We start from the raw sequence: 72,089 nt of genomic DNA, 5'->3' as shown, positions 1-72,089 counted from the left end.
CTATCTATCAGAATTATGAACATTTTGTTATTTATTATGATATGGTTGAAACATTATTGTATTAGGCTCAAGATGGCATATGGTTATATATTGTACCGCAAGTACACTTATATTCTGGATAATTTGAGCATGTGTCGTGCATTTAAGCTTCATGCTGAGGCATAGAAAATGTTTAACGCTTATGTTATATGTTATTTATATCAATTTTGAGGCGAGCCCTTTTACTACTTTTGTTATGTTAAGTGAATCCGCCAATCAGTATTTAAGGCTTACTTGGATTAAATGGGCTCTGCTTACAAGGTCCTTGTGATGGTCATGACTTAGGATTGGGTCCTAATAGCTACCTTTTAAGAGTAAATGTCACTCAACATACGAATTAAGCAAGGGTTGACTCTATTAGTAGTATTGTAGGCAATCTCCTCGTAAAATACCTCGACTTTTATTTACAAGCGAGTTCTAACTCCATTTCCACATGGAAATCAATTGCAAGGATGTTCAATTCTAGATTGGTTAGATGGCAAAACCAATACTGATCCATGGGAGGCATACTCATACTTACTCGCTATATGCTAAATAGTTCTCCCATTTTCTGATTGTTTCTATTCAAGATTCCTCTCTTGATAAAAAAGGAACTTGAAAGGGTCGTGAGGAACTTTTCTTATTGAGTAATTGGGAGAAGCATTGAATTCACTTTGTTGGTTAGGGTAATATTTGTGTAGGCAAGGAATACGATGGTCTCGATATTATTGACTTAGGCTCAAAAACAAGGTTTTATTGAACAAATGGCTCTGATAGTATGCAAACAAGCCAAATTGATTACAGCGACATTTAATCATAAAAAAACATCAAACAAACTAATCACTTTTTCAACCACCTAGAAACATATATCAAGCCTTCCTCTTACCTCTTATTTTCTTCCACGAAATAACTACTGTAGGTATCAGCTTATCTTTTAGATGTGTTTCTAGTATTAAATTTTGGATTGATGAATTGCTAAACAATTGTGTTTTTTACTTACTGTTTCCACGTATTTTTGCTCTAGCTAAAAATAGGATAAGGTTTGTGATTGAATTTGACTCATGGATGGGTGATGTTTCTTAGAGTTGGCATGTCACTCTCAAATGGAGACTTTTTGATCAAGAACTTCGACAGTGGAAGGAATTTACAAACTTCTATGCCAAACATGCCTTCATAAGTTTAAACCTTATAAGATAGTGTGGAAAAATAGACCAACGATAATACACAACAAGCTCTTTGTGTCAAAGTTATTATGCAACAACTCAATAATCCAATAATATTTGGACATCATTATGGTATCGGCTAGCTCTACCAAAGGTTGAGATCTTCAATTAACAAGTTATACAAGGTTAGGTGGCTATCAAGTTTGACATAGTTAAAAAAGCCATTTTAAGTAAAGATTCTGCCAAAGATGCATTATGCAATAATCATCTAGAATCTATCGCTCATCTGTTCTTTTAATGCCTCCATTCTTGGAAAATATGGATGAATCATTATACCCTGTAGGGAATTAAATGGGATGTATTAGGGGACTCTTTCACCTTTTTTGTTCCATGGCAAAAACCCACCTTTAATTGTCTTGGAAGAGCCTAAAATGACTTTACCATTAACAAAATGCTTTTTACTCATTTATAACTCATTTGCATCATAACATTTTGGTTCATTTTTTGGCCATGTAAAAGTAAGTGGCCCATCAATCTTGCTTCATTTAATGGTATTCTCCTTAAACCAGATCAAAGCTTTTGTGAGCATAATAGGAACAAAATCTCACCTCTTGGTCCTACAGTCAAATCCACTTAGTGGTTTCATGAAATTCAATGTTAATGGATTAGTAGATGGAAAATTAGGACCATGTATCAAGAAAGGGATTTTCCATGATGATGTAGGGTTTATTAAAGGGGTCTTTTGTAAGCCCATAAGAATGAAGGACTTTAACTTAGCCAAATTCTTGGCAATTAAGGAAGGGATATCCTTTTTCCTTTTTCGCCTTAGTTAACCTCACATTTGCTTATCATGGAAACTGATTATGAGAACATGGGTTAAAAACAGTGACCAAGTCCTTTGAAGAATGAGGAACATCTCCAACCACATTGATTGTTACAAGAGTAAAATTTCAAACTTGACCTTCATCCACATTCTTAAAGAAGCAAACATGCTAGCGGATAGACTTGCAAAATTTAAAGTTACACGAACAAATGACATTGTTGCCTACTTATAATCTACTAAGCAAAAGAATACTTGTTGCATGTTTTGCCATAGAGAGAATTAATCGGATCATGTTAAGTTTTCAAACAACTAATAGGCCTTGCTGTTTAGAAAAAATTGACTACTAAGTTTCTTTATTGAGAAACCCAACAAGCTATAAGTGATAGGTTGTTACAAGCCTTTTCGTTTTGTCCTTTATTTGTTTTTTCACACCTTGAGTTGATAACACATTTGATGTATGGTAAAAGGTTGTATTAGTTTTTACTTTAGGCTTCATATAAAGTGAAGGTGGAAATCTCATTACTAATTTCCTGTATGTTCCCAAGTTCTATAAAAATTATCATTGCTCTTTATAAAAAGAAACACACGGGAAACAATATTTAACGTCATTCAACACTCATTGTTTGCATCCACAGATGAGACATAAAAATTCACTATAAAAATATAGATTATAAAAAGTACAAAAACATTAAAAAGCAAACACTAAACTCGAGCTCTAAAACAAACCTAATTTCTATGCTTACTAGTTTTTAAACTTGTGAAATACCCTTTATTTTATGTAACTTGGTGTTTTGTCCACTCTTTCTTACATCCTTACAACTCTATGAAACCCTAAAAAAAAAAAAAGTCATCTTTCACATACAGATTACATCTTTCTCTCTCATAATTCTAAAAACTAAGATTTACTTTATATTTATAAAATTTTATAATTATTTAGTTATCAATCTTTAAACATTAGGATCTCTTACCAGTTAAGTATATTTATCCTTTAAATCAACCTAATCACTAAGTAATTCTAAACTAATATATTTTCATCCCAAATCCAAACTGATTCCCAATTTAAATTTTAGTCAAATATCTAACACATCCCACTAAATCCTTTCCAAAGAGCTTGATGCTATACTAGCAATGAAATTACCCCTATATGGCCTCTTTCCTAAGATATGTAGCTAGGAATCACCATTCACCCTCAATTACATGTGTCTCACATCCAACCCCGACCCACATGCACACTCCAAAAGCGATGGAAAACAAAATTGGAATGTTTTCATCCTTTTTCTGAGAATGACAAATGTTGTTGTATTCAACAACATTAGAATGATATTTAATCCCTAACTCTCTCCCCTTCAAATAGGGAAAAATAGTAAAAAAAAGTAAAAAGGAATATTGGAATTGATAAAGTAGAGTTTTAGTTATTCTCCTCTCAAATGTCTCCCCACATTAGTGAAGAGATTGAGTGGTTTAGGTACTCCTCAATCTTGATGGCACTTTTGGATGACTTTCAAAACATCAATGCACTTAACATCTCCAATTACTCTTAGACTTCCCCTAAATACCCTCAGCTACAATTAGTTTTAGATACTTTGATAATGATGGTATTTGGATTATTAGAATAAAATATTGATAAGTAATTAATTTTTTATTATTTTAATTTATAAATTAAATAATAAATGTTATTTCTAAAGAATGTTTATTAAAGAAAGGTTGTGATTAAAGAGTTATACATGATTACCTTATTAAATATAACTCTTTGAATAGTTATATTATGATAGGAAACAACTGTTTAAATATTTATATTATGAGAAGAAACAACTCTTTACATTGAAAGATGTATATGTTCGTTTATTATATAAACAACGCCATTATACTACTATTTTCACTATTTTGATAAGTGTGTTAAGGACTTTGTTGTATTCTAAAGGTTTAAAATACCTTAAGGAAAGTGTTTCATTCACGCCTTCAAAGTTATATTCTTCTTTTTCTTGAAACAAATAGAAATTTTTAACAATCTTAAGATAATTTTTAAACCTTTTTACAATTGTTTCTTGATGGAGACTAGGCTGGATTCAAGTGTGAAGGCACTTTCAAAATCAAGAAGTGATCAAACTCGACAGATTTGATGGAACAAATTTCACTACATAGAGGGACAAGATGGTATTCCTATGAACCACACTAAAGATTTATTATGTTCTTAAGACAGATCAACCATCAATTATAGAAAAGATCACATCAGTAGAAGCAACACAGATAACACCTTTTGGACACATTGCTACAATAATAATTGTTGCCGCAACTACTGCTAATGTTATCATAGAGAAACGGAAAGATGACGAATTTATATATCATGGATACATTCTCAATTCTCTCACTAATCAATTATATGATCTCTTCAGACATAATTTGGCAAATGAGATTTAGATTGCACTTGAGAAAATGTACAAAAAAGAGAAAAAAGATACGAATAAATTTCTTGCATTGAGATACCATGAGTTTACCATGACAAATACCAAATCAATTATGGATCAAGTACATGAGTTACAAATTCTAGCCTTTAAATTAAGTGAACTGGAAATCAAAATTCCTAACTGACTTCAAGTGGGGGTAATTCTATCCAAACTTCTACCTTTTTGGAATGGATATAGGATAAACATTTTGCATTCTCTAGCAAGCTTTACTATTGGAGAGTTTCAAACTCGTGTGCATATTGAGGCAAAAAATCGTGCTAGATATGCACTTGTTCTTGGATCAAACGTAAGCCTCGTCAGTGACAAAGAAAAAGGTTATATAAAAATGAAAAGAAATAGTCTAGAAAAATGATTTGATAGTGATGAAATGTATTATCATTGTGGAAAGAAAAGGGTATTTTATCAGGGAGTGCAAATTCAAAATTTGTGAAAATCTTGAGAAACAAGATTGTTGCTTTTGGTTTTGGAAACAAGGTAAACCTTGTTGAACGTGATATCAAAGAACTTATTGCGATGGTGATTGAAATGCATATTGGAATGATTATCGAAGTACACATGGCTACTATGACAAAACATTCAAAATGGTGGCTATATTCCAACGCTACTATTCATATTTGCAATGACAAAAGGTAGTTCAAAAGTTATTGAGAACTCAAGAGACCAAAAGGAAATTTTAATGGGGAACCATAATTTTGCTAAAGTGCTTGGCAAAGGAATTGTTGAGTTAAAATTTACCTGAAGGCAGAAATTAACTTTACTTAATGTATTCTATGTTTCTAAAATTAAAAAAAATCTCGTATCTGCACATCTATTTTGTAAGAATGGTTTCAAAATTATATTAGAATTAGATAAAGTTGTAGTATCGAAAAAAACTGAATTTGTTGGAAAAAGATATTTTTGTGATAGAATGTTCAAACTCAACGTCAATGAAATAAATAATTTTTTTGCTTATATTGTTGAATATTCTTTTGATTTATGACATAATAGACTAGGTTATTTAAATTTTCAATCTTTAAATTATATGTTAAGGCATGGTTATATATCATGTCAAAAAATTAGTTTTGAAAAATATGAAATTTGTGCTGAGGAAAGAATGACTAAGAAACCTTTTCCAAAAATTGAAAGAAAATCAAAATTATTAAAACTTATGCATTTTGATATTTGTGAACTAAATGGTTTTTTAATAAGAGGAAGGAAAAGGTATTTTATAACATAAATTGATGATTATTCTCTCTTCACTCATGTTTATTTAAAGAAAAAAAAGATGAAGCATTTCACAAATTCAAAGAATTTAAAACTGTTGCTGAAAATAAAAAAAGAAAAGAAGACTAAAAATTCTTCAAAGTGATAGAGGAGGAGAACATTTTCTAGACAAGTTTTTTGTATTTTGTGAAGAGAATGGAATAATTCATCAAAGAACAACTCCTTATGCACCTCAATATAATGGATTAGCCGAAAGAAAAAATAGAACTTTGGTTAATATGGTAAATAGTATGTTGTATAATGCAAAAGTTCCCTTTAATCTTTTGGGAGAAACACTCTTAATAGCATGTCATATAAGTAATATAGTTCTTTTGAAGAAATACTAATTATGACATTATATGAATTATAGAAGAATGGGAAAAAAAACAAATTTGAATTATTTTAAAGTGTGAGGTTGTATAGCTTATTATACAGTTACAGGTCCTCATAAGACAAAATTAGGACCTAGAGGCGTTAAAAGTATTTTTATTGGTTATGCATAAAATTCAAAAGTATATAAATTACTTGATTTAAATTCTAATGTTATAGTTGAATCTATACATGTTGATTTATTTGAGAATAAATTTCTTTATAATTCTATCAAATTTAAAAAGGAAAGGCAAGTTGAAATGGCTCCAACAGTTGGTGAAAAAAAAGAAAAGAAATTAATGAATCAATTAAAGCTAAGAAGAAGTCAAAGATTGAGAAAAGAGAAACATTTAGATTTTAATTATATTTCTCCATATTCAATTGTTTTTCTAATTGAAGGAGATAGAACCAATATACTGAAGAAAACACCAATTCTACTAAAAGTAGATGAAGATCCCAAGCTTTTAATAAAATAATGTCTTCAAGAGATGTAACTTTTTGGAAATGAGTTGTAAATGATGAAATGGACTCAATAATGTCTAATACATGGGTCTTAGTTAATTTACCTTCAAGTTTTAAACCAATTGGATGTAAATGGGTGTTTAGAAGAAAATATAATATTGATCGTTATATACAAACCTTTAAAGCAAGATGAGTTGCTAAAGGTTTCAAATAAAAGAAAGGCATAAACTGTTTTAATACATATGCTCCAGTGGCTAGAATAACATCTATAAGAACACTTATAGCACTAGCTTCAATTTATAAGTTGCATATATATTATATGGATGTTAAAATGGCTTTTTTAAATTGTGGCTTAAAGGAAGAAGTATACATGGAACAACCAAAAGGTTTTATACTTCTTGAAAATGAAAGAAAAGTTTGTAAATTGGTTAAATCACTCTATGGGCTAAAGCAAGCTCCTAAACAATGGCATGAGAAATTTGACACATCCATATTATCTTATGGTTTTAAACATAATGGGACTGACAAGTGCGTTTACTCCAAAATTTACCAAAAATTATGGAGTAATAATATGTCTATAAATTGATGATATGTTAATATTTAGCAATAACATGATCAACATAAATTAAACAAAGAAATATTTAACCTCTGTTTTTAAATGAAGGATTTAAATTGAATTGATACTATTTTGGGTATTAAAGTTAAGAAATATAATAATAGTTATGTTATTAATCAAATTGAGAAATTGATCACTAAATTTAAACATCTTAATATAAAAGAATTTAGTACTCCATATGACTCAAGTATGAAAATGAACAAGAATGATGACTAAGTAATTGCACAACTTGAATATGCTAGTACTATTAAAAGCATTATGTATGCTATACATTGCACTAGCCAGATATTACATTTGTTGTTTGCAAATTATCAAGATATACAAGTAGACCTAGTAAAATTCATTGGAAAGCGATTGGGAGAGTTCTTGGATATCTTAAAAGAATTAAAAATTTTAGCTTACATTATTTAGATTATCTAGGAGTGTTAGAATGACACTTTGATGCAAGTTGGATTATTAGTGCAAATGATAATATGTCCACTTGAGGATGGATATTTACAGTAGGAGGTGATGCCATTAGTTAGGCATCAAAGAAACAAACTTGCATCTCACATTCAACAAGGAAGTCAAAGTTTATAGTTATAGTTGCAGTAGAAAAGGAAGCACAATGGTTGAGAAATTTATTATTAGATATAGAGTTGTAACCACAATCGATGCTAGCCATCTCTTTATATTATGATAGTGTTACTATAATGTCTAAAGCATATAATGATGTCTATAATGGAAAATCTAAACATATTAGTTTAAGACGTGATTATATTAGAGAATTAATTTCTAGTTAGATAATTACCATAACATATGTTAAATCTGCAAGTAATTTGGCAGATCCTCTAACAAAAGGTTTACCAAAAAAATTGATAAGTTGTACTATAAAAAGAATAGGTTTAAGACCATTATTAGACACCAAGAGCGAGAACCCAACTTTTAATTAGTAATCTTTAATTACAAAGTTCAATGGGTAAAAACAAGTTATTGTTATGTGTTTATGATGCACTAATGGAACCCATTTCTCAAAATCTTGTTTAAAGGTAGTGCGGTCCATTGCGTATAGAGGTTAAGTTTATACTCTTAATAAACTTTGAATATTATATTATGAAAAGAAAATATCTAGAGCAATGAGGACATTAATGAAACCTTCACTTACATAAACACAAGGGTGTAGACACCATATTTTTTATGTTTAATAAATAAATAAATATATGATAAAAAATAATAATAAACAAAAGATAAACAACAAACAAAAAAATAAAAAAAAATAAAAAAAAAAAGAGAAAAAGAAAAGGGGAGAAGGGTACTACTGGCAGGGTGCGGACGCACCCTGCCAGGTACTTCCCTTACCCTGCTAGACTCGAAAAAATCGTTTTTGGCAGGGTAATGGAGGCACTACACTCGGCCAAAAAGTCGAGTGTATAAAGCCCCACTGTAGCAAAGAAGATCCGGGGGGAGGAAAATGAGAGCGGCAGCCACAACTTGCAAGCTAAAAAAAAATCTACAAAAACCCAGCATTCAAACCCGAGAAAAATCCCGAAACAACCTGCAAATCAAGGAATTCCTAGCTTTCTAGCAGCCACAACAATCCACAAAAAATCAAAAAATACCAAACAATATCCAAAATACCAAAAAAGAAAAAAACTTGTGCAGTGAGAGCGAAGAGGGAGGACCGATTGGATTTGAGAGAGGGGTCGACGGCCAAGAAAGAGAGAGAGCAAAGAGGGAGGACCAATCGATTTGAGAGAGGGGTCGACGGCCAGAGAGAGAGAGAGAGAGCGAAAGAGGGAGGACCGATCAAGCCAAGGGAGAGTCGACCGGTGCCGAAGAGAGAGAATGAGAGTTAGATTTGACCATCGGGGTCCCTGCGCCGACGACGGCAGGAAGCTCCCCTAACCACCAGCAGTTCGTGAAAGGGAAAGGAGTTGAGAGATTTGGAAAAAAAAAAGGAAGAAAAGGTTAATTTTTTAGAGAGAAGGGGAGAGAACCAGGCGGGTAGAGAGAGAAACAAAAGGGGAAAATGGGGAGAGAATAAAAAAGGAAGGTTTTTATACTTGGATCTAGGCTAAAACGGTGTCGTTTTGGGGGATAAGATTGGACAGCTCAAGGGCATTCAAAGCGATGCCGTTTTGGCTTACGGAGGCTGAATACTTGGGGCATGCTCATGAGCTTTCTACCAGACTGATGCGTATTGGGCTAAGTTGGGCTTGAATCTTAGGCTATTGTTTGTGATAGTTATGGTGATTTTCTTAATGTAGCTTTATGTTAGTAAAATAATGGGAACATAGTATATTAACATGGTAATATAAATTAAAAATATAAAAAAAATCTTTAAAATAGAAAGCATAAAAAATAGGTAAATACTGAAAATAAAAATAAAAAATATATAAATGAATGGAATGAATGGTAGGTTAAATATTTATATAATAAAATTAAATTTAAAAAAATATAAAAAATGGAAATTATTAGATTATTAGTGGAGTGTTTTTGAATAATAAATATAGAATAGAACATGGGAAATATTCATGTACAATAAAACATATCCTTAGTGAAAATGAAAAAATAAAAAATAGAAAAGACATAGGAATAAGTAAGCAATCAATAGAAATCAACTAAGAGAACAAGTAAAATAAAAGTGATACAATAAAGTAAAAGAGGGATAGATAAAAGATAATATTTGTTAGCAAAAGTTAAAAATAGTATGATAAAGAAAACATTAATTGCAATAATAAAATCTATGTTTTTTTTGGGTCCATATTAATGGCTATGATAGTACATAGATTGAATGTCAAGGCACCATAATATTAATCATAGGGATAATAAATAATGTACCGATGATGGGATGATCTATCGGGACGCGAGAAGTCGCAATCTCGGATTAATTTTTTCTAAGTACGGAATCCAAATTAAGGCTCCACCAGTACGATGGGAGAGCCTCGAATTTGGGTTTTCGAGATTTTTATTTTAAATAAATAAAATTTTACTATATAAAAAAAATTAGTCAAAAATAAAGAAATATAAAATGATAAAATAGTAAAAAATGAAATTTTTGTTCACTAAGATAACACGGAATCATAAACAATTTATAAAGTATCTAATTATAAAAGGAAAATATAAAGAAGGAAAATTCATAAGAAATAGCAAGGAAAATATAAGTGAAACTTAGAATAAAAATATAAAATGTAAAAAATAATAATAAGAAATAAAAATAGAAAATATAATAATAAAAAATATATAAAGTAAAAATAAAATAATAATTAAATAATAATACTAAAAATAGTTAACTGNAAAATGTTAACTGCATTAGCATAGCATATATATATTGCATATCATTGCATATAAATATTTTTGTTTACGAGTTAAGCCCCGATGATGGGATCTTCCGAGGATCTTACGAAGGTGGGTATTTCTCGAAAAGTTTTCTAGGTGAAAAGATATCCTCGGGTCCTACCAGTATGATGGGAAGGCTCGAGAAATATTTTTAATAAAAGGCTTTCGCTCGTATTAGGTTCATTATGCACGAAAATATTATTTTAAAAGAAAACGTACGATGACCCCGATGATGGAAATTATTCGTTGAATTTGTGAAGGCAAGTTTCTCGGATAATTTCCTAGGTGAAAGAACACCCCGGATCCCACAGGTATGATGGGCGGATTCGAGAGAATGTCCTCAATAAAAGGTTATTCGTCTGACATTTTTATCTCACGCCATGCATTTCATCTTGCCCCACATTTGCATTCCATTTTGGGTTAAATAGGAGATAAAATAAGAGAATAATAACTAAAGAAGTATAGTGAAATTAAAAATTAAAGCCTAATAGGATAATCAAACAATGGTACCGTTTATGGAACGAGCGTCCCGGGGGTGCTAATCCTTCCCCGAGCGTAACCGTACTCTCGAACTTAGATCTAGAAAAATGTAGACCAGTTTAAGGTTCTTTTCGGTGGGCTTAAAATTAATTTAAGGCTTCATCGATTGGAATCAAGACAATAGGTGGCCAATCGCACCTAGTAAAAAAAGATTGGTGGCGACTCCTAGTTTTTTTAGAGCTTTCACTAGCGTCTGGCGGTCGGGTTCCCAGACCCTCATGTTACGACAACTGGCGACTCCACTGGGACTTCCAATAGTCAAACCATTAAATAATAAAAGGTTATCCAAGGCATTAAATAATTCGATGTTTCCTTCGTGTTGATGATTTGTTCTGCATATTTTGTTTAGTGCATTTGTTTATTTCGCATTTGTTACTTTATTGCTTTTAATAATTGTGGGGATTTAGGATAGAGGGATGCGAGAATGTTACTCCGAACTCGACGTTTTCCTTCACACACACAGTGCATTTTGCATTCATGCATAAACCCTCCACCCGGGTTATGTCCTTTTTAAGAAGGAATTTAGTAACTACGCTCTCGTGAGGTGATAACCTCCGCACGGGCTAGTGAAGACTCCCACTCAAATCGAACCTAGTCCGTTTGAAGCCTGTAATGGGTGAGGACCGGGGTACCTTACTGGTCCGCGTGGATGACAGTGAGAAACGATTTGGTAACCTTAGCTCTGTTTATAAACCCTGCTCAGCATATAGAATACCAAGAGCAACTTAACCCTAGGTAGGGCCATACCCGTGAGAGTATACCCTATAAATAGGTACACATAAAGGAATTTCTTCCACTCCCTCTATATTAAATTTTGCCACGAGATAATAAAATATCGTGGAGTAAATAATGTCTAATGACGTTAGTAATACCCATGATATTGCTTATTATTCTCTCATTATTTTTAACACTCCATTCTTTCTTTTTACCATACTAACTTAAGTTTATTTTGCTTGTCATGTGCATGTTATATATTCATTTGCATGCATCGTGATTGCATATAGGAGAAATATTGGCTACACAACATCTAACCTAAGAGATCCCGATTACATCCATGGTATCGTCATCAGCAGGTCCACTCAACATATACAGAAATGACTATGAGATAGAGTTACAGATGGGGTAGATTCAACAAGAAAAAGGAGACTGTTTGACCCAAGGACATATCCCGACTTTACCCGAGAGAGTTCACTTGGACCTTCAGCAGAATGACTTCACAGAAATGATAAGAATTTGGGAACAATGAAGACGTGTTCATCGAGATAATTTTCAGAGCAAGTATGGACACATTGCATGGCTCCTATATGTACTTGTTGATGACCAGATGCTCCGAGCCATCGTCCAGTTTTGGGATCCTTCATACCATTGCTTTGTCTTTAACAAGGTGGACATGACCCCTACCATAGAAGAGTACTCCTCTCTATTTCGGATAGATCACATGCAACCTGACAAGATCTATTGGAGGGCCTAGAAGATGGGACACCGGTGAAAGTTGGCCAAGTTGCTAGGAATGACTACGATAGAAGTGGATCAGCACCTGAAGAAGAAAGGAGACACAAAATGCCTTTCGTGGAGTTTTTTGAATGGATATATTAAAAAACACATGGAGGATGAACAAGGTCTCCTAGCTTTCGCGATGGCAATCTATGACTTAGTGGTCTTCCCGAAGGTTCTAGGTCATGTAGAGGTATCAGTCATAGACTTCTTTGATCAGGTGACAAGGTGCATCAACCCGGCCCCATCCATCTTAGTTGAAACCTTCAGATCCTTGAATTTCTGTCTGTGCAAAGGCGAGTGACGATTCATTGGATGTGCCCAACTCTTAACCATATGGATCAAAAGCCATTTCGAATGTAAAGAGAGCAAATTTCGAAACCTTTATTTGTCTACGAGTTGCCCTATCCTTGAGTTTTGCGAAAGTGAATGGCCCGACTGCAAGAGGAAAGAAGAGTGGGTCGCTAGACTCCAGAGGTTAATAAGCGTTGAAGTGACTTGGAGAGCTCCATGGATACCCCGAATGCAAGTAATGTATAAATGCGGGGACAAGCCGTGGGTGCCGTTGATGGGACCATGGGGAGCCATTAGCTATGCACCGATAATGGTACGGAGACAGTTCAGATTTGAGCAATTCGTGCCCATGACTCACCAGCTCAACCAGTTAGAGTTTACATATGAAGAGCCGAAAACGCTAAAGAAAATTGAGAAAATTGCATAATACTGGAAGAAAACGTGCCAAGTGGATCAAGGGAGGGTTACTGATGAAGTCACCACAAGATATGATACTTGGCATGACCAAAGTGTGAAAAATGTCGTATGCCCCCCGAGAAATCCATCAAAACATCGCATAAACCCAAAACCTCAAGATGTCTTGCTAGAGAGCGAGTTGACAAGAAAGAGACTTGAAAAGGAGATGATGAATATGAAGCGGAGACATGAGAATGAGCTAGAAGAAGTGAAGAAAGAGACGGCAAGAAAGGTACGGATGGCTTTGGAAGAGCGGGATGAGTGGCAAAGCAAGTTTGAGGAAGTGAACGTGGCAAATTCTTCTCTGATAGCTAGAATGCAAGAACTCCAAAGTGTCAACAATGCTTTGCAGCACGAGGTACGAAGACAAGAACAAACTATCCAAGAGTTGAGAAATGACTGCGGCTTGATGAAAACTTCCATAGAGGGCTAAAGGCACAGTATGAAGCAGTAAGGCAAGAGTATTTCCAAATGGGGGAAAAAAATGATTCGTGCACACAAAGCCAAAAAGGAAAGAAGCTAAAATGCGATGGATACTGAGAGTGATGAGAGAGTGGCATTCAGAGCGCGAGTAATGGCAGACAAGACCAAAGAACTCAGGCGAGAGATTCTTCCAAGGGATGAATTGAGTGAGCGATTGATCGATCACCTCAGGATGGTTAGGGACCAATATGACAAAGTTGGTTTTTCCTTTTGGTAGTTATGTAATGGTTTTAGACAATGATGTAATCGAATATTTCAGTTCTATGGATTTGGATTTTCTTATGGTAAATGTTGGATGGCCAATAGTTTTCCTATTCTTTTCAAACACATTTCACTTGCATCATAGTTGCATGATTCATATAAATAATAACAAATGACAATGCATTCGTCAACATAAAATTCTAACTTATCTATTTGGCCCGTAAAGAACAAAATTCCAAAAAAATGAACCCTACATAGATACAACATAATAGCTCACTCTAAGATCATGGGGGACAAACACTTGGAGAGAATGGGCAAGATCGAGAAGAAGCAAGAAGAGATTATGGGTCAGTTGTCAAAGATTTTGGAATTGATGTCGATAGATAAAGGGAAAATAGTGGCGGGGAGTTCTGGTGCACCAGAAGATATTCAACAGACAGAAGCTAATACAGACCCTGTATATCCATTAGGATTCACACCACCACTAGCAAGGAATGCGTCTATCCCCATGCCATCGATAGGACAATATCCGTTCTTTGAGATGCCAATGCCTATAGGGCCACCACCGACTTATGCCCAACAAAGGCCAATTAGAGGGGCAAGTCCTTCAAACCCCATCTCTGTACCTGATCTGGACGATCCAAAAGAACAAGAGAAGCTCAAGTGTGGATCCGTTGAATCGAAGGACAATCCCGATACCGACCAAAAATTTAACTTTTTGGAAGAAAGACTACGCATGATAGAAGAAATGGGAATGTATTGTTCTATGGATGCAATCGAACTCTGTCTCATTCCAGATGTGGTTATACCCCCAAAATTTAAAGTTTCAGACTTTGAAAAGTATGATGGAACCAAGTGTTCGGTCACACACATCACCATGTATTGTAGAAGGATGGCTACAAATGCCCATGATGACAAACTCTTGATACATTGCTTCCAAGATAGCCTCACTAATGCTGCAGCAAAGTGGTACGTCCAACTGGACCGCAATCGAATCCACACGTGGAAGGACCTTGCTCGGGCATTTGTAGCTCAGTATAAGCATGTTATAGATATGGCTCCGGATCACCTTTTTTTACAAAACATAGAGAAGAAACCCACTGAAAGCTTCAAAGAATATGCTCAAAGATGGAGGAATATGGCTTCTTAAGTTCAACCACCATTGATTGAGAAAGAGACCACCGTGATGTTCGTTAACACCCTACGAGCCCCTTACTATGAACGATTAGTTGGTAGTGTCACGAAGAACTTCGCTGATATGGTGATTTCAGGATAGATGATAGAGACTGCCATTAAACAAAGGAAGATAAAAGGAGGTGATGCGGCACACACGAAAAAATGGGGAACTTTTAAGAAGAAGGAAGGAAAAGCCCAAGCCATCATTTCGGGACAACCCCAAGCAAGAAGCTACAACCCTTACCAGCCATATCCACCATACCCCTATTACCCATTTTTGAATAACGCTTCACAAAGCCCATACCTATATCCACTCCTGCCAAATGCTTTTTCTAACATGTACCCATATACTCCCATCCAACAGATATCTTACCCCACAAATATCCACCCACCTACTTTCACACCCGTTACAGCTTCAACCACACAATAAACACCACCTTCAAATAACCATACTATCTGTGAATCAAGAGGATGGCAAAACAAGCAAAAGAAAGTGCAGTTTGACCCAATCTGAATCCCATATGCTGAACTCTTCACTCAGTTAGTTGCAAACTATCTGGTGGCACCTTTATATATAGAACCATTAAAACCTCTATTCCTGAGATGGTATGACGCTTCCGCCCATTGTGATTATCATTATGGAATCGAAGGTCACTCGATCGAGAATTGTACAACATTCAAACATAAGGTGCAAGGGTTGATCAAGGCAAGAATACTGAATTTTGAAAAGAAGCCAGAACAGAATGTTAACAATAACCCACTGCCAAATCATGCTAGGGCAGGGGTAAATGCAATCGAAGGGGAGGTATATGTTAAAAGGAACATTCGAAAAGTGGAAACCCCCATGGATAAAGTGTTTGAAGCCTTGGTAAAGGTCGATATGTTAGAAGTTTGGCCGGAATGTCTTGACGTGAATGACTCGGGAGATATCTAAGGACCATACTGCTTATATCACAAAAAATGTGTGGGACATTTAATTCAAGATTGTAATTCTTTCTGAAAAGAAGTGCAAAGGATGATGGACGAATCAAGGATTGAATTTTACATGGAACCCTCAAGGCCAACATGTAAACATGATGGCCAAATATTCCACCCACCCAATTAAGATAAAACCTTTAACCATTTTCTATGAACCAAGATGAGAGTCTGTGGAAGACAAAACCCATGCCAAAATGACCATCGAGGTCCCTAAACCTTTCCCCTACAAAGATGACAAAGCTGTCCCATGGAACTACAATTACAATGTACAAGTTTCAAATGCGTGGAAATGGATGGCCGAATCTTAAGATAATGTTGTAAATATAACTGGTGTTGGGGGGGTTACCCGCAGCGGACGTTGCTATACACCAGAGGCATTAGAGAATTTCAGGAAGGAGAAGGGAAAAGAAAAAGGGCAAAATTCAAGAAAAAAAAAGTGCAATCTCAAGAATCGACAGATGGCTCAAAGGGGTTGGTGACGGAAAAAGAAGCTGCCGAGTTCCTCAAGTTCATTAAACATAGTGAGTACAATGTGGTCGAGCAATTGAACAGGTTGCTTGCTTGTATCTCACTGTTATCATTGCTCCTCAACTCAGAACCACATAGGAATTCTTTGATGAGGATTCTGAACCAAGCATATGTGGATCACAACATTTCAGTTGAAAATTTAGACTACATCATTGGGAACATTTTAGTGGGTAACATAATATCCTTTAATGATGAAGAAATCCCTTCTGGAGGTAAGGGAAATTACAAAGCCTTGCATATCACTACCAAGTGTAAAGGTTGTACCGTCGTAAAAGTGCTGCTTGATAACGGATTATCCTTGAATGTGATGCCCATGAGGACCTTGGCCCGCTTACCCATTGACATGTCTTACATGAGAAAAAGCCAGATGATTGTGAGAGCCTTTGATAGGACGAGGAGAGAAGTAGTAGGGGACATTGAGATACCGATAAAAATCGACTCGTGTACCTTTTCCACTGAATTTCAAGTTATGGATATTGTTCTTTCATACAATTATTTGTTGGGAAGACCTTGGATCTACTTGGCTAGGGCCATACCTTCATCGCTTCACCAAAAATTCAAGTTCATCGTGGATGGGAAGATTGTATGTGTTAACAGGGAAGAGGACTTACTCATAAGCAAGCTAGCGGATACTCCTTACGTGAAAGCGAAGGAAGAAGTGCCTGAATGTTTCTTTCGATCCTTCGAGTTTGTTAACACCACATATATTGAAGAAAGAACCACACCACCCATTCTGAGGCTTTCCAAAACCACCAAGATGGCTGTCAGTCAGATAGTAAGGAAAGGATACAAAGCAAGGGTAGGATTGGGAAGAGAATTACAAGGCATTAAAAGGCCAATACGTGCTACCAAAAATGAAGAAAGGTTTGGCCTGGGATATAAGCCGACTAAGAAGGAAAGAGAAGAAATGATAGCCGAAAAAAAAAAGGGAAAGGTTGGCTCACTTTAAGGGGCACGGGTTGAAAAATCATAGAATGATATATCTTCATCTATACGAAACATTTTGGTCCGGAGGCTGTATCTTTCCTAAATCACTCACCGTTGGGAGTCGAGAATCAATGTCAGCATTAAGGGAAGCCTTTTCTGATTTATCAATATCTGTAACGGAGGAAGGCAAAGAGTAGCTAGGAAATGTGGAGGGGATCCCTACTACATACCTCGGGCCACCTGAGATGAAGTTGAGCAGCTGAACCACCATGAGTTTACCAATCACTTGTGATTCAATTTCACAGTAATGCAAACTAAACATCCGTGCTTAAGCCCAAGAGCATTGAAAATTTTATGTATCGGGCTTTTTATCATTTATCATTCTAATAAATTGACATGCGTAGTGCATTTCTCACATCTCCTCTCATGATTCACCATTTCCATTCTTGTCATCTCATCCCTTTATTTTAACTATTTATCTATACAATAGCTCTACATCTTTCAATTCCCTTTACTTTTTAAGATTCCAAATAATGAATGTGAAGATGATAATGACAGTGGTTTTGAAATTAATTTTGAAAAAAGTACAAGTGTTAGTGAACTTGACGATACAGAAAACGTGGAGGATTATGATTTAACTCCGAACTTGTTAAGACAAGTAGGATAGGAGGGGAGACAAATTGTCCCACATCAAGAGACACTTGAAACGATTAATTTGGGAAATAAAGATAATAAGAAAGAAGTTAGAATTGGTACGACATTGGTGCCAATTGAAAAAGAAAAACTAATAAAGCTACTTCATGAATATGAAGATGTGTTTGCATGATCCTATCAAGATATGCTAGGACTCAATACAGACATTGTAGCCCATAAACTGCCTTTGAAACCTGAATGCAAACCAATTAAGCAAAAGTTGAGAAGGATGAAACCTGAAATGCTGTTGAAAATTAAAGAAGAGGTGAAAAAGCAGTTCGATGTAAGATTCTTGGAAGTAGCTAAGTACCCCGAATGGGTTGCAAATATTATCCCAATGCTTAAGAAAGATGGGAAAGTAAAAATGTGTGTGGACTATCGAGATTTGAATAGAGCTAGCCTAAAAGATAATTTTCTTTTGCCCCACATCGACACCCTCGTTAACAATACTGCTCGCCATTTCATGTTTTCCTTTATGGATGGTTTTTCAGGGTATAACCAAATTAAAATGGCACCAGAGGATAGAGAGAAAACTACCTTCATAACTATGCGGGGGACCTTTTGTTATGAGGTAATGCCATTTAGTTTGAAGAATGCTAGGGCAACTTATCAACGAGCCATGGTGACTCTTTTCCATGACATGATGCATAGAGAGGTTGAGGTGTATGTGGATGATATGATTGTAAAAGCTCGCAAAACAGAGGACCATGCGACCAATCTTGAAAGGTTATTTAAGAGGTTACAAAAGTTTCAGCTCAGATTAAATCTGGTAAAGTGCACTTTTGGAGTCACTTCAGGAAAGTTACTTGGTTTTATCGTCAGTGAAAGAGGGATAGAAGTTGACCCAGATAAAGTTCAAGCAATCCGTGATTTGCCTCCTCCCAAAATAAAGAAAGAAGTTAGAGGATTCTTGGGAAGGTTAAATTATATAGCCCGGTTCATATCATAACTCACACTCAAATGTGACTCAATCTTCAAGCTCCTTCACAAACACAATCCTGGGGCATAGAACGAGGAGTGCCAAGTTACTTTTGACAAGGTTAAAGAATACTTGTTGAGTCCGCCAGTGTTGGTACCACCTGTGGGCAGAAGACCTCTCTTTTTGTAGTTGACAGTAAATGAAGGATCCATGGGATGTGTGTTGGGACAGCATGATGAAACTAGTAAAAAAAAAGAGCATTTTACTACTTGAGTAAAAAGTTCACTGAGTACAAGTCCAAGTATTCCTCGTTGGAAAAGATGTGTTATGATTTAGCATGGATGGCGCATCGACTCAGGCAGTACATGCTATATCATACCACTTGGCTCATTGCAAAGTTGGATCCTATCAAATACATCTTCGAGAAACCATCCTTATCAGGTAGAGTGGCAAGATGGCAAGTGTTATTGTTTGAATATGATATTGTATATGTGTCCCAAAAAGCTATCAAAGGAAGTGCAATCACAGATTTTTTGGCGGAAAGGGTGGAGGAAGTTTATGAACCAATGGAGTTTGAGTTCCCAGATGAGGACCTGATGTCGGTTTGTCAAACAAATGAGAAGGAATCAGAAGAGAAGGAGAATTAGAAGATGCTTTGCAATAGAGCTTCGAACGCCTTAGGGCATGGCATAGGAGCCGTGTTAGTGTCACTAAAAGAAGATCATTATCCGATCATAGCTAAACTCAACTTCTATTGCACCAATAATGTGGTTGAATATGAAGCTTGTGTCATGGGTCTTCAGGCAGCAATCGAGAGGAAAATTCACATTTTGGAAGTGTATGGGGATTCTGCTTTGGTCATTTATCAGTTACGAAGAGAATAGGAGACACGTGACTCAAAGTTAATCCGATATCATAAGTATGTTTTAAAGCTGATTGAAAATTTTGATAAGATTTACTTCACTCATTTCCCCCGAGAGGAGAATCAAATGGCTGATGCATTAGCCACGATGGCAGCAATGTTCAAAGTTGGTACCGATGTCAAGATTCAACCCATTATGATTAATCTTCGAGAGTGCCCCGCACACTGCTCCAGTGTAGAGGAAGAAGTAGACGGGAAACCGTGGTACCATGATATTGTGCATTATCTCAAGTTTCAGCAGTATCCGGAACAAAGCTCAGAAAATGATAAGAAAACCATTAGAAGGTTGGCAATGAATTTTTTCTTGGATGGGGACATCTTATACAAGAGAAGTAGGGATCAAGTGCTTTTGAGATGTGTGGATTCAGCCGAAGCTCAGAGAATAGTTGAGGAAGTTCACGAAGGAATTTGTGGGGCATATGCAAGTGGGCATATGTTGGCAAGACAGGTCATGAGAGCAGGGTATTATTGGCTCACGTTGGAAACGGATTGTATAGATTTCGCTCAAAAGTGTCACAAGTGTCAGATATACGCAGACAGAATCCACACTCTTGCAAATTCACTAAATGTACTGACATCACCATGGCCATTCTCAATGTGGGGCTTGGATGTGATTGGGTTAATAAACCCGAAGGCATCAAATGGGCATCGATTTATTCTAGTGGCAATTGACTACTTCACTAAGTGGGTAGAAGCAGCATCTTATGCCAATGTGACCCAGAAAGTGGTATGTAAGTTCATTCAAAAAGAAATAATATGCCGCTATGGTCTTCCGAAAAGGATCATCACAGATAACGCTAGTAACCTCAATGGTTCAATGATGAAAGAGGTTTGTGCCAAGTTTAAGATCAAACATCACAATTCAACGCCTTATCGCCCAAAGATGAATGGAGCAGTAGAAGCAGTCAACAAGAACATCAAAAGGATAATTGAAAAGATGACAGATGTATACAAAGATTGGCATGAGAAGTTACCATTTGCTTTGCATGCTTATCGCACAACAGTCCAAACTTCCACGGGAGTTACGTCGTTCTCTTTGGTGTATGGGATGGAAGCAGTTTTGCCAATTGAAGTAGAAATCCCTTCCCTAAGAGTCCTTAAAGAAGTACAGTTGGAAGAAGCCGGATGGGTTAACGCTCGTTATGAGCAATTGAATCTCATATAAGAAAAAAGGTTGACGGCACTTTGCCATGGGCAGTTATATCAAAAGAGAATGATAAGGGCATATGGCAAGAAGGCACATCCTCGACAGTTCCAAGAAGGAGAGTTAGTATTGAAAAGAATTCTCCCGAACCAGCAGGATCCTCGCGGGAAATAGATGCCGAATTGGGAAAGACCATTTTTGGTGAGGAAAGATTTTTCAGGAGGAGCACTAATTTTGGCAGAGATGGACAGAAGGGAGTTTTCCAACCCAGTGAATGCTAATGCTGTCAAGAAATATTTTACGTAAAAAAAAATTAATAATAATAAAAAAAAAGAAAGAAGAATTTTCAAGTTGAAAACCTGAAAAGGCGGCTTGAGTATGGGAGATGTGTTTAGGGTGAAAATCTGAAAGGACAGTCTAGACACGAAGGAGGTCTAAGTACTACAAAGGCTTAACACAGAATGAGTGAAAATCATGATCCGAGATGTTCAGACAAAAGACAAGGGAGCTGACGATTGTGCCTGTTTCGAGATAAAATTTCGAGACTACTGTCAATATCTATCGGAACAGTCATTAAGAAAGAACTGTATCCCTTTTGTATTAATTAGTTTTCCCCTGTTCCTTGTCATTATTCCTGATAGTAGAAACTTCCCTCTTTTCTAATGAAAAATAGCCTTTCTGCTCTCAATATTGTCATCATTTCCATTCTGCCAAGAGAGGAGATATGAGTATATCGCATTGCATTTGTCATAAAATTGGAATGATATTTAATAAAGAGCATGATAAAGTAAGAAATGTTTGCAGTATTTTGAAAAATGATCATAATTGACGGGGGATGAAATGGAGTCTGGTAATAAAAAAAAAAGAAACAGAAAAGACTAAGAAAATAGAGAAAGAAATGGAAATAGCAACAGAATGGAGAACAATAAAAATGTGAAGAATGATTAGACCATGCATATGATAGAGGAAGAAAACAGTTGTGAGCAATGAATTGGGGAAGACGAGAGATGGGAAGCGTGATCGGTTCATCCCTCATTGATAAAAGAGAAGGCGCTAAAACACCCAAAAAAAAAAGCTGATGAAGATGATTAGGATATTTAAATTGCCATGTTCAAAGTTTTAAAACAACTGAAAAAAAAAGAAAATTCATCTTTAAAGTCGTAGAACCTCATATGAGGAACTGATTATTTTTCACCATTTCAAAAAAAGAAAAAAAGGTTTCGTTGCCTCAGTTTTGAGGAGTTCATTTTTAAAGTTTCGTTACCTCAATTTTTGAGGAGCCACATTTCCTAAATCTTCCGGGTACATTCTGAAGACCTCCGGGCACATTATTCTCTTAAATCCTCCGGGTACATTCTGAAGTCCTCCGGACACATTATTCTCTTAAATCCTCCAAGTGCATCTTCTAAAACCTTCGGGTAATTAGTTTCAAGACTTTTAAAAGTCCCATTGCCTCAGTTTTGAGGAGTTTATTATAGAAGTTTCGTTGCCTCAGTTTTGAGGAGTTCATTTTTAAAAGTCTTGTTGCCTCAGCTTTGAGGAGTTCATTTTTAAAGTCTCATTGCCTCAATTTTGAGGAGTTAATTTTTTAAAAAGTCTCATTGCCTCAATTTTGAGGAGTTTATTTTTAAAGTCTCATTGTCTCAATTTTGAGGAGTTCTATTTTTAAAGTCTCATTGCCTCAATTTTGAGGAGTTCTATTTTTAAAGTCTCATTGCCTCAATTTTGAGGAGTTTATTCTTAAAGTTTTCTTGCCTTAATTTTGAGGAGTTTAGTTTTAAAAATGTCGTTACCTAAATTTTGAGGAATTTATTTTAAAGTTTCATTGCCTCAATTTTGAGGAGTTTATTTTTAAAGTTTTATTGTCTCAATTTTGAGAAGTTCATTAAAAAAATTAAAAAAAAAGCTTTGAAAAATGATAAATTGGGGTGTCTACGTCTTTGCACTATTTCAGATTACCGAAATGCGTAAAGAGGGGCAGCTGTAGACACCATATTTTTTGTATTTAAAAAATAAATAAATATATGATAAAAAATAATATTAAACAAAAGATAAACAACAAATAAAAAATAAAAATAAAAATAAAATAAAATAAAACAGAGAAAAGAAAAAGGGAGAGGGGTACGATTAGCAGGGTGCGAACGCACCTTGCCAGGCACCTCCCTCACCCTGCCAAACGCGAAAAATTCGTGTCTGGCAGGGTAATGGAGGCACTACACTCAGCCAAAAAGCTAAGTGTATAAAGCCCCACTGTAGCAAAGGGGATCTAGAGGGAGGAAAATGAGAGCGGCAGCCACAACCTGCAAGCCAAAAAAAAATCTGCAAAAACCCAACATTCAAACCTGAGAAAAATCTCGAAGCAACTTGCAAATCAAGGAATTCCTAGATTTCCAGCAGCCACAACAATCCACAAAAAATCAAAAAATACCAAAAAATATCCAAAATACCAAAAAAGAAAAAAACTTGTGTAGTGAGAGCGAAGAGGGAGGACCGATTGGATTTGAGAGAGGGGTCGACGACCAAGAGAGAGAGAGCGAAGAGGGAGGACCAATCGGATTTGAGAGAGGGGTCGGCGACCAGAGAGAGAGAGAGCGAAAGAGGGAAGACTGATCTGGCCAAGGGAGAGTCAGCCTGTGCCGAAGAAAGAGAAGGAGAGTCAGATCCGACCATCGGGGTCCTTGCACCGACGAAGACAGGAAGTTCCCCTAACCACCGATGGTTCGTGAAAGGGAAAAGAGTTGAGAGATTTGAAAAAAAAAAGGAAGAAAAGGTTGATTTTTTAGAGAGAAGGGAAGAGAACCAAACGGGTAGAGAGAGAAACAAAAGGGGAAAATGGGGAGAGAATAAAAAAGGAAGGTTTTTATACTTGGATCTAGGCTAAAACGGTGTTGTTTTGGGGGATAAGATTGGGCAGCTCAAGGGCATTCAAAGCGACGCCGTTTTGGCTCAAGGAGGCTGAATACTTGGGGCATGCTCACGAGCTTTCTACCAGACTGATGCGTATTGGGCTAAGTTGGGCTTGAATCTTGGGTAAGTTTTAAATCTTGGGCTATTGTTTGTGATAGTTATAGTGATTTTCTTAATGTAGCCTTATGTTAGTAAAATAATGGGAACATAGTATAGTAACATGGTAATATAAATTAAAAATATAAAAAAATCATTAAAATAGAAAGCATAAAAAATAGGTAAATACTGAAAATAAAAAAATATATATAAATGAATGGAATGAATGGTAAGTTAAATATTTATATAATAAAATTAAATTTTTAAAAAAATATAAAAAAAATTGGAAATTATTAGATTATTAGCGGAGTGTTTTTGAATAATAAATATAGAATAGAACATGGGAAATATTCATGTACAATAAAACATATCCTTAGTGAAAATGAAAAAGTAAAAAAATGAAAAGACATAGGAATAAGTAAGCAATCAATAGAAATCAACTAAGAGAACAAGCAAAATAAAAGTGATACAATAAAGTATAAGAGGGATAGATAAAAGATAATATTTGTTAGCAAAAGTTAAAAATAGTATGATAAAGAAAACATTAATTGCAATAATAAAATCTATGTTTTTTTTGGGTCCATATTAATGGCTATGATAGTACATAGATTGAATGTCAAGGCACCATAATATTAATCATAGGGATAATAAATAGTGTACTGATGATAGGATGATTTATCGGGACGCGAGGAGTCGCAATCCCAGGTTAATTTTTTCTAAGTTCGGAATCCAAATTAAGGCTCCACCAGTACGATGGGAGAGCCTCGAATTTGAGTTTTCGAGATTTTTATTTTAAATAAATAAAATTTTACTATATAAAAAAAATTAGTCAAAAATAAAGAAATATAAAATGATAAAAATAGTAAAAAATGAAATTTTTGTTCACTAAGATAACACGGAATCATAAACAATTTATAAAGTATCTAATTATAAAAGGGAAATATAGAGAAGGAAAATTCATAAGAAATAGCAAGGAAAATATAAGAGAAACTTAGAATAAAAATATAAAATGTAAAAAATAATAATAAAAAATAAAAATAGAAAATATAATAATAAAAAATATATAAAGTAAAAATTAAATAATAATACTAAAAATAGTTAACTACATTAGCATAACATATATATATTGCATATCATCGCATATAAATATTTTTGTTTACGAGTTAAGCCCTGATGATGGGATCTTCCGAGGATCTTGCGAAGGCGAGTATTTCTCGAAAAGTTCCTTAGGTGAAAAGATATCTTCGATTCCCACCAGTATGATGGGAGGGATCGAGAAACATCTTTAATAAAAGGCTTTCGCTCGTATTAGGTTCATTATGCACGAAAATATTATTTTAAAAGAAAACGTACGATGACCCCGATGATGGAAATTATTCGTTGAATTTACGAAGGTGAGTTTCTCGGATAATTCCCTAGGTGAGAGAACACCCCGGATCCCACTAGTATGATGGGCGGATTTTGAAGAATGTCCTCAATAAAAGGTTATTCGTCCGACATTTTTATCACGCCATGCATTTCATCTTGCCCTGCATTTGCATTCCATTTTAGGTTAAATAGGAGATAAAATAAAAGAATAATAACTAAGGAAGTATAGTGAAATTAAAAATTAAAGCCTAATATGATAATCGAAAAATGGTACTGTTCATGAAACGGGCATCCTAAGGGTGCTAATCCTTCCCCGAGTGTAACCGTACTCCCGAACTTAGATCTAGAAAAACATAGACCAGTTTAAGGTTCTTTTCGGTGGGTTTAAAATTAATTTAAGGCTTCATCGATTAAAATCGAGTCAATAGGTGGCCAATCACACCTAGTAAAAAAAGATTGGTGGCGACTCCTAGTTTTTTTAGAGTTTTCACTCGCGTCTGGCGATCGAGTTCTCGGACTCGCACGTTACGACAAAGAGGTGGTGCCGCTTCAACAAGAAGAATTTGTGAATTCTCTTATAAATGTTTATTATGAATAGGATAAGAACATGACCTTTATGGTGCTAAAAGTGAACGACCGTTTACAAAAATATAAACAAATATTATGTGTGGAGTATCTTCAATTCTAACACTAGAAATCTAGGTTCAATTTGTGTACACTATGTACTTCGTTATGATTTTGAGATGCCTATGCTAATTAATTGATGTTTCAAATCAAAAGATACATTTTTGTATGCATAATATTAATTTGTGTGAAAAGTAGAAATAAAAAATATATTTTATAAAAAAAACCAACATTTCAAAGTATGGAGAATTATTAGATAGGTTGATATTAATAAGTAATTAATTTTTTATTATTTTAATTTACATATCAAATAATAAATGTTATTTATGAATAATGCTTACTAATGAAAAATTGCAATTGAAGAGTTATGAATAGTTATCTTATTGAATATAACTCTTTGAATTGATATGTTATGAAAGGAAATAACTTTTTACATTGAAAGACGTATAAGTTCATTTATTATATAAATATTATCATTACAAAGTCATTTTTACTATTCCGATAAGTGTGTTAAAAGACTTTATTATATCTCAAAGATTTAAAAATACATTAGAAAAAGTATTTTATTCGCATCCTCAAAATCGTATTCTTTCTCTTCTTGAAATAAATAGAAATTTTTAACAATCACCACTTCTTCAATCTTCAATATAAACATTTTAGTCATCAACACCCTCAGATCTTAAATAACAACTATATACACTTATTTCCATTTCTAGTCAACTCATCTCCAAAAATAAAAAGAGCGACGTGCCTTAACATTTTATCTTTAAACTGCTACCTTAGTTTCCAAGAGTCCATGAGTATTCCAAAGACTGATCACCATACACCAGCGTAGTCAATCTTGGTCAGTACCAAAAAGCAACAAAATGTATAGAAAATGGGACTTTCAATTCTTTGGTAATTGACTTCTCTGGTTCCTGCTTTAGATTCATTACCACTTTGGAGTTTATACTAACTTGACCATTGGAACCGACACAATATCCATATTCTTTTTGTTTGTCTTGCAAAACTCGTCTCACACCAACTTCTCATCGCGCGGACCTGACGATCGACCACAACCACCATTGAAAAATATGGGAAAGCGCCACAACAGCAATGCGGGCGTGTATATATATGGCAATCGAGTGTGGCTGGGTTTTAGATTAATGTTTTGAAATTGGTCAGAATTTAGTCGCGTTGCTTTTTCACGTCGGATACGATTTGGGACATGTTAGACCTAGTCATTAAGGTTTGTGCATCTTGATGTGTAAAGGCATCTTGCATAAGGTTTAACTCCTTTTTTCTATTTCAAGGTAATAGACATTAAATTTATCTGGATTAAGCGTCACATTGTGAACATTCACAAGTGAGGAATTGAAGTTATATTAACCATTATGACCCAAAAGGCTAGTATGAATGACTACTCGGCTTAAGAATAAATCAGAAGCGACCCAGCGGGTAGGCCGAAGCCCCGAGCCCCAAGAGGGCCGAAAGGCTAGCTAGTAGTACCGGAATGGGGTTGGGGATTCGGATCCATGTACCCTCCAAGGAGCCAAAGTCAGTGTCAGCACTCGGCAGAGGGACACAGCCGAGAAAGGGAGAAATATAGAGAGATAGGCGGTCAAAAAGGCCGGATCCTAGGCACTGTACACGCGTCAGCAACTCGCCTCTCCCTCTCTACTGCATTTTTCGTCGTCTAGCCTTTAACCACGTGTCCCTCATTCATTACCCCAATACCCCTCTCTCTCTCTCTCTCTCTTTCTCCTGCTGCCATTCTCTTACTATACGTGTGGCCTTTCTCTACTTTGTCCGAACCAGTGAAACTACTGCCCCCTCTCTCTTTCACTCACTCACGCACGCTCCACAGTTTCCCTCTACAAAAACGAAAAGAAAGAAAACAAACAAGGAAAGAAAGATAGCAACTTAGCAAGTTCCCTAGCTAGCGTAGGCTTACAACACTAAGAGAATTTAAGAGAAACATAAAAAAGAAAAGAAAGATTGTAGCAAAATACGTACGTTTATACACCACTTGAAACAGAGATGGGACCATTGTCCTGTGCTTAAATTCGAGCTTTTTCGTGGACGACACGATCCGAGTCTGCCGCTCTCTTCACTCTATCTCTCTCTCTCTCATTCTCTTTCTCTCTCTTGAAGCCTTTATCTTTCACTCTTTTCGTAGCTTCTCTTCTCTTCTCTTCCTTTCTATTGTTTTTCATAAAATCGAAATGGAAATGGAGGATCATCATCACCATCAATACGCTATGGCTGATCTTAGGCAACTTATGAATGGAAGGCCTACCCATTTCCAAGGAATCCCACAGGCTCCCGAGTTATTCTCCTCCGGCCACCGGAATCTGCCGCCACCGCAACCTCATCATCACCAACACCACCCTCACACCTTTGAGATGATGCAAATGGTTGGCAGACAAGTTGGTCACGAGTTGATGCCTCGTGGTCTTCATCACGACTTCCCTGCTGATTCTACTGCTAATAATGCTACTCCCACGGCTGCTGCAGTTGCGGTCACTAGTGCTTCTACTCCTAGTGCCAGTTGCGGATTTGATGGTGAAGCTACTGCTTTTGGAGGTGATGGAGGAACTGGGAGATGGCCGAGACAAGAGACTTTAACGCTTCTAGAGATCAGATCTCGTCTTGATCCCAAGTTCAAAGAAGCTAATCAAAAGGGTCCTTTGTGGGATGAAGTATCCAGGTACACTAATATAGTACTATACCCTAATTCTCTTTTCTTTTCTTTCTGTCTATTTCTCTTCTTCCCCCTCTTTCTTTGGCAAAGGGTTTCTATGTTTTTCTTTTAATTTGTAGCAAATTCACTAAATAATTTCCCTTTTTTTTTTTTTTGCTTTTCTTTTATATTAATTAAAGAAAATTATAATGGGTTCTTTTTCTTTCAGTGTAACTAGCTAGTGATGATGAAATGGAGTTTTTCTTCATTTCTTTTTACAAGGTTTAAACAAAACTAGTAAAGCTTTAGTTTCGACATTTTCCTTCTTACTATTACACTCGGAAAAGAAAATAAAAAAGCATTTGTTTATTTTATCATGATTGCACTGCTTTCCTTCTTTCTATCTTTAAATTTGTATTACTCATGGTAGGATCGAGTAGGCTTTGCGTTCCTTGTTACATTATTTTCAACAGAAAAACATGCGGGCTTAATTTATGTTAAAAACATGACCTCTCATTGTATTTCTTGCTGTTATTATTAAGAGAAAACTTTTGAAACAAATTAATGGTTAACAGAAAAGGACTACACTGTGAAGAAGTTCAGTTCAGAACCAGGTGTGTTGCATCTTCTTTGCAGCGCTTTCCAGGGTTTATTTATTTATTTTTTTAAAGGATGGCTGATCATTTCAATAGTCTTCCACTGACTTTTTTTTCCTTTGAAAATGTGTTGCCTTCATTCTTGTGCAAGCTTTACTGGTTTTTTGCTATAAAAATGACTAACCTTTTGGATATTTAAGTCCACATCTACTAGTTTTATCCGTGAAAAGACGTTTTATCAGTCCCTTGTAATGACCCATCTTCGTTAGCATTTTTGAATGGTCATAGTATGCTTACTTGAGTTAACTTGCTAAATGCTCACAAAGGAAAACACATAGGTTTTACATGACATTGGCAAAATATCATCACATGAACTTTTTATGGTATATCTTCATTTTTATTTTAAAAAATTTGAACTAGGGTTTATATTTGAATTTTAATTCATTTTTTTTCCATTTCCTATTCCTCTTTCTTTTCTTGCTGCAGGATCATGTCTGAGGAACATGGGTACCAAAGGAGTGGGAAAAAATGCAGGGAGAAATTTGAAAACTTGTACAAGTATTACAAGAAGACTAAGGAAGGGAAGGCCGGGAGACAGGATGGTAAGCACTATAGATTCTTTCGCCAACTTGAGGCGCTATATGGAGAGACCAGCAATTCAGTTTCAGGCCCAGAAACTCAACTAATTGGGAACAATTTTCGGTTTCATGGTACTCCCAACAGCAATACTCAAGCAAATCAAGATGTCTATCACTCTCAAAAGCTCTGTGATAGTCTTAGCCTCTCTAATTCCTCCGATTTCGACACTTCTTCCTCGGATGACAATGATTTAAGCACTGCAGGGCCAATGGAGAATGACTCGTCAGAGAAGCGGAAAAAGAAAAGGGGTAGTAGGAGCTGGAAGGCAAAGATAAAAGAGTTCATCGACTCTCAAATGAGGAAGCTAATGGAAAGGCAAGAGGCGTGGCTAGAGAAATTGACAAAGACTCTTGAGCAAAAGGAGCAAGAGAGGGTTTTAAGGGAGGAAGAATGGAGGAAAGAAGAAGCAGCCAGGATAGATAGAGAGCACAAGTTTTGGGCTAAAGAGAGAGCTTGGATTGAAGCTCGTGATGCTGCTTTAATGGAGGCCTTGCAGAACCTGACAGGAAAACAATTGAAGGTCACATCACCTGAGGAGCTAATGGCAACTGAAATGCAAAACCACAGTGAAAACCAGAATGAGAATGGAAGTGAAACTATAAACAACACTGTAAAGGCAGATGGCTGGCAAGAATCAGAGATTTCTAGGCTAATACAGCTGAGAACCAGCATGGAATCGAGGTTCCATCAAGGAGCGTGTTCAGAAGAGATTTTGTGGGAGGAAATAGCTGCTAAGATGGCTTGTTTAGGCTTTGATAGGAGTGCTTTAATGTGCAAAGAAAAATGGAATAGCATTAGTGCTTACCTAATGAAGACCAAGGAGAGTAACAAAAAACGCAAGGAGAACTCGAGAGGCTGTGGTTATTATCAGAACAATGAGGCCCTCTACAGTCAAGGAAGAGCATATTGTGAAATTAATGAGCAAGGATCTGAGACAGTGAGACTCCAAGCAAATGACGGCTCTTCCCCTTCTAACTCTAACGTTGGCAATGCTGTAAATGATAGTTGCTTTCGCTTCTTGATGGCTGATGGAGAGAACCTGTGGGAGAACTATGGTTTAAAGCTCAGCAAAGGAGAAAACCAGTAAGTTGAAAAAAAAAAAAGAAAACATGACAGATCATCTCACAATTATTCTAGCTAATCCCACATGAAATATATGCAATGGGTGGGAGAGGAGGGAACTGCTGACTCGGTAAGAGGTAAGAGATAATTGACAAATGTCCTGTATTGAAGAGGGGATTTACAATGTATAAGCAAGGAGCTGACTGATGAGAATTTATGTATAGCAAATGGTGTTTCATGGGGTCTTAGCAAGTGCATATTTTAAGATTAATGACAATAATGGGTTTAATATCTTGCTGGGGGGGAGAGAAAAAAAGGCATAAATATTGCTCTAAGACGCTGAGTTTTCATCTTAACATTTCTGAAATCTTTCCTGCTATGCGTGGAAATTTGATTATTTATGTTTGTTCTTCATCAGTTTCTTTCTTTCCATCTTTACCGATCATTTGTTGTTTAGTAATCTGGTGAAATTTTTTCTGTCTTCATATGCAAGTATTTGCATGAGTACGCGTGCCCCCACGTGTGCAGAAAAGTTTGTGTACAATTTCCTGTAGTACGGTACATAGGTTAAGGTAACAGTGATGTAGAGGAGATTATAAACCAGAAACAAATCTTTCAGCTTGTATTTTCATTGTCTTGTATCTATTTTGTACAAAGAATTGGTTGATGACTGCTAATGGCTTTTAAGTTGGATATGCTCCGTGGATGTTTCACCTGATCAGTTCTTTTAGCACTATGTAAATTCCTGAAAGCCTGGTCGATTAAAAGGACTTTACATTTGCATCGTTTGCCATTAGTCATGACAAAAACACTTTAATTACCAGAGTAATTAACCAAGTCTTTGAAGGATTTTTTTCATTCTTCCACCAGGATATATATTTCTCCATATTCAATGAGTTTGTCACTGCCAGTAAAATGTCAGAGGTAAGTTTGTGTAGTGAAATTGGAATTCATGGAAGGCGGTTGCAGATAAATATTAACCTCCCTTGATAGACAGACTGTGGCCCTCACAACACTGTCGGCTGATAACTTATTTACAGTCAATCCTTTCCAACAAAAAAGCTCTTGCATTCAATGCAACAAGAACTATATATCATTGTTGTCGCCAAGAAATGTTCATTTTGCAGACTTCATTGATTGATATATTATATAGTCGGTGGGGGAGTTAATAACTAATAGTATAAGATACTAGCCGTCCTTTTTTTGTCATTGAAACTTTTTGGCATATTAACAGCAAAAGAATATAAGAGGCGAATGATCAAATTAACTAAAAAGAATAATACTCGAATCAAAAAGAGTTATAATTCAAAGCTTTTACCTTAGAGCTTAAAATTTGGAATGCTTTAATTAGTTGTAAAACACTTCAAAAATTTCTCCCTTATTGTCTAACTCATTAGCGATGCTAGCTTGTGTATCATAAACGGTATTGAGAACTAACCTTAACCTTTCGTTAGAGGAATAAGAATTATTAAGTCAAAATTAAGTTATTGACATACTCTTACGAAGTATTTACATTTGCTTCAAAAGGCTTACCTAGTCATAAGGAAGTCAAAATTTGTTCTTAAAAGATCATGATAACCATGATTTTTTTGGAGGACAAAAGTAGCTCACTCAAAATTAAAAAGCAGGTTTTAGGCTTTCTTTGATCGATGAAAATGGAAGTGAAAGGGATGAAAATGTTGTCCATCTAATGAATATGCTTCAAGATCACCATTTCAACTTAACAACATAATTGTTGGATTAAAGAGATATTTATTCTTCTTCCTTCCCAAATATCCTTAAGGTTTATAAAGAATGAGAAAAAAGATGTTTAACTTGGTTTGCAAATAATGATTGAGCAAGTCTGTGCAGAATATAGCTAGAAAATGAACAATCCCTGAGTTCCCCACATGCTTGACTAATGCTAAAAAGAAAGTACTAGCTAGTTTTGGTGAATCACAAAGATTCTTTGTAAGACAAGTGCTGGCTTTTGCACAATCACAGCAAATTCAATGAATTATGCTATATCGAAGCTTACATGATGGTGGAAAAGAACATGTTGATGGTGAACTAAAAGAATATCACAATGAAATGTTGACATTAATGAAAAGTGTTGATCTCTGGAGATAAACTTAAAATGCCATAAGCTATGGGCATATGTTTGTGTGTGTGTATGGACTGTCTATGTTTATAGCTACCGAGGTTCCTTTGATCATTTTCAATAAAAGCTTCATTTTTTTTTTCACTTGAAAAGAAAGACATTTTAGAGGAGTGGAAAGAAAAGTACTACTTGTAAATTTTGGACCACCTTTAAAGTTTTTATTTTTTATTTGTTTACTATATGTGTGTAAGAAACATCAACCTCTGGTTGCTAAAATTCATATATGTAAACTCTGCTTATATGGAAACCCCCCAAAATGATTCATGAAATTTAAAGTAAAAGCGACATAAGAACTTTTGTTGGTCTCCTCTTCCACATGCCAACTAAGTTCTCTTACAATCTTATTTCTACATCGACTCCATGACAATATCGACAGGTCAATAGCTTGCATTGAGTATAGAAACTTTAAGTGAAATGCAAGATAATATATGTGAAAAGAAGTCCAGATCTTTTTAAGTGTTGGAAACAATACTTGGATGCTCAAAAACAAATACATATGAATAGAAAGAGATGGATTGCTGCCTTCCCTGGAAGCTTTCACTTTTGCCAGCAAATAAATCTCATGTACATAACTCCATTATGATCTCCCACACATGCGTCGATTGTAGTCTTTCTTTTCTTCCAGACAGGAAACGTACTTAGGAAAGAGTAAAGAAGCTTCCCAACCAGAAGGGACCAAAGAAAGGAGAGACATTGCTGTCATTATCACAGCAAGAAAAGTACCAGTGGCATTCTTGTATCAGCCTTTTTTCCTTCTTCTTCTTCTTCTCCTTATCTTACATGATTTACATCTTTTTCTTTTTTTCCCCCTCTTTCCTGATTCCTGAGCCAAAGCTTGCTTGTCCCAAGGCATAGAGACATTTCCAGTGATTAGCAGTCAAAGGAAACGATATTACGTTACAATAATGGCAAAATGAAGTTCAAGCAAAATCAGACTTTTTGGTGATGCCATTTGATGTGACTGGTTACTGGAATTAACTGAAAATCTGCCATCCCAAAGCTTTACCCCAAATTGGGAGGTCTGCCTTTTTCATCCAGTTGTGTGTATCTTTGGCCAGAAATAGCAAACCCACCACTCCTAGAAATCTGAACACTTTAGTAATATTTTATTAGAGGATCGAATTTATTCAAGTTATAAAAGATTTATCTTCCATATAATAAGCAGCACCATACTAGAAGCCCCTTTTAGGGCTTAGCAGTTTCACGTGTGAATAATTCTTGACCTCTCTTCATTAATTTATTTTAACAAACTCATCTACTTAAACTTGCATACTTGCAACTGGCGTCCCTATTTCAGTTTAGTTTTTGGTACATAAATTAAAAAAAAAATTAAAACAAGAATATATAATGATCACAACCTGATGATTAATTACAAGTCGACGCTCCAATGTCTTCCCAGTGAGTTCTCAGGGCCTTTGCTTTGGTTGTGCTTCCAGGGAAGTTGAAGGGATGGAGATATGTTATCCTGAAAACATCGTACAACAAAACACAATCCTATGGAATATAAGAGACCAATATAACCTGTCACAGAAATGAAGAAGTGAGACTGCCAATGTGAAATGAAGGAAAATTTCGGTAAAATCCTGGAGCAGAATTTATCCTTGGGTAATGACCAGAAAGAGGTTTGAGTGAAGAGTGAACACGGCCACACCATAAATTTGAAGAAATAATAATATGGGATCTAATTAATTTAATTCTTCTACGGACTCCAAATTTTTTTCTGGATGTTGGTTGTCACTGTATTCATGGAAAACCAGTGCACTTAAAAAGGGGAATCAAAGTGTTGATGAACTTGGCAATCAAATGAGAAAGGTTGATGCTTTGTGAATGAAACGATGAAAGCATCATTGCAATCTTACCGAACAGAAAAGCTTGTTTCCAAAAATCAGTCATTGTTGGTCATGCCAGCCAGAGGTCCAAACCAATGCTGGGTTGCTGGACCAATCCATAATTAGGCTCTGGCCCGCATAAAACATTGTAGCACTCAGTCATTACTATAATTATTGATCCCGGCCCATAATGCAACGTTTACCATTCTTATAAATAATCGCTGATCCCGGCCCATACTGCAACACTCAATTAGTTACAAAGTACCAATGTTTTTTCTGGTTTTCTTTTTCTGGCAGTCTAAACCATCATCAACTTTATTGGTCCCACGTCCATAAAAGACATAAAGCCCGTTGTTTAAGAAGATATGGATTAAATTACTCCACAGCTCTTTAAATTATGACATTTCATCAATTTAGTCTCTCTACTTTAAAGTTGATTAATTTAATCATGTATTTTGATATTTTGTGCAATTGAGTTTTTTGTATAACTCCATCTAAATTAACCATTAATGATGTTGATGTGCTGATAACGTGTCAGGCTTTAAAAAAATTGAGAAAAAAATTTTTTTTTGTGATGTCAATTTTTTATGTCAAGTAAGAATCAAATTACACAAAATTATAGAGTATACAAATTAAATTGAACGAAACTCTATAATTAATGAACTAAATTGAACAATGATCTATATTTAACTTGAATTAAATTTTTACTTCATAATTAGCAAATACAGACATTCTATATTCTATCAGGCTTTTTATACTTATAAAAATTTGATCGGAAAAAACCTCTTTAGCCATGTCCAAAAAGACAGCTTCCAAAAGATCAGTAATTCCAATAGTAGTAGATGTGAAGGATGAACATCATCAGAAATACATACTAAGACAAGAGCCATGAGTCCACCGTCAACCAGCTCTTCTGCCCTGGCAGCCAGAAAGTGCTCAATATTTTGGTAAATTGAGCTGAGTACGACTCACCTACTTCTTTCGCAAAATTATTATAATAAATCCTTCCTTAATTTAAAGACATGAGAGTTCTTATCCATCAATTCCTTTGGTGCGTTAAGGAGCCACAGAAGTGCATAAGATGAGTGAACAAAACGAAGAAAAGCTTTGAAGAACAAGCGACCTTGGAAGCGACGTGGTACACCAGCTACAAAGTATTGCCTGTCTGATGGAAGAGATTTAAATAGGGTGTTGAAATCATTTGAGACAATGTCATTGAAAACCACCTAATTCGAGATCGTCTTGATTATTGGTGCCATAAGATTGGTACTTTAATTTACTCTAAATCAAGCTTCTCAGCAATTGCCTCATTGATCAAAACTAAGGCATTCTCAACTCCAACTCTCTGTAAAAGGGCTTTTTTTAAAAAAAAAAAAAAGGGACACACTTTTCGTCATAATTTATATTACTATTTTTAAATCATTAAACAAGTATTAAGGGGTTAGTATTTCTTATCATTCTATTCTTTGTGGATCAGATTTTTAAAGATTTTGCACATTACCAAGCTGTTTTTTTTAGTACTTAATAGAGAAGATTTTGCATTCTTTTACTAGAAAAATGACAAAATCAGAGCGAGAGCAAATGTGCAGTCATTGTATGTAAATGGGAGATCCATACTTCGAAATATGAGAATGACAACTATTATGAAGTAAAAAGGTATAGAATGTGTTGGACATTGGATGTGAATTGGAAGCTGTCTTGTTGGACATGGCTAAAGAGGTATTTTATGATCAAATTTTTACAGGTACAAAATGCCCAATAGAACATAGAATGTGTGCACTTGCTGATTATGAAGTAAAAATTCAATCTAAGTCAAATATAGAGCTTTGTGCAATTTAATTTCTATGGTATAAAATTTTGTTTAATTTAGTCTTTATACTTTATAATTTTATATAATTTGATTCTTATGATGTGAATTTTTTTATTTAACACATTAACATCACGGTGGTATTATTTGACCTTCAACTTTACGTCAACAATCAATTTAAACAGAATTAGATAAAATGACAATTGCAAAAAAATGTCATAATATAAGGACTAAATTGACATTCAACTTCACATAAACAATCAAAGTTGAACAGAATTAGACAAAATGATACAATTGCACAAAATGTCATAATACAAGGACTAAATTGACCAAATATAAAGTAAAATTGCTAATTGAAAAAAATATTACAATACATATACTTGTGGGATACTTTGACCAATGATATCTCAATGCCCCTAGACAACCAAGGTTATACTTCGTTCATACAAAGAAAGGCCTAACTAAAATCTTGAGTTAAAAACCTCATTCATTTAAATTTTAATCAAAATTTTAAATAAATCTATTAATTTTTGAAATGAATATTTTATCTCAAAGAAATATCTTAGACACATAAATTCAATCATTAATCAATTATTAATAATTTCATTAATTTGACGATATGATCATATTAAAATAATAATTTTATCTTTTAGTAATTATTATTATATATTTTTATTAATTAAAAAATTATTATTGTTATTTTTAAATAAAAATAAAAAACAGAGACTACTGATGGGTGCTCCCAACTCCCCAAGAAAGGGGATCAGCAATTTGAGGCCAATCGGTGCTCCCATCTTGGGGTATTCTCCTTGGTGATTTTTATTTTTTTTATTTTTTAATACAATAATAATTTTTAAATTAATAAAAAAACATTTTAATTTTTTTATAATTTTTACATTTTTATATTTTTGAGACAACGTTCATTTTAAAAATTTATAAACCTACTTAAAATTTCAATTAAGAATATTTTACCTTAAAATCTTTGATAAATACGGCAACAATCTGACGTTCCTCGTGAATTTAACTACAAAACAACTAAGCTTTTACCGTGGTAGAAAAATCCAGCCACTGGCTCTCAATCAAAGACCCAACGGCCCTTAAGAGTTCGAAGTAACCAGACTGCTTTCGAGTTTCTTCAAATGTAGGAACTATGATTTAATGAATCAAGACACACGTCTGTTCAAGTTAGCAAGCCAGAAATTAATAGAGAGCCGAGTCATGTTTGTGCCAAAATGCGGTCATCAACTCCATTATAAACGCAGAGAATTTTGTTTTAAACTTAAATAAACAAAAACCATCAACACTCAACGAGCACAAGGCTCCCCATGCTTATTAGTCTGATTTTCACCCCTAAATTCGATGAGTTGCGACAGAAATCAAAAAGACAAAAAGCCCTAAAAGCCTACTATCCATACCGCAATTTACTCTGCAAAACATATGACATAATAGACCACAACCCTAAATTCTTAGTATTTGTAGTCCTTGACATGGAGGCTCTCTGCGGCACCCTCACCAAGCTGTGCATCACCCTTGTAGGTACCAAGAGTGGCCTCGGAGTTAGCCTTGCACCTAACAAGGAGAGCAGCTTGTGCCTTCTTCACATTCTCCTCCTTTCCAGCCCAAGCCTTGAGAGTGCTCTGTTGAAGGGCACGTCCAAATGAGAATGAGAGTGACCATGGCTTCTTGGTCTTGAGCTTGTTCATGGCATTCAAGTTAAGGGTAGCCTCCTCCTCACTCTGTCCACCAGACAAGAATACAATAGCAGGGACAGCAGCAGGGACAGTTCGCTGCAGGGCTCGGACAGTGTACTCGGCAATAACCTCTGGAGCAACTTTTGGGGACTCAGAACCAGGGGTGACCATGTTAGGCTTCAACAGTGTACCCTCAAGCATGACATGGTGGTCATTCAGAGCCTTGTAGCAAGCGGCGAGTACACGCTCTGTCACCTCAGCACACTTTTTAATATCATGTGGCCCATCAACAAGGATTTCAGGTTCGACAATGGGGACGAGGCCACACTGCTGGCAGATGGCAGCATACATGGCCAGACCATTGGCATTTTCTTGGATAGCAAGTTCAGTTGGCTCGTTAACGGCAATCTTGAGCACAGCACGCCATTTAGCAAAGCGAGCACCAGCTTCATAATACTTCTGGCAACGCTGGGCAAGGCCATCAAGACCCTGGGTGAATGTCTCACCATTGGTTCCGTTAAGCTCAACGGTACCCTTGTCGACCTTGATGCCAGGAAGGACTCCACCTTCCTTCAAGATTTCAACAAAAGGCTTGCCTGCAGATCAAAAATCAATATCAGAAATCAACAACAATCCATACATACTAGAAGGAAAAAACAACACGACCAGGTGTTATATGATAATACCAGAAGAGGCTTTTTGGTAGAGGGTTTCCTCAAAGAGAATAACACCACTGAGGTACTGAAGAGCACCGGGAGTGGTGAAAAGGAGCTCACGGAGAGCACGCCTGTTGTCTTCAACATTTTCTACATTAATGCTTGAAAGACGCTTGCCGATTGTGCCGGTAGATTCATCAGCAGCAAGGATACCCTTTCCAGGGGTGCCAATGTAGGCAGCATTTTTAGCAAGCTCCTCTGCATGATTGTTAATAAAAAAAAAATTAGGCCACCAATTCACATAAAAAAGGTTGAGAAACAGAGATCCAACTATAGGAAAAACTGAAGTACCCTCGAGGGTGAATGTATAAGGTTCAGTAATCTCAGATCTGAACAGAAATGCAACCAAGCGAATGATAATCTTTATCAACTTCATCAATCTTCTTATATTAAATTGGGTTATAAACTTGTTTCTTTAAGCACGTCAAGGACTGATAATGAAATTTACAACTTAAAAAATAAATATTCCAAAATATGAAATGGTGAAAAAACGATTGAAGAAATAATAATCAAGTATTTTCCAAAAAAAAAAATGAGTACATGCATGCAGATCTAGATTTTCAGACATCATAACAATGAAGGAAAATACAAGTTGAATGGATTGCAATTAATTTTATAAATTAATAATCAGGAAACCTATTATCGTTTTCTCGATCAAAGAGAAGAATACATGTAAATCCGTTAATACCCACGGAAGATCCGATCAAAAGAAAAATGGGTCGGATCTTCAAAGATCCGAATAAATCTAGAAATCAAAATGAAGAAGCTTCAAAACAGTGCAAAACCCACCAACCCCGACCAGATCTATTTATCAATTATACTAATTAAACAGTAACTATCGAAGCTTTCTCGTCAAACTATCAAACGTCAAAACAGATCAGACAAAAAAAAATAAGATCGATCGAAAAGATCAAGATCATAAAGATAAGATTAGCGCGAAGAAGAAAAAAAAACCATCGAAAAGAAAGGGAAGGAGAATTACCGGCGTATTTGCTAATGAAGCAAGACATGTTTGAAAGGAAAGCTGAGGGGAAGAGGTAAGCAAGAGTTTTGTTTGGAAAGGGAGAGCGAAAAAGAAACAGAGAGACAGGGAAGAAATAAACTGAGCGTAGGGTTTTTAAAAGAGAAAGGAGAGGGTAAAATGGAGAGTGAATGGAAAGTGAGAGACTTGGCAGTGAGGGGCTACGTATTGTCGCCTTTTTCTTTTGTCCTCTTTTTCTCAGTAACGGTGTTCCGCCGTTGGATCTCTTTCGTCGCTGGTTTTTTTAATCTTCCTTTTACTCTTTTGCCCCCCAACTACTTTTGCATTTGCCTCGTGGTAAATTTGGTGCACCTCACCTTTCACTTGGAGGTTGGTCCGTGGGCTGGTTTTTTCCCTCTTTAAAATCATAAATTTCATTATTTATGAAGTTTTTATTTGCGGCAAAAAATATGTATAGGTGAGATTGAACTTATGGGATATTGAATTATTGAAAACTATATCATAAAATAATTGGCACATATAGAAAGGACTATAGGATGAATGATATGAATTTTCTAGCAATAAGGAAACAGATGAGAATATTCCTTTTTCTTTTCATGCAAAAATTTGGATTATATTTCAATATTTTTTTACATTATAAAAAAAAGAATTGTGACAATTACAAAGTGAATTTATTTCATTCGAAGGAAAGAAAATCCTGAAACTTTGTCATCTTTAGAGGGAGGATTTGCCTTTGGGCACAAGCATAGATATTAACGGAAGGTCAAAATTGGGAATACACATAGCAAAAGGCGTTTTTCCAAAACAACTGCGGCGAAATAGGTGGGTGAAGTAGGGGTAATGGTGAAGGACCAGCACTCGAAACTTTAAAAGAAGAGAGAAAGTGCCAGAAACGCCCCAACCAAAGTCATGTGGGGACAGAGGCCTTTTAGGGGCAGCGTTTGGTTTAGAACATGAAAAATTGATCGCGTGCACAAAAGAAACCAAAAAACCAAACCAAATACCGGGGGATTAGGTTGAGGTTTTTTCTCCAAAAAAGAGTATTAGGTTGGGCTTGGCGGTATTTCTCGCCCACTCCTGGTTCTGGTGTGCCTCTTTGCCTTCTTTTTTCTTCTTTCATAATAATTTATGGTGTCTTTGTGTGCCACCTGCCTCTCTTTTCATGCTTTATTCGTAACTTTTCGTGCTCTTTATGAGCACAAACTCGTGTCAAACACAAATTTTCATTATCTTAAAAATGAGTAGCACTTTAATGCGTTGCCAAACGATGCTTACCTTGGTTTTCCAATCTTCAGCTTTCTGATTGAATTGTCAGATGTTTCTGGTTATATTTCTCCTTATAAAAGTACAAATTGTAAAGTATATACATTGTTTCAAATTCAAGAAGGATTCAATTTTTGACATTTATTTGGATTACTTGATTGACAAACTTCCTCCATAGATTTAATGACTTTCCATTTTAACCCATGGATATAATTCGATTTATTTACACCAAAAACAAGAAAAATGATTCTCTCGTTCCTTCCATTTGACTATTACAGTGTAACTTTTGGACTATGAATTTTCATTATAAAAATCGTACTACCATTCTTTTTTGCAATAATGGGTCTGGGTTTGATTAGTTAAAATGTGACAAAAATGGTTGATGCATGTAGTTTTGTTAAAAATAAAAAAATTTCTTTCCTAATATATTTAGCCTGAAAGTTTGACCTCCATATATGACATATGAAACATTGTAAAATATAAACAAATCACTTGGGAAGGGATACTAAACAAGACAATTAAGTAACTGATAAGTGAAAAATATCGGGTAGACAGGCAGCCACCTGAATGCCTTTAATTATTCAATGTATATAGAAAATTGTCCTTTATGTTATATATGTATATATGTTGTCATAAAACAATAAAATAAAAAAATAAAAAAAACAAGTTTGACATACAAGTAAAATTAAATAATACTGCTTGAAGATGTTCTCTATGCTTTTACTCAAAAGCCCAAAGGTGCATGCCACCTACCAAAACACCAATTTCCCGACTCACTACTTATAGGTCAACAAAACGATCCTACTCAAGGTTTCACCAAACCATATTTTGCTACCCCGAAAAACAAAATCCGAAATGAGTAATGACTAATGTGCAAGTTGACACGTGCGAACGTCACTCATCATGCCCAAAACGTTTTATTCCATCATTTATTTTTTAATTGTTGTCTACGAGGCCAACTATATGGTATTCATATTTGAAAGGATCTGTGCATACAGTTTCTCTTTGCCCATTTTGCTAAAGCATCAGAACTTGCAAAATAAACCCAAAATTCTCTGATAATTGACTCGGAATCAATACTAAAAGAGAAAAAAAAAAAATTTATGTGTTTCGTCATTACCAAAACAAAAGCGTGGATCCAACGCAGCTTAAGCTATTAAAAAAAGGTTCAAATGGGTGTGGTCCTGTAAATAGTAGATACTCTCATTTTATGGCCATGGATTTTCCAGCAGTGTGTTTATACTAATACGAGAGCACCATTATTTTAATGTTTAAAACAGATTTGTGTCATCACCTATCACGATAAGCAGTTTGAAATATGAATGATAAATTTATAAGCAGCGTGCTTGATGCAGATGCTGTGTGTGTTGAGTTATGTCAATATTGTGTTTGTAGTTATTGTAATTGCCATCTATTTATTAGAAGATTTTTTTTTTTTAATTCAAGTTGGGAGGAAGAACAGGTCGATGTTGACAATGTACTGCGGCAGTATGTCATGAAAGAGAAAATTTGACTTTAAAATCTCAATTTTATGAAGCAAAGTATGCCTGCTATACCCGATCACAAAGCAAGATGCCAAGATCTAATTAAATATTTTTTTGTTTCATTGTTTTTTTTTGGTAAAGGTTTCATTATTTAATTTAACAAATCGCAAGTTCTTTTTAATTAATTTGAAAATCGGGGTTAATCAAAATAAACTTTCAACAATGATAAAAAAATAGTCAAAATACCTACCAAGTCCTATATTTATACATTTTATTCAATTTCATCCATGTATTCAAAATCAAAATAATTTATTCTCTTAATTTTAAAAATTATTTTAATTTAGTGTCTCTCTATCAACATCTAATTTTACTATTAAAAAAGATTACATCAATATTGACGTGACACCACATAATGATATGACATGTCACGTTATAGCGACCTGATGATATAATAATATCACGTAATACTAATATGATGACGTAATAATGCTGATATGACAATGAATTAAACAAAATGTATAGATATAAGAACTTGGTAGATATTTTGATAGAAAAAAAATATCACTTCGACTAGTAGATGACTACATCATCAAATCACATGTATAGAATACTTAAATTAGCATTGAATTTAAGGACAATTAATTTTTTGTCAAGATTTTAAGTTTTTTGGACTTAAAGTAAAAATTTAAAAGGTTAATTTGAAAGTAATAAAAGATGAGTGACTTAGTTCAACAAACGGGTACCGTGTAAAGTATTTTTAGAGTTTAAATCTTTTTTAAATGAAAATATATTTGATTAAAAGCTAGGTATGCAATTGCATAACTAGCATAGTGCTATTCTTTAGAGGGGAGAAAGAAATGAATGAACAAAGTCAATACTAACTCCCAAAAAGGTAGGAGTTCCTAAAGTGCCTAGGCAAAAAAAGTCTCAACAAATTGATTACTAGTAGTATTTAACAAGGCAGAAATAATTAAAAGTTAAATTGGGAACCATTTAACATAATCGTAGAGATATTTCAGAGTAATGGGCTTGCAGTACCGGGCCATAAGTACAAAAAGCCTTGCGTTGAGAGTCCATCCTAGCACAAGTTAAACAGTGGACAAGGGTGGATCTTTTTGTAGTCACAGCCCTCAAAATTTAAAAAAAAAAATTATTTATCATATAAAATTTTAAAAAAATTTTATTTCTCATATAAAATTTTTAAAATTATATATATATATTTTTAATGACTTCTTCAAAATATTTTTTTTATTTAATTATTAATATAAATAAAAAATAACAAAATGACTCCACATATCTTACTCAACTTTACCCTTTTAACTTTCAAGTATCTCCACATCTCTTTCTCTCTCTTTCTTTTTCTCTTTTTCATCTCTTATGTTCTTTTCATTTTTTACTCTACTTTCTTATCCAGAACTCATCACAAAAACACACTACATTTTTCAAAAAAGATTTATGAGCTTGCCAACTTGGACAAAGAAAGACGAAGACCAATAATCACCATTGTGTGAAATTAAAAAAAAAGTAAAATTTTCTTTTGTCTTCTTCTTTCATTTATATTGTTATATTTTTTTTTATTTTTTTTCTATTTCGTCATATGCTTTAAGTCTTTATAGATTTTCTTCTTCACATTTCTATAAACTATCAATCACATACTTCTTTCTTTTTTGTTATGTCAAACGTAGGTTCTATCTTCTACTTGCTATATTTTTTTTTTTTTTATTATATGAATTTTATTTCCTATGATTTTAATCTTTAAAAATTAAAAAATTATGATATAATTCTCAAATATGCGTTAAACTACCATGGAAAGCAAGGACTCAAATGACAGAGAAATAAGAATGGAAGTTTCAAACATACAAGAGATGAAATTGCTTGTAAATAGAATTCTTAAATAAAGACTAAACGCACCATGTTGACGCAAAGGCAAAGGACATAACAAGAAGGAAGCATAAACGATAACGTTTCATTTAAAACCAAAATGTTACCGTTAATCATTCTTTAATTGGTAGTTAGTTTATACAATTTTTTTATTTTTCGTTTTCCCCTTTGTACATACTTGTATATAAACAACTAAACTCTGTAATTCTCTTTCGGTCTTTTATTTTTTTATGAATGAAGAAAAGCATTCCCAAACACTCTCTCTCTTTCATCATGGTATCAAAGCAGATGAAGTTCCTAAAGGATTTAACAAGGGAAATTCATAGACTCTCACAGTAGCTATTGGTTTGCTACAACCTTCATTCATCATCATCATCATCCAGATCCCCAGTAAGTTGATATCATCCTTCCCTTTCCTTGCATCAGATTTCCTTTTAGTTTTTTATTGAATTATGTCAAAATCAACTACTTCAACCCCTCAAATCTCACAAACCTCCAATGAATCAAGGTAACAAATATCTCCTATTGCAGATCCACAATCGCTTTACTATTTACATCATACTAATCGTCCAAGATCAGTTATGGTTACCCCCAAATTGACCACAACCAACCATGTAGCATGGAGTCATTCTTTTTCGCTTGCACTGTCCATTAGAAATAAAATAAGCTTCATAAATGGTACAATAGTGAAACTTGAATCACAAATCCCATTTACCCTTCCTGGATTAGGTGTAACAACCTTCTGGTAGCATGACTTTTAGAATCTATTACACAGCCTATAACATCAACAATACTTTATATGGACTTTGCAATGGATATTTGGAACACTCTCAAGCAAAACTTTGCTCAACTAGATGACACTAGAGTTTGTAACCTATAATACAGACTAGGAAGTATAACCCAAGGCTCAAGGACTGTAGATACTTACTTTATAGAATTGAAGGGAGTTTGGGAAGAATTGAAGAGTTTTAGGCCCTTACCACATTACAAATGCAAAAAATGCAATGTTAATTGCTTCAAGGTTTATAGTGACCAGTATCAGAAGGACACGGTCTTCAAGTTCTTGAATAGGTTGAATGACTCTTTTTCTGTTTTGAGGTCATAGATCATTCTCATGGACCCTATGCCAAGTTTGGACAAAGTTTATAGTCTTGTTTTAAAGGAGGAAACTCAAAGGACTTTGATGATTCAAATACAACCACCGCTAGAATCTTCAGCTATGCTGACTATTGTTGATTTAAGTAAAAGAGGCATAAAAGATTTACAGTGTTCACATTATGGGAATAAGGGTGACATCAAGGAAAAGTGTTATAGACTTGTTGGATTTCTTCAGGATTTCAAGTTTACTAAAGCCAAAGTCAACTTTAGGAAAGGAGAGTTAATGGCAAACAGTGTTACAGGCTTGATTGACACCTAATTGCAAAGAACACAGTCGGAATAAAAAGATGATTCAGCTGGTAATGGTTTTATGTCCCAACTGTTAGTAATCAAACTGCAGGTCAATAAGCTTATGGAGCTCTTAAGTGAGAATGGGATTACTTGTAATGATGGTAAGGTTTCTTCACCAAAGAATCATCAGAACAAACCATCCTTGATCAACTTTGCCTTTGTAGGTATTGTCTCCAATCAGCCTTATTTTGATACTCCCAATAACCTACCTCATAGTTTTAGACATATCAATAATCTTGTGATTAAACAAAGTAGCTAGATCATGGATTTTGGTGCCACAGATCACATTGGTTATTCTTTAGACAGGTTCATTTTAATTGAACCAATTAATGATCATTTTGTTCACTTACGAAACAATGGTAAAGCACTTGTCACTCACATAGGAACTGTTAAAATTACACCCTTGTTAACACTAAAGAATGTCTTGTGTGTGCCTAGTTTTAATTTCAATCTTATGTCAGTAAGTGAGTTAGCCAAGTTAAAAAATTCATGCCTTTTTTTCACTGACTCATATTGTGTAATTCAGGACCTTCCATCTTGGAGACTAATAGGGGCTGCTATTGTGTCTTCAGGGCTCTATGTGATGCAAGATAGCCAAGTTGAATAAGATTTTTCTCATTTCTATTTTAAAAACTTTGTTAATAACTGTTTTGTTCTTACTGTAAATTCCTTCCAATTAGGATACATAGACTTTGACCTTAAGCATTTTAGATTGGGACATGCCCCAACAAAAAAAATTAAAGTGTTGCATCAAAATTTTCTAGAAATTAATTGTTCAAATGATTTACTTTGTGAAATCTGTCCAAAGGCCAAGCAAAGGAGATTACCATTTCCAACTCATGTTCAAAACATCAAAACAGCTTTTTGAAATAGTTCATGTAGTCATATGAGGACCATGTGAAGTCCTTACTTTAAATGGTCATAGATACTTTCTGACTATTGTTGATAATTTTCAAGATTTACATAGATATATTTGATGAAAAACAAATCAAAGGTATCATCAATTATACCTATTTTTGCTAATATTGTTCAAATAGTTTAATGGTTTTATAAAATGTCTAAGAACAGATAATGGAAAAGAATTTGAACTTACTAATTTTTACAATAAAAATGGTATTTTTCATCAATTATCCTATGCTGGCAGACCACAACAGAATGGTGTTATGGAAAGAAAGCATCAACACATCCTAGTTGTGGTTAGAGCCTTAAGACACCAGTCAAATGTACCACTTAGTTTTTGAGGGGATGTAGTCTTAACTGCTGTACATATCATAAACAGGGTGCCTACCAAAGTCTTTTAGAATAGGTCGCCATACGAGATACTCTTCAAAATGCCTCCTTCATTTAGTCATTTCAAAGTCTTTGGATGTTTGTGTTTTGTTTCCACACAAACACATCATAGGAAGAAGTTTGATACCAGGGCAAATAAATGACTTTTTGTAGGATATATGAACCATGTCAAAGGATACAAAATGTATGATCTTGAGGCACATAAAGTCCTAGTGTCCAGAGACATTGTTTTTCATGAAGATACTTTTCCTTTTTAGTCTTAAAAACATGACAGACAAAATTTCACATTTAATCAAACACCTGGTGTGCATATTGTCCCTTTTGACAATTTTGATAGAAATCATACAAATTTTCATTCACCTGACCTAAACCAATCTGAATTATGTTTTAAAGAGCCTTCACCACTTACAGAACAACTTCATACATCAAGAAATGATGATGCTTCCAATAATTCATCATTTAGTACTGATTTGCTCATCAGTGACAATACTAATCAACTTGAACTAGACCATGACATTGACTCAATTATGCCAACCAGAAAAAGCACAAGAATAAGAACCATACCAAAGTATATGAAAGCTTACCAAATTAATCTACTTTTTCACACAAATACCATCACCTCACATCCTATATCTAAATTCATTTCATCACATAAACTATCAAGTGCACATAAAGCATTCACTATTTCATTATCAAACATACAAGATCCTATGTCTTACCATCAAACAGTATCTCATTCACATTGAAGAGATGAAATGGCAACTGAGCTGAAAGCTTTAGAAGAGAATGGCACCTGAAGCATAGTACCATTACTTGCAAATTGTCATACTGTTGGCTGTAAGTAGGTATACAAGACCAAATTAAATGTAAAAGGTGAAATAAAAAGGTATAAGGCAAGATTAGTTGCCAAAGCATACATTCAAGTGGTTGCTTTTGATTATTAAGAGACTTTCAACCTTGTGGCTAAATAATCCACTGTCAGAATTTTCTTTGCTCTTGCAGCTGCAAGGAATTGGACGTTATCCCAGCTAGATGTCAACAATGCATTCTTGCATGGAGACCTTGATGAAGAGGTTTACACGGAGCTACTAGAGGGATATACAGTCAAGAGGGAGCATCCAAGTAGATCAAAGTTAGCCTGCAAACTTCATAAATCTCTATATGGTAAGCCTCAAGACAATGGAATGCTAAGCTAACATCATGTATCATTCACTATGGGTTCAAACAGTTAATGTCAAATTACTCACTATTTACTATGAACACAATTGATGGTGAATTCATTGCTTTATTGACATATGTTGATGAAATCTTAATTGGCAATACTACTACTCAAGCTGCAGTAGTAGTAAAGGAACACTTAAGCTCATAGTTTAAGCTTAAAGACTTAGGGACAATAAAGTACTTCTTTGGTTTAGAAGTGTCAAGATCACTAGAAGGCATTTCGATATGCCAAAAAAAGTATACATTTGATTTGTTACAAGAATATGGACTGCTTGGAACTAAGCCAGTCTCAACACCCATTGATTATAATATGAAGCTAACTAAAGCAAGCAAAGAAGATGAACTTGCTGATTCTTCCAAGTACAGACAGTTGGTGGGAAAACTTCTTTACTTGACATTTACAAAACCTGATATTTCTTATGCAGCATAGACTCTTGCTCAGTTCATGGATAAACCAAGTAGAAAACATTATATGGCAACCTGTAGAGTATTGAAATACTTAAAGGCAGCACCTGGCCAAGGTATATTGATGAAAGCAAAGTCAGATTTGAAAATGTAAGCCAATTTTTTTTTATGAATGAAGAAAATCATTCCCAACCATTCTTCCCCTTTCATCAGTAGTGTTGGACTGTTGCTTAAAATTTTATTAACTTATTTTTTTTATTAATTATGATTATATAAGAGAAAATTATCTTGAGTATATTTACTTTACGTTTTATATTTAGTTGAAAGGAAATTATCTTAAGTATATAAAAGAAAATCATTTTGATTATTTAGTCTTTAAACAATTTTGATTATATAAGAGAAAATTATTAATCATATACATTGTATTTAACTATTTTTATTTTATACATTGTAATTTTATATTTAATATTATAAGTTTAAATAGAAGTACACTAAAAATATTAGAGGTTAATTGTATTAATTTTTTTCAAATTTGATTAAAATATGAGTAAATTAAAACAATAAATAATTTTATTTTTTTTTTAAAATACAAATCATCCAAATGATTTTTTTTTTATACTTAAACCACTGACCCTCAATGCTCCGATAACGGAAAAAGAGAAATTTGCTGGAAAAACATATAGATAGATAGCTGTGAATGTGGAGTGTGGGACAAAACGAAAGCAGTTGCAAATTGGCAACACATGCAGCAGACAAAGTGGAAGGGACAATAAGCTGCTTTGTGAGGCCTTGTGGCTAAGCCCAAGCACACAGCCCACACTGTTGAGCTTTGAATGAGACAGCGACAAACTTTATATCTTGCGCACGGCCGCATAGGCATTGGATGAACTAGAAAGTGACCACCTCTCTTTATATTTATATCCCAAGCTTATTTTTCCAGCACATGTGGTCGACATGGGGCGAGCCTATTGCCATTAATTACGGCAATTGGCAAGTTGGAAATCATGCCCAAATCCGTACACAAATTCTGTGTTGACCACATCCAATGATGAAATTTTCTTGTTTGAAGATATAATTACTCCAAATCGAATCTCAAATTATGAGTTTTAGACCTTTACATCAAATTAATCTATCTAAGATAACCCTTTTATGTGTTATAATTTCAAAGTATCAACCCAATCTAATCTTTTCACCCAAAAAAAAAGAATCCAATCTAATCCAGGATGTCATTAATCAAAGTATAACTCAAAAAACTTGTTATTCGGGTCATCCTTTGCAACAACATTGGGAAAAAAAGGAGGCTAAGCTCATTTGGGCAAGGGAGTCCAAAGCCAAGTGATAATCTACTAACCAGGACTGGACCAAATTGATTACAAGTTGCATCGATTTGGTACTTGCAATTGCAAATATGTTTGGTCAAGAAAGAAAGCGCCTCCAGATGTTCCTATTCAATATTTTTTTTTGTTAAAATTTAAAAATTGTTGTCGTCTCTCTATTGCAAAGTAAATAAATAGTAAATAATTGTTGTGTCTTGTCAAAATGTACACAAAAATTAAATATTACTTTTAGATTATTAATATATCAAGCAACCAATTATGGTTGAAACATGTGCAAATTAAATATATAAATTTTTATTGTAATTAATATTTTTTATTTATTTTAAGTAATAATTATATATATATATATAAATATATATATTTTTAATATATAAATAATTGAAGTTTTATAATTTATAATACTATTATAATTAAGAAATTTATCTGGTTTGTAAAATTTATCTTATTTTTTATAATAAAATTTTATTAATATTTATAATAAAAAATATTTTAAAATGGCAAATTAAAAATATAATGAATAAAAGTGTTTGTTTTCATCAATTCAAAAATTTTTCAACATCTATACTTTCATATATATTATAGAAGAAAAATGAATTAAAAGTAAAAATTTATATTATTTCCAAGAACCCAATCTGAACTTAAAAAACAAAATCTTTCGATGATAAGTGTCTAAATGAATTATCGAGTATCACCACTAAAATTACCAAAGACATGATTATCTGAACAAAATATTAAAACTTCCATTCCAATTAGCTCAAAAACGTTTTCATGTAACATTGGAGCAACTTTTTTATAGTTGAAAAACAATTGAAGCATATCAAATTGTTGATAGTAAACGGGAATGACAACAACTAAAAATCTTTTTTTTTTTTTTTAGCTTCATTTAAATGAAGATGTTACTTCAATCTTCTTTTTGTATGTATTTTATGGCATGGATCCCAGCCTATGTTGAAAGGGAGAGTTGTGATATTAGATGAGACAGAATTGGAATGGGCCAAGTCCCAAAAACAAAATTTATGATCATTATCGAGGGCAATAAACAATGGAGGTTTGAATAGGTGGATTAAAGCTTGATTTGTTCACACTGGCCTTCCAAGGCTGAATTGTGGGGTATTGCTCAGGATTTCATTCTGCCTCATTATTGAGTGTTGGATTTTGCTACGGCTGTCTAATTTCTTAAGCAAGGAGTGGAAAATTATCATCCTTGTGACTTGTCATAACCTAATCCAATTTTTTTTAAAAAATAATATGTAATTAAGTTAAACTGTTAGTAACAAATAAGTGAAATCGATTCAATTCCTTATAATTTATGAACCTTGCTTGATTTTATAATTGCTCTAAAAAATTACTTTCATTATATAAATCCAACGAATCAAAGTAAAGCATATTGTTATTAAAATTGGTATACAAATATGTGTATGTGTATTGGAATAGATATATGCTGTGATTTCTCTGTGCGTTATAAGGTTGATTGTGGGAGGGCTTGAGCCATATTTACAAGGAAAGCAAATACCATATGAATTCACTACAAAGGAATGTAAATTTGAATCATGCAAATAAAATTTGGGAATAGATAAGGTTTCCCAAGTTTTTAATCTATTTTCCCTAAGAAGAATTCTTTCGTCCAATAGCTAGTGTCACCTTTTAAGTACCTTATAACATAAAAATTTAATCTTTGATATGATTAATCAATTTAAATTAATCATGGGTTTGAACTGAAAATTATAAAGATGACAACCTTTTGATCTATGCTTTTTTCATTTGTAATTTTCATGCATTTAAAATAAAAAAGTCCAATGTAAAAATGTTGACATAAAAAGTGAACGCTAATTTAAATTAATCAATTAATATTTTGATCCATTTACTAATTCAAAACGAATACCTCGAAAATTCCTTTGGGAGCCCATATTCGCAAGACAAATTAATATTCATACATGTGTAGATAAAATCAAACAAATTAAAAATACTACTTGTACATTAAGATATTAAATTCCTGGCCATTACTTTTTTATTTTGGTGAAAGTTATCAAGGTTTATAAAATATCCTTTCCTTGGGGTCGAGCTCTATTTTCTGGCAGAGGCTTATGCAGGTGTGTCGCTCTTTCCTGTTTCTGTTTGGGTTTAATCAGGCAAAACGGGCAAAGAAGAAATAACCCTTTTCTCCTTAGGAGCTAGGAATTGCATCTTTGGTTCCATTATCCGAAAAAACATCCCCTCTAATCTGTCACAAAGTAATGTAGGAAACTATCAATTCCCATTGGTTATGGTTGATTCAGAATCCAATCAGTTTCGGTTCTATAATCTAAACATGTGGCTCCCTAGCATTTGAATATGACCATTGCTTCTTTATTTGACATAACATGAATGAAAGAGACAAAAAAGTTATTGTCTTAATTATCCAAAAAAAAAAAACAGAGTTATTGTATTCATAGGGATCTATCTAACAGTGCAATGCCTCGCCAGGGCAAACCACGCTCCATAGTCCCTTGACTTGCTCAATGTTGTAAAGAAAAAGGAGAAAGGAACAAGAGCAGAGGAGAGGGAGGAAGAAGAAAGACGGAAATGAGGGCCAGGGTGAAGAGAGTTTCTTTGAAAGCTTACAAACTTTGCCTGTGCAACAATAAGGCGAAGAGAGATAGAGATGGTGAAGCAATGAAGAAGTTTCATTTACAATTCAATCAATATAACTCTAAAATTCATTTCCTCCACTCCAAGTTAAGCATATAATTTTCTATCATCAGAAGATTAACAATCTATCTTCTTTAATATTTAAAAATCTACAATAAAAACTATTTTTCTTTAAAAAAAAAAAGAAAAGAAAAGCACTTCAGATCATACTAAAAAAAAAAAATCTATCAAACAAATAACAAAAGAACTAGTCAGGACTCTTACAAGCACAGATCAACAAGGAGAACTCAGCTCTTTCTTTCTCCTTCTGTTCCAGGCTGCCCTTTTCCTCCAACCACAGCCTGCTATCCAACCCACTCCTTGTTCTGAACATGAAGACAGCATAGCCAGATGTTTGCTTAAAGAGCCAGTCATGCAAATCCCACATCATATCCACCAACAATCCGTCCAAAAAAATTATTTGGTTGCCTCTGAAATTCCATCTCAATCTCTTCACTTGGAAAATCTTCTTCTGGTCAATGCAGACAGACAATACAGGATTTCTCCACCCTTCTTCTTCTCCACTGCACTTGATTAAAATGTCATGAGCCAATCCTGTATCACAGAATTGTGCCTTGGTTGAATAAACAGTACTGCCCGAGAAATTTTCGCTTCGTGAAACCAATGAGAATTTTGCAGCTGGTTGTCCTGATTGAATCTTTTCAATTTGTAATTCTTCATTCATATCCCCAAGAAGTAGACAGAGTTCTGAGTCAACTAAAACTATGACAGAAAACCTGGTACTTGGTTCAGGTCCATTGATATACTGGGCATCAGAAACGTCCCAAAAGACCTCAATCTCTGAATTGCAAGATTTGAATGTTTTGTTGCCTTTGTTCTTTCTCAGCTGGTGAGAATTGGACTTGAATTTGGATGGAGTAGAGAGGCTTTCGTCAACATTGATTATTAGGCCTTGGCCTATGAGGTTGTTGCACCATGTGAGGGTGATCAGAAGGTTTCTTTGAGAGGAGAGTTTAGCTTTGTATATACATGTTATAGCATTTGGGGTTGAAGGGGCAAGGTTGGGAGAGAGATAGGCCTGAGTTGAAGGGCCTGAACAATAAGAATCTGACACTTTGATGGCATGTTCACTATAACAGGATGCTATGCTTCTCATTGTTGAGAAAATCCCAGAAAGAAAGTGAAAAGGAAGATGGAAATCGAGGTCTTTTTTTTTTTTGGTTGAATTCTATTTAAATATATGCAGGAGAGACAGAGAGGCAGAAAGAAGGAGGTGTTACTCTTCCTTGCCTCTAGCACAAGAAAATTGAAACATTGATTAATTACTCTTCCTTATCTATGCTACTGGAAAACAATTGGAAGATTGAAGGAGACAAAAGATCAGTACTCTCCTCTGAGTTTTCCCATGTGGACTGTCTTTTCTAGTTCCTAGTGGGAAAAAGGAAAGAAACAAAAATATGCCATAAAAATGAAAAGGAAAAAAAAATTAAAATCCATGTTCCAAGCCAGCCGTGTACATTAAATACGGTTCTTTTAACCTTAAATTTTTCTTCATCAAATATAAAAGCCAAAACCATTACTTTTTGTTCTTTAGCTTTCATGTGCTTCTTCATTAGAATAATTAAGAATCTAATTAAATTAACATCAATTAAACTTTTGACTTGATCCCACACTAGCAATAAAAAAACATAAATCTCAATTCTCAACTAATCAAAATTATACATAGACGCAGTTATGAAAATTTGGCTACTAGCTCCTAGTCCTTCTGCAACAATATATTAATAAACTAAATATAATATAGGATTAATGAGAATACTAATCAAGTTCAAGGTAGGGGATTTTGATAAATACCCTTGATAAACACATGGGATTGGAGGGGGTGACTTTGAATGCTATCGGATAACATGGCCTGGACTGATGGTGATGATGATGAATCGGTGATAGTGATTTTTGGGCCCACAAATTAAAATCTGCCTTCAGATTCACCTACTACAGCTAAAGACAACAGTGACTGAAGGATCCCCCATGCCTTAACCCTAGCTACCCTATTCTAACTGCGCATTATGGTTTATTAACCTCCATTTCTCCCACACCATCAGTTACAGAATAAACCTCACCTTTCAACTTTCATGTTCTGAATGGAATGTCATAGAAGCCAACAATAAGACAAAAACAAATACAATCCAGACACGAGTGCCGTAAGCTTTTCACATCCATTAATTGTAAATAACTCCCATTAATTGTAAAAATAATTAGATGATACATGCAGTTACACGGTTGAGGGTACATTAAATCCGTGTGAGATGGGTACGTTTAACTTTCCTTTTTCTTTTCTTTGGTTAAAAGTGAAACGGAAGCAAATTTCACGTGTAAGAATCCATAGAGACAGGAGGGCTTGAGTGCAATATTTGGGGATATTTCATGGGAAATGTTCCGTTGTTGACACTGATTTAATGACTATTTAGGTTCACCATTTCCATTCATTCCTCTATTTGTCCCATCCCAGCCATTCATCAAGTGATAGTTACAGGATATGGACGGCTGTGATGTGATGAGTGGAGGAGGCGACTGAAAATGGTCTCTACAATATTTTCTGTAAATCTCTTTCTTTTTAGAGGGCTGTCTGGTGATCAACCTCAACCAAAATCTTACAACTACCAGTGGGGAAACGTTGTTATTACAGAATTAAGAAGGAAAGCCACTCCATAATTAACTAATGAAAGACATGCACGATGGCAACAGTTTGGACATGATTACTGATTGGACAACCTTAAAGAGAAATAAGATACATAAGCTGCAAAAAACAGAAAAGAAATAAAGATGTAGTATTGGTTTGGGATGGTAGCTAGGATTACAGAATATTAGATGGAGTAATCAAAGACTTGGTTCAGCGACAGCTAAGATGGAATTTTCAGGCATAAAGATTGTCCAGGAAATTTTGTTGGAGACTTTTCTTAGATTCTTCAAACAGGTTTTCGGAGAAAGGTGCTTCCATACAGGGAAAAGAATTTGCATACTTTTGTTGTGAAAGATGATATGGATTAAAACATTTAATCATAAAACAATGCAGACAAATATATATTATACTTAATTTCAAATATGGAATGATTATTACGAGATGTTTCTAAATGTGATGTGTAGAAATTTCTCACTTCTGCATACCAATTCACAACAAGTTATGGCATTATTACTTCTTCGGAGCTGAAAGCCGAAAAACAACAGTTTCCCACATCGTCTTCGCCATAATTACCCATTGAAATGTGCTCCAGATGTTGGGGACCAGACTTGATTTGGGTGTTCTTCAACCTAGGAAGCTGTCATAGACAGAAGGTGGGTAGGAGTTATGTTCCAATGTGACAATTTTGGAGTATAGGTTTTCATTCTGCATGCAATTTTCATTGAATATTTATGAAAATTCCTGGACTGCAACCAAGTTCTTACTTCTTGCTGACTGTGAGTTGCAGATTTTACTCAAAAAATAACAAATGCTTGATCATGTCAATCAGATAATTTGAGGATTAATTATCTCAAGCTGGAAGACAATAACTAAACTTTATATTTAAGATTAAAAAAAAAAGAGGCTAAACAGACAGATAGCATGTCTATCTGATGATGGTCCTGGGCATAAGAGGCTAAATTTTTGGACCACCATTAGCAAACTACCAGAATTTAATACACAAAACTCATCTGCGCCTAGGATCCTCCCTATTGTAATCTTTTGAGGTTCATGAATCTCTATTAGAAAACGCAGCATTTCCATGTTGCAGAGCTTAAATGTGCAACATCAACTTCATATTCATTGCGTACGATTAACTAGAGGAGCAAAAAGAAGCCATCTGAGAATTATTCCTTTCTTCTTAAGTAACTCATTCACCATTCTTCAAGTAAATCTTGAAACTACCTTTATTTGCCTTCACCCCCTAGATTAAACAAGAAGACAAATTTCTAGAAAAAGAAATAGTAATAGATTATGTAACTACCAGTACCAGGTGTGAGAAAGAAAAGGTTTTGAACTCCTTGGGATATTGTGTATACAATCTCCATTATGGCCCACTTCTATGCATTTCGAAACTACCTAATGAAAAGGGAATTTCAGCCAGCTCACAGTTCTCTGTTGTTTTGAGTTTTGGAATCTATTCTTCTATCGTACTTCCAGCGACTTGAACTGACATAAGTCATACAAATCATAGAAATAAGATGAACCACACATTTCGATTTTAACAGAAGCTGTTTATACCCTTCAATCTGCATTGTTCACATTTCTTTTTCTCATGTTTCCTCCTGATTTTGAAGCTATTCAGCAGAGCAAAAATCAAGTTTACCCCAAGCCATAAAGAGAGGGAAAGCAAATCGCAACCTCTCTTAAACAATAAGAGATTTGGTACCAACTTATCTAATTAATAGACTCATCATATCTCCATCTCAACTACTTGAAACTATTTCCTGCAGAGCATCAGGTGAAGAATTCAAGCTCCAAATTTCTATTTTAGTAGGAATTTTAGTCGAAAAAGCTCCCTTAACTGGGCAGGAAAGTTGGATTTCTTTCCTTAAATTGCAATTAGCAGATCTATACTTCACTGCACTAACATGGAAAACACCTAATATCCTCTTTAAATTAGTCAACTGACACATAAAGGTTAAAAGAGTGCATTAGGCTGCATTGTCACAGATGCATTACTTAAGAAACCACCCTCTCCTTCCACCTGCCAAAAACCTTCACAAAGTATTCTATTCAATCAGACTTTTTTTCCATTAAAGATCAAACACCTGGCAGAATATGCTGGTATCTTTGAGTGGACCAAATGTTAATGGACTAATTTAACTATGCTGAACAAATTTGGAAAATGTCAGCATCTTAAGCAAGTTCCATCTTTTTTTGGGATTTTCTTTTACCATCATAAATTTTGGAGTGTGCTGTTGTTTTTTTGACGCACCACCAACTCATTAGAAAATAGGCATAATTGGTAGCTAAACATGAAGGAATGATCTTTGTTACTCCAATGCTGTCAACTCAAATTGTATTTTATTCCTGAGAAACTAAAAATGGGGGCAGGAGAAGGGAAAAGAACCGGCTTATTGCAGTATCTGCATGGTGTACAAATGAAACAAATTCTGTTATGTTTATTGAGTCAGTTCAGAAGCAAACCTTCTGTTTTAGAAGTCAAGCCAACCCAGTAAGTTAGCACTATCCTTCAAGTGAGGAAGGAAAGGAAAAGACCCAAGCAGAAAGAGATTCAGCAATGACTTTTTGTGGGCTCCAGAACATGGAATCACAAGGTGCTGCTTAATATCCTTTTACCAAATCCCATTTAAGTCCCAAAATCAATTTCAATAGCTCAACCAATTAGATAAACCAACCAAAGGACTCCATCAAATTGTCAACACTTAAATTACTACTTCCAATGTCATTCTCAATCGTCCCAGAGAAGCGTTACCCACTCGAACATGACAATAATAAATCAATTAACTCCAGTTAAGGTGCTTTAAAACAAAAGAAAAATGTGGTGCACCAACCACCTTGCTGCCTAGCTGACATATACTATCATATCTGGTATGCAATCAATGATGAACGGAAAAGGGAGCATACACCAGAAAAACAGTGATAGTAATTCATTACTCTCAGAGCAATTTCTTACATGTCAGGCTCAGGCACTACTTCTGGGCAAAACAAGCACTCTAGCACTGAGAAAAGATTTGGATCCCCTGAAGAAGTCTTCAAAAAACAGCCTTCAGCCAAAAGCAATTGATGTCCCGACTTTTACAATGATCACTAATCCCATTCCACCATGTACTCTGTATACCATTCTGCCCCTGCAAATGGTTGCAGGAATAATTTTTCCAGTTGAAGAATATTATGGCAACAGTTCCTTGACATTCGAGTAAATGGCCAGCTGCGTCAAATATCATCTATTCTCGCGTGCCTTCCTTTAATATTTAAACTTGGGTATTGGACTGGTAGTCCCCCAACCATTTGCTATACTTCTAGAAGAGTAATACGATGGCCATTTGGTATGATCAGATTTGATGTAAAACGCTGTTAAATGGGTTTTTGTAGGCTATATACTAGAAGGATTCTCCAATGATTTTTAAATTGCAGAGGTTCATTAACAAAAACCATTTCCTTAGCTTTTTACTAAACAGAGCATTTCTAAACTCTCAACCTTGCATTGAGATAAGTATCATAGTATAAGTTGCTTAATTATATGTTCCCGTAAATTTTTGAATCAATCCACTTTACAATTGATGCCTTGCTGCTTTCGGTCGACAATAATTTTAGCAATAATCTCCATACTTCTGAAGTTATCATCGAAGAGACAAAAGGTCAAATTTAGAAGTTGATTCACGGAAAAGCAAAAGAAACGAAAACGGAGGGAAGGCTACAAAAAGGTGAAACAAGAATAGGTTTCCTGATATAAAGGTTAAGACATTAAGCAGGAAACGAGGAGCATGATGGTGAATGGTGACAAATCTATGATGTTCAATTATGACCCATTCATCAATACTGCTTGCAACTTTGATTTTACATAATAACTTGTCTTCTACAAAACTATCAATACGTTAATCTACCATGTTGGAGAGGCATATATCTCTCAATAATAATAGAGCCCTACCAAAAACCTGCGCTAAATATTTTATACTATATTTTTGCCCTTACTAAAACATATCTAAAACACATATATCTAATTGACACCTCATGAGACAATCAAATTTTTTTGTAAAAGTATTACAAAATTCCTGATACATGGTAAATAATATTATAAAATAAGTAATTCATGATAAAATATTACATAAAAGTCTGCAATGGGTCAAAATTATTTTGATTACACCATCTTTCTAATATGCAAAAGTATTCATATACTTGTACGGTTACATAAAATTAAAAATACTCTTTTTGAAGGAGCTTCCAGTATATTTTAATTTCAAGCAACTGCAGGGTTTTGTTTAAATTCTATGCTTAACATGTATTTGGAACATAATATAAGATGCAGAATTGTGGTCTCATGAGGATTGAGGTAAAGTCATTTTAATCATAGACAAACAACTGAGCAAACAATTTTATCTAAATGATGAATAACGAGATTTTGTAGAGAATATTTTGGAGAAATGTTCTTCATTCTCATCATGAAAAACATACAAGAGTGGCCTTTTTATACGGTATCTACATTGACACAAAGAAAAGGACAAAAGAGTGTAACTAATTATAGTGATTAACTAACTAATAAATCAACAACTATGTAATCAACGGTCTTCTTTGTTGGCTCCAAACGGTGCGTTTCACATTTGTCTTCTTTTCTCTTCAGCTGTACATCAAAACGCTGCGTTTCTTCTTTTATTTCTCTGCTATTTACAAGTAGCATCTTCAATCAATGCAGAGCATCAACTACACTTATTTCCTGCTACCATTTTGCTTCAATCTTTGACAATCTTGTTTGACACTCCCCTTCAAGAGGAACCATGAACATTGTGAATGTTCATTTTGCATGATAACCTTTGAAAAACTCCAGGTTGCAGAGGTTTGGTGAATGCATCAGCAACTTGTAGCTATGTTGGTATATGGACAAGTTCGATCACACCATTTTGGACATTCTCCTTGATGAAGTGACAATCAATCTTTATATGCTTTGTTCTTTCATGAAGAACTGTTACTAATATAAATTGATGACTGGCTGTCACAGTAGAGCTTTATAGCATCCTGATGTTGAATTCCAAATTCTGCTAGCAAACATTTTATCCAAATAACTTCACAACATGTGGCTGCCATAGATCTGTACTCTATTTCAGTTGAGCTCCGAGCAACTATTTATTGCTTCTCAGACTTCCAACTCACTAATGATTCTCCAATGAACACACAGGAGCTAGCGACAAATCTTCTGGTGTCAAGACATCCTGCCCAGTCATTGTCACAATATGTTGAAATCCTTAAATTACAGTTTCTTTTCATCAAAATTCCTTGTCTTGGTGCTCTTTTCAAATACTTCAGCATCCTGTAAGCTGCCATGTGATACTCACTAGTTGGTTTGTCCATGAATTGAGCTAAACTCTGCACTGCATAAGAAATATAAAGTCTTGTGAATGTCAAGTAGAGTAGCTTCCCAACAAGTTGTTTGTACCTTGTAAGATTTGTTACTTCTTCTTCTTTACTTTTCCTTCTCAGCTTAACATTATAATTAATAGATGTTGATATAAGCTTGGCTCCAAGTAAACCATACTCTTCCAGTAGGTTCAAAGTATATTTTCTCTGGCATATTAAAATGCCTTGTGGTGATCGAGCTATTTCAAGTCCCAGGAAATATTTAATAGTACCTAGGTCCTTGAGCTTGAACTGTGAATTGAGGTGACTCTTTATAGCTGCTACAGCTTGTGTAGAGTTGCTGGCAATCAAAATATCATCAATATATATTAACAAAGCTACAAACTCACCATTTGATGTATTCATAGTGAACGATGAGTAATTTGATATTGATTGCTTAAAACCATACTGAAGAATGGATGATGTTAGCTTAGCATTCCACTGCCTTGAGACTTGTTTAAGACCATAAAGAGATTTGTGTAGTTTGCCTACCATTTTTGAATCCTTTGAATACCTCCCCTTGATTGTGTAACCTTCAAGCAATTCCATATAAGCTTCTTCATTTAACTCCCCATGTAAGAATGCATTATCTACATCTAACTGAAACAATAACCACTTGCATGCAACTGTTAAGGCAAAGAAAATTTTGATTGTAGGTTGCTTAGCCACAAGGCTAAAAGTTTCTTAGTAATCAAAACTAGCCACTTGACTATAGTCTTTGGCAACCAACTTGGCTTTATACCTCTCTATTTCTCCTTTTGCATTCAGCTTAGTCTTATAGACCCATTTATAGCTAACAGTGTGAGAATTAGCAAGCAATGGTACAATACTCCATGTTCCATTAAGTGTTTTCAATTCAATTGCCATTACTTCTCTCCGATGAGAATAAGTTACTGCTTGATGGTAAGTGTTAGGTTCTCGTATACTAGATAGGGATATGGTAAATGCCTTGTGTGTAGGTGACAGTTTATAATGAAAAAGGTAATTGGATATGGGGTGTATGGTGACATTATTGGTATAAGATGATAGGTCAATTTGATATGCTTTTAGATACTTTTGTAAACTTTTAATTCTTGAGCTTTTTCTAATTGGTTGACCTGAGTCAATGATGAAGTCTGTTTCAGGTTTACTTGTAGTACTATTAGTAGGCAAATTGCTATCAGGTGAGGAATTATGAAAATTTTCATCATTCATTGATTTGAAAGGTTATTTTAAGACTACTGAAGGTTTATTCAAATTTGAAACATCTTGGTTTTCGTCAAAGGAATGAGAATTCAAGTAATTTGAGTCAAGAAGATTAAAAGGGGTGATATGTACACCAGTTGTTTGTGAAAATGTAAATTCTTGTCTGTCATGTTTTGGAAAGTGAAATGGAAAAGTAACCTCATGAAAAACAATATCTCTGGATACCAGGACTTTTTGTGCTTCAATATCATATAATTTGTACCCTCTAACATGATTGGGATAACCTATGAAAATGCATTTGCTGGCTCTACTGTCAAATTTCTTTCTGTCTTGTGTTCACGTGGATGCAAAACACAAGTATCTAAAGACCTTGAAGTGATCATATGAAGGTGGTTTCTTAAACAAAAGTTCATACGATGATTGATTTTGAAGAACTCTTATAGGCAATATGTTTATTATATGAACAACATTTAGTACTATTTCCCCCTAAAAGGTGAGTGGTAAGTTTGACTGATGTCTTAGTGCCCTTACCACAGCTAAAATATGTTGGTGTTTTCTCTTTACAATGCCATTTTGGTGTGGTGTACCAATATGGGATAATTAGTGAACAATTATAATTTTGTTATAAAATTCAATAAGCTAAATTCTGGACCATTGTCAGTCCTTAAACATTTTATAGATTTGTTAAACTGATTTCGGACAAGATTATTAAAGACAAGAATGATTGAAGAAACTTATGATTTGGTTTTCATCAAATATATCCATGTAAAACGTGTATGATCATTAATAATGGTTAAAAAATATTTGTGGCCATTCAAAGTAAGAACTTCATATGGACCCCATATGTCCATATGAACTATTTCAAATGCTATTTTTGAATTATGAATATGCACTAGAAATGGAAGTTTGTTTTGCTTTGCCATTGGACAAATTTCACACAATAAATCATTTGAACAACTAATTTTTGGAAAATTTTTGTGCAATACATTGATTCTTTCTATTGGGGCATGCCCCAATCTAAAATGTCAAAGATCAAAGTCTTTATATCTTGGCTTAGAGGAATTGACAGAAAAAGCAAAAATGTTCTTGACATAGTTTTCAAAAGAAAATTGAGATAGGTTTTGTTCAACTTGGTTATACTACATCAAATAAAGCCTTGAAGACACTCTAGCAACTCTAATCATTGTCCATGATGGCAAGTCCTGAACAACACAATATGAATCCATGAAGAATAGACATGACTTCTTTGATTTGGTTAATTCTCCTACTTATATGCAATTGAAGTTAAAGCTAGAAACATAGAGAACATTCTTAAGCATTAACAGAGGTGATAATCCGATAGTCCCTATGTGAGTGACAAGAGCTTTACCATTGTTAGGCAAATGAACATAATGGTTATTAACTGGTTGAGCTAGAATAAATTTGTCTAAAAAGTGACAAAATATTGTTAGAAGCACCAAAATCTATGATCCAACTATCTTGTTTAATCACAAGGCTACCGATATGTTTGAAACAATATGGTATATTATTTGGTGTATTGAAGCAAGGGTGATTGGATTCTATACCTGCAAAGGCAGAGTTGATTAAGGATGGTTTACTTTGGTTACTGTTTAGTGGTGTGGAAGCCTTATCATCATTGCAAGTGATCACATTCTCATTCAAGAGCTCCATTAGCTTGCTGACCTGTTGTTTAAAGATGGATATTTGGGACATGGATCTTGCACCTGCTGCATCATCCTTTTGGTCAAATTGTATTCTTACAGACTGCTTATATGCCACATTATTCAGAACTGTATCTCTCTCTTTGAGATTGATTTTCATTTTTATGAATTTAAAGTCTTTTGGAAATTTAACCAATTTGTAACATTTCTCCTTAATGTGCCCTTTTTTTTCCACAATGTGAGCAAAGTAAATCTTTGCTTGGCTTTTTCTTGACATCACTAACTGTTTGCATAGCTGATGATTCTAGAGCAAGATGTGTTTGAAGCATCAAATTCCTCTGTGTTTCTTCTCTTGACACAAGGCTCTACACCTTATCCAGGGTTGGTATGGGATCCAACATGATGACTTAAGTTCTTATGGAAAAATAAGAATCATTCAAGCCATTAAAAACTCTGAAGACCATATTTTTCTGGTACTGGTCAGAATATCTTATAAAACAATTAGCATTGCATTTACCACATTAGCGATTCCTCCCAAACTCCTTTAAGCTCTATGAAGTAAGCATCAACGGATCTAGTCCTTGTTGGTGTATTTTCAAAATCAAAAAGTTATGTCACATGATGAAAAGCTATTTTAGCTCAAAGGTTATATCAGATAATGTGTCTATTGGATTATAAGCAGGTTTTCATGTGAATGGTTATGTCTCTTGGTAAAATGACATCTAAAAATTATGAGACATATTGAAAAGACACCATGCTCAAAAGTTAAAAATGAAAAGTTATTATTTCAAATCATAACTCAAAGGTTATAATCTATGGAATGAATAGTTATCTTTTCATAAGATGATTATTGAAACAATATATTTATCCAAAAGTTGTGTCTGGCAAAATGTAAAAATACCTTTTAGACAAAAAGGTGTCTTAATGAAAGGGTTGTGTTGTTGAAGAAGAGACACTTACAAGCTTATATAAAGGGCTTGTTGCCAACCATTTTGACACACTAATAAAATCAAACACAAAGCAAGTGTAGAGATATCAAGAGCAAAAAAAGTGTTGTGTTCTTTTAACATAAACACTTAAGTTCCCATCATCTATAAAAGCTTTCAAATTCCTTATAATTTACTTGTTTCAGAAAGTAGGCTCTAAGGCCAAACAACTTTACAAACACTCGGGTGTATCTAACAGTCTGCTCTCGTAAAGTGCAATACGAAGTTAGACGTTGACTTCATTGTATCCTTAAGGCTATTCGCATTATTACCCTTTGCATACCAAGTGGTGGGGCGAAATAAGTCTTAAAGATAGCGTCTATTGAAAAGTTCACCTTGAAATCAATTTTGCCAGTTCCTCGAATTCCATCTAAACTCCACTTACACCAACAGTCCCTGGTGTTATGTTTCCTAGGGTGTATTGCAAATTGCAAACCCTAATATCATCACGTTGGGCAAAGTTTTGCTTAAGTATGTCCCAGATTTCCTTTACTAACTCCATGTAAAACACTATTATGGGTTATGTAATGAAGTTTAGAAGCCAAGCAACTAATAGGTTGTTACAAAAGGTTTGGGAATAGGATCTGTAATCTCTGGTTTTGGGATTGAACCATTGATGAATCCTATTTTATTTCTAACTGACAGTGCTAATAGGAAGGATCGACTCCATGCTTGATTGTTACTTGTGGTTAGCTTAGGGTTGATTACAACTGATCCAAGGTGATTAGTGTGGTGTAAGAAGTATGGTGATTGGGGGTCTACAATGGGTGATAATGTTGATCTCGAATCATTCGAGGTTTGAAACACTTGAGGTCTCGATTCAGATGAGTTTGACATGATTCACAAGTTAAAAGCAGAGACGAACAACCTGAGAAAATTGAATCAACTTATCGAAAGATTAAGGAATAGAACTGATGATGTGAAAGTGAAGATAAAACAAGTTAGCTACTGCTCTAAACCTTTCTAGGATTCCCACATCAATTTCTGCAAACTTCAAGCTGCTTTGATACAATGATGAATAATGAGATTTTGTAAAGAATATTTTGGGAAAATGCTCTTCATTCTTATCATGAAAAACATATAAGAGTGGCCATTTTATATAGTATCTACACTAACACTAAGAAAAGGATAAAATAGTGTAACTAATTATAGTGATTAACTAACTAATAAAAGAATTAAAAAATGATCAATGGCTATGTAATCAACAGTCTTCTTTGTCAGCTCCAAACTATGCGTTTCACATTTGTCTTCTTTTCTCTTCAACTGCACATCAAAATGTTGCGTTTATTCTTTTATTTATCTATTATTTACAAGTAGCATCTTCAATCTATGAAGAGCATCAACTGCACTTATTTCCTACTACCATTTTGCTTCAATCTCTGACAATCTTGTTTGGCACTAAAAGGCATTCCTGAAGGGTATTAATTTACTTGCATTGTGAATTTTCCAAGTGGATACTGACCCTAAAAAAAATTTGAATTCTAAATGCCATACATATCTAGATTTTGTTTGATCTATATCAAGATAAAGCATATAGGGTTTGAAAAATTGGGATGAACTTAATTTTTGGAATTTTGAAAGATTTTGATGATCGAATAATTGATTGAATAAGATTACTTGGTAAATAACGAAATTTAATATATATATATATATATATATATATATATATATATATATANTTGGGTTGGCCCATTTGGTTAAATAAATTACATTTTATTGTTATGATTTAAACCATATTAGGAAAAGTTATTTATATATAGTATATATATATATATATATATATACTTGATGGATTATGATTAAGATTGAATTTTCATTTTTGGATTTAGACATACGTATGAAATGACTATATATCCAACCAAGAGTGATCCGGCCGCTTTTTCAAATACATTTGAGGTTTTTTTCTTGGCAAGAGTTGGGCCTTGATTCTACTTTCGTGAGAAGATAATATATATATATATACTTGATGGATTGTGATTAAGATTGAGTTTTTACTTTTGGGATTGGACATACGTATGAAAAGATTCACATCTAACCAAGAGTGATCAGACCGCTTGTTCAAATACATTTGAGGCTCTTTTTCTGGGCAAGAGTTGGGCCTTTATTCGACCTTTGTGTGAAGATATATATATACTTGATGGATTATGATTTAAATTGAATTATCATTTTTTGATTTTGACATATGTATGAAATGATTCATGTCCAACCAAAAGTGATTGGGCTGCTTTTTCAAATATATTTGAAACTCTTTTTCTGGGCAAGAGTTGGGCTTTCGATTCGACCTTCGTGAGAAGATGATAATCATACAAGGAAGAAGCCAGGAAGGCTGGGTTAATTGTTGGGGGGATTCTCATCATAGATTGAAACGAACTCCCACGTTGAGAGAAAATATGCATGGGGAATGGAAAAGATTCCAGTATGCAAATCTTTGTTCGAGCCAATCAGATATATATAATATTCTTTCATAAACATCATAGGTGAAGTATAAATCAATAAGTAGAATAAAGATATCAATCAAATATAATGTTAATTATCACGTATTTTTTCATCAAATTTAAATCTTATAATTTTTATGAATTTATTCATTACAAATGAATAAAAATTTTTACCAAGTAATCACTGCATCAAAGAGACTTTCCTTTTCGTTAAAATTGTAAAAGCGTATGTATTCATAAAATCTATCAACTGATCAACACCCGTTGTTGTTTTCTTAAATGGATTTTTTTTATTCATCAATCAAAGACAAACTTAACAAAATAATTGTTGTCCACATCATACCATTCGGTTAAATATATGTCACGACTTGAACAGTATAGTTTTTATATTTAATTTTTTAAAAAAAGAATTTATGATCAAATTATAACATCTAGGAATACATCAAAGGGTGGCCCACATGATCCCACGTGCAGAGTCCACTGTATATCCTCTACAAAAAAACACAGTTTACAAGTTTAAAAAGATCTTCCATCAGGATTAGATAGGTCCCATCCTCGTCTAAAATAAAACAAAACCCCCAAAAAGAAATTTGTTAAAAACAAAAAGTTGACCCCACATCCACAAGGCCAACCAAAAGTGAGTGATGACCCTCAAAAATTTAGTCAAACCCCCTAGTCCTATGTCATTGCTTACCTCATCTCACATTATTTTATGTATACATTAATACACATCTATTGTTCTTTTTTTTGGTTGGGAAAAGCCAGCCAAAAGAGAACAAGGATTGGAACATTGAATTCTAAAATGAAATAACCAAGTCATCCCATGTTATCGACTACTCCCACTACACATCTCGATCGATCTAAAGCTGGCCGACCCGAGATCCTTATACGGGCCAGATATTACCCCACCCGCTTCCTCCTCCAACATCCGATTCACCCCTCTCCTACTCCTCCAAATCTTGTAGCCTCCGAACCCGACTGCCCCGATCAAACACGCTATGGCCCCACCTAATAACCCTATCCCCACTCTTAAACCAGCATCCACTTTTTTCTTCCTTGCTCCTTCCATCATTTTGAAATACCCAACTTTACTGTCATCTCCCACTCCCAACAGGGTTTGGATCGGGTAGTCCAATATGTAGCAAAACCCGGATGCATTGTTGTAAACCGCCCCGTAACAACTACAATTTCTTTCACACGAGTCCTCACATTCTTCCAAGGACGACATCGCTTCGTACCTCGTTAACTCCTTAAACGGCGCCTCCACTCCTTCTCTTCTTAATACCCTGATGTCGCTTAGAGTGTTGGGGTCCGTACACAAATCATTAAAGTACGAACCCGGTCCGGAACACTCACCGGCTGAAAATTCCGTATTATTGTCCAAGCAAGAGCAACCCGACCCGGGAGTACACAAACCGTACGAACCGCAGGGACGTGGTAACTCACAAGTGTCACGAATAGCTTGATAATCCAAATCCCAACTTGACCCGGTCCAATAATATGCTTTGAGGTTCCCGTCCGGTTCTAACCGAACCATAAGGAGTCCATCAAGGTGTCGTTGAAAGCTGTTAAAAGATTCAATATCGACCGGCGTTGTTCCATTTTGGTACATGCCCAACCACCCATCTGGTTCAACTCTGATGTGAATTGGTCCATTACCTTCAATAATTTGAGCTTTGGCTTGTAATGCTTTGTGCTTCCAATAAATTTGGTCAGAATAGAAATCAAATTTTGCGTACAATCCAATGAAATCGCTACCTAGGCGCATTGAATATAGGCCATTTGATGAAATGAGCGACATGGTAGAAGTGAAATTTTGAGTTTCGACAAGGGTATCTTTGGGAGAATCAAAACTTTGCCATAACACAGTTGAGTCGTCGTTGCTGTTATCGAGGCTTTTTTGTATCTGAAGATTGGAATTGTTTAAGAGGACGAGTTTGTCACCTTGGGTTTCAGTTGACCAAAACACCCTCGTAAGGGAATCTGAAATCACAAGACTGCCATTGAAGAAGACCTTCGTGTGGTCTGACCAGCGAGCCAAGGTGGTCGCGTTGGCGAGCCAGAGGGGTTCATTGGAAGGCACGTGGAGAACGGCCAGAGCGAGTTGGGTTGAGTTGACTCGGAGGAAACCGAAAGAGAACTTTCCTGAGGAATCGTCGAGGAGAGATTGGAACGAGGAGATTGAAGGATTTGGGGTAGCTTCAAAGCCTTTGAGAAGCTCTTGGGTGGCTGCGGCGTCGATGAATGGCCATGTCAACGTGTAGAGAAATGGAATGATGAGTATAGACAGGAACTTAGTCGAAAGCGGACGAGCCACCAAGTTAAGCGGCCTTTCCATTTTGGAAGAGGGAAAAGAAGGAAGAGAGAGAGAGAGAGAGAGGATTAAGATTGAGAGGAACTTATAAGCAGCCATGAAAGGGCGTTTATAGTTCCTATATAGTCACTAGCCATTATGAACTAAAATTATTTTTAGTTTTTAAATCGATAATAAGGATCTTTTAGATACTTTTAAATTATTATTTTTACTAATCTTGAGACTTTAGAAACAAAATAATACAATGAAGAAATCGAATCCACCGAAAGTAAAAAAAGACTTTTAGTTTGGGTGAATCTCCACCAGGGGCTGTTTGCAAGTTGCAGAATGCGATTGCATCGTCATAATAAATGCTCTTCTCCCATATTCTTGACTCTTGCTGTTGGTGGGAGTTCCAAGTTCCGTTATGATACAATTAATCAATTATATACGCACTGCATATTGAATCTACATTCTAGAATTTAATTACTTACGAATTTGAATTGAGTTATCTTCTAATGTTTAACAATTTAGATTGAGGTCGGTTCACACATCAATGGCTAAGAATTTTAAACTTGGGTTTTTATGGGCATTCCTTTTAGTAAAAAAAAATCATTTTAAAAATTCTAAATTCTAGTTTTGAAAAGGAGAGGTGAAGACTATTTTCGTTTCTCTGGTGGCTTAAATTTCAGAGTTTACTTAAAGGCTATTTGATGAACCAAAACTAATCTTTTGAATAATCCATCAACGTTTCTGATTAACAACCTGCTCCTATTTTCTTTTGACTGCCCGATGATTCAAATTGAGGAAAAAAAGAAATGAAAATCCCTTTGAATCTCGGTCTATTAGTAGCAATGTTGCATATATGATACAGAAGCCAAAATTTTCCACATTTATATAGTCCTCAGATAAACACACGAGAGCTTGACGAGAAAGCCGAACTTTTCTTCTTTTTTTATTTGATTTTAGATTCTAGAAATGTTTGTTGGGATTAGGCTACCGCCTTATATATTTTTGTATTGGAAAGATAGTAAATGTAGAATATAACACCCAATTGTCATAATTTCGTATAAAAAGGTCAATGAAAAACTATACAGCTGTTCATCCAACGCCCCTCGAGCTAAGCGAAAGTCAAACCAATATTTACAACGTCAAAAGAATCGAGCTCTTTCTATCAACCACCCATTAAAGACTTGTGACATCTCCGGCAAGGATTGGGCATTTCGGTATCTCCCATTTTCTCATTCATTAATTACCTCTTTCTACGTATATTGTACATACTAAATATATTACATTTCACTCAAATTAATATAGTGTTAAATTTGTTCTACGAATTTATTCTTACATTTCAGCAACATAAATAGAACTAAATAAAATATATTAATATTTTTTTAAATATAAAAAAAAGAATTGAAACTTTATTCTTTAAACAATGAATTATGTACTGATCAATGAATCAAATGTTTAAATATAAAATATATTAAATTTAATTAAACACCGAATTGAAATTGCAAGTTTAATATATGTTATAGCTTATGAATTTGTGACTTGTATGCGATACTTATATGTTCAATAAAATTTTAGAATATTATTTTGAATAAAAAGATTTTGCTAACGTGTGTTTTCAAAGTATTAGCAGTTAAAATTGAAAAAAAAAAAGAAAGAAAAATGTATAAAAAGGGAAATTTTTGGCCCTTTTTGAGCAATAAATACATGATGAGGTGACTTTGGGTGAGGAAAATACAAAGCGGATTGACCTAGAATCAAAGTTCAAAACGGGGCAATAAAGCCAAGGGGTTGACAAAGAGAGAGGGTAGATGGACAACCAACAAGTTTTTCTTCTACCATTTATGGTAACCACAATGTTGGTTGACATTCGGAATTCGACCACCAAATAACTAAATATTTTCCATACTACAAACAATTACTACTATACTCTCTTTAAAGCCATCTATCTCGCTCTTCCTTAATTTGTACAACTTCTTCTTGTCGTGACGTGCGGGTCTGGGAACCCGTCCGCCAGACACGGACGAAAATTGAATATCAAGGTGTGGGAGTCGCCACCAACCTTTTTTATCTAGGTGTGATCGGTCACCTATTAATCAGATTCTAATCGACAAAGTCCTAAATTAATTTTAGATTCGTCGAAA

General features: G+C 34.7%; 7 protein-coding genes across 7 annotated transcripts; 2 read left to right on the top strand and 5 right to left on the bottom strand.

Moving 5' to 3' along the window:
- LOC108661917 lies at positions 16,293 to 17,575 on the top strand. The gene is made up of 2 exons (XM_018120906.1): positions 16,293 to 16,364; positions 16,451 to 17,575. Exons 1-2 carry the CDS (start codon positions 16,293 to 16,295, stop codon positions 17,573 to 17,575), a joined length of 1,197 nt encoding a protein of 398 aa, XP_017976395.1.
- Positions 28,346 to 31,810, top strand: LOC18598163 (trihelix transcription factor PTL). The gene is made up of 2 exons (XM_007027566.2): positions 28,346 to 28,915; positions 29,971 to 31,810. Exons 1-2 carry the CDS (start codon positions 28,431 to 28,433, stop codon positions 31,208 to 31,210), a joined length of 1,725 nt encoding a protein of 574 aa, XP_007027628.1. The 5' UTR covers positions 28,346 to 28,430; the 3' UTR covers positions 31,211 to 31,810.
- Positions 34,695 to 36,551, bottom strand: LOC108661916 (probable S-adenosylmethionine-dependent methyltransferase At5g37970). Its single transcript, XM_018120905.1, has 4 exons — positions 36,540 to 36,551; positions 36,177 to 36,380; positions 36,030 to 36,089; positions 34,695 to 34,790 (listed from the first exon to the last, which is right to left on the bottom strand). The coding sequence occupies exons 1-4, from the start codon at positions 36,549 to 36,551 to the stop codon at positions 34,695 to 34,697; spliced, it is 372 nt and encodes a 123-aa protein (XP_017976394.1).
- On the bottom strand, positions 38,183 to 40,505 carry LOC18598162 (fructose-bisphosphate aldolase cytoplasmic isozyme). Its single transcript, XM_007027565.2, has 3 exons — positions 40,351 to 40,505; positions 39,339 to 39,566; positions 38,183 to 39,248 (listed from the first exon to the last, which is right to left on the bottom strand). Exons 1-3 carry the CDS (start codon positions 40,376 to 40,378, stop codon positions 38,428 to 38,430), a joined length of 1,077 nt encoding a protein of 358 aa, XP_007027627.1. The 5' UTR covers positions 40,379 to 40,505; the 3' UTR covers positions 38,183 to 38,427.
- LOC18598161 lies at positions 53,509 to 54,762 on the bottom strand. The gene has a single exon (XM_018121174.1). It carries the CDS (start codon positions 54,462 to 54,464, stop codon positions 53,556 to 53,558), a length of 909 nt encoding a protein of 302 aa, XP_017976663.1. The 5' UTR covers positions 54,465 to 54,762; the 3' UTR covers positions 53,509 to 53,555.
- On the bottom strand, positions 61,110 to 62,246 carry LOC108661915 (uncharacterized mitochondrial protein AtMg00810-like). Its single transcript, XM_018120904.1, has 2 exons — positions 62,085 to 62,246; positions 61,110 to 61,979 (listed from the first exon to the last, which is right to left on the bottom strand). Exons 1-2 carry the CDS (start codon positions 62,244 to 62,246, stop codon positions 61,110 to 61,112), a joined length of 1,032 nt encoding a protein of 343 aa, XP_017976393.1.
- LOC18598160 (PAN domain-containing protein At5g03700) lies at positions 68,085 to 70,107 on the bottom strand. The gene has a single exon (XM_007027562.2). The coding sequence runs from the start codon at positions 70,057 to 70,059 to the stop codon at positions 68,473 to 68,475; it is 1,587 nt and encodes a 528-aa protein (XP_007027624.2). The 5' UTR covers positions 70,060 to 70,107; the 3' UTR covers positions 68,085 to 68,472.

The sequence above is a fragment of the Theobroma cacao genome, chromosome 5 (genome assembly GCF_000208745.1).
Source record: "Theobroma cacao cultivar B97-61/B2 chromosome 5, Criollo_cocoa_genome_V2, whole genome shotgun sequence".
Classification (NCBI taxonomy): domain Eukaryota; kingdom Viridiplantae; phylum Streptophyta; class Magnoliopsida; order Malvales; family Malvaceae; genus Theobroma; species Theobroma cacao.
This window is presented reverse-complemented; position numbering and strand designations above follow the sequence as displayed.

Bases quoted from the DNA above. Each gene is read 5' to 3' on its own strand.
- LOC108661916 (XM_018120905.1), bottom strand. The intron at 36,090-36,176 runs GTCTTTAAATTA...CAAAATATTGAG, and splicing joins TGATGGATAAGAACTCTCAT to CACTTTCTGGCTGCCAGGGC. The intron at 34,791-36,029 runs GTATGTATTTCT...CGATGTTTTCAG, and splicing joins GACTCATGGCTCTTGTCTTA to GATAACATATCTCCATCCCT.
- LOC108661915 (XM_018120904.1), bottom strand. From the start codon at position 62,246: ATGGCAATTGAATTGAAAACACTTAATGGAACATGGAGTATTGTACCA. The intron at 61,980-62,084 runs GTGGCTAGTTTT...TTATTGTTTCAG, and splicing joins TTGCCAAAGACTATAGTCAA to TTAGATGTAGATAATGCATT.
- LOC108661917 (XM_018120906.1), top strand. From the start codon at position 16,293: ATGACCATCGAGGTCCCTAAACCTTTCCCCTACAAAGATGACAAAGCT. The intron at 16,365-16,450 runs GTACAAGTTTCA...GGTTACCCGCAG, and splicing joins CATGGAACTACAATTACAAT to CGGACGTTGCTATACACCAG.
- LOC18598161 (XM_018121174.1), bottom strand. From the start codon at position 54,464: ATGAGAAGCATAGCATCCTGTTATAGTGAACATGCCATCAAAGTGTCA.
- LOC18598160 (XM_007027562.2), bottom strand. From the start codon at position 70,059: ATGGCTGCTTATAAGTTCCTCTCAATCTTAATCCTCTCTCTCTCTCTC.
- LOC18598163 (XM_007027566.2), top strand. From the start codon at position 28,431: ATGGAAATGGAGGATCATCATCACCATCAATACGCTATGGCTGATCTT. The intron at 28,916-29,970 runs GTACACTAATAT...TTCTTGCTGCAG, and splicing joins TTGTGGGATGAAGTATCCAG to GATCATGTCTGAGGAACATG.
- LOC18598162 (XM_007027565.2), bottom strand. From the start codon at position 40,378: ATGTCTTGCTTCATTAGCAAATACGCCG. The intron at 39,567-40,350 runs GTAATTCTCCTT...ACAATCATGCAG, and splicing joins CTTCATTAGCAAATACGCCG to AGGAGCTTGCTAAAAATGCT. The intron at 39,249-39,338 runs GTATTATCATAT...TTTGATCTGCAG, and splicing joins CTACCAAAAAGCCTCTTCTG to GCAAGCCTTTTGTTGAAATC.